This window comes from Vigna unguiculata, chromosome 4 (assembly GCF_037176805.1).
Source record: "Vigna unguiculata cultivar grain cowpea cultivar isolate G323 ecotype 2 chromosome 4, ASM3717680v1, whole genome shotgun sequence".
NCBI lineage: Eukaryota > Viridiplantae > Streptophyta > Magnoliopsida > Fabales > Fabaceae > Vigna > Vigna unguiculata.
This window is the reverse complement of record NC_140795.1, coordinates 45,441,263-45,505,633: the sequence shown is the minus strand read 5'-3', so window position 1 is coordinate 45,505,633 and position 64,371 is coordinate 45,441,263. Positions and strand designations below refer to the sequence as shown.

The 64,371-nt window shown below is 28.5% G+C and overlaps 3 protein-coding genes and 3 long non-coding RNA genes across 8 annotated transcripts; 1 reads left to right on the top strand and 5 right to left on the bottom strand.

Moving 5' to 3' along the window:
- Positions 1 to 7,796: 7,796 nt before the first annotated feature.
- Positions 7,797 to 9,386, bottom strand: LOC146887288 (uncharacterized). Its single transcript, XR_014994283.1, has 2 exons — positions 9,074 to 9,386; positions 7,797 to 8,000 (listed from the first exon to the last, which is right to left on the bottom strand). It is a non-coding gene; the product is annotated as an uncharacterized LOC146887288 (long non-coding RNA).
- Positions 9,387 to 16,008: 6,622 nt separating this feature from the next.
- LOC114182452 (Pyridoxal phosphate (PLP)-dependent transferases superfamily protein) lies at positions 16,009 to 18,620 on the bottom strand. The gene has a single exon (XM_028069321.2). It carries the CDS (start codon positions 18,060 to 18,062, stop codon positions 16,167 to 16,169), a length of 1,896 nt encoding a protein of 631 aa, XP_027925122.2. The 5' UTR covers positions 18,063 to 18,620; the 3' UTR covers positions 16,009 to 16,166.
- Positions 18,621 to 22,029: 3,409 nt separating this feature from the next.
- LOC146887287 (uncharacterized) lies at positions 22,030 to 26,535 on the bottom strand. 2 transcript variants are annotated; one of them, XR_014994160.1, is made up of 3 exons: positions 26,259 to 26,464; positions 23,328 to 23,461; positions 22,030 to 22,424 (listed from the first exon to the last, which is right to left on the bottom strand). It is a non-coding gene; the product is annotated as an uncharacterized LOC146887287 (long non-coding RNA). The 2 variants fall into 2 exon arrangements; XR_014994159.1 differs by lacking the exon at positions 22,030 to 22,424 and having other exon boundaries at positions 23,297 to 23,461; positions 26,259 to 26,535.
- Positions 26,536 to 30,895: 4,360 nt separating this feature from the next.
- LOC146887286 (uncharacterized) lies at positions 30,896 to 32,184 on the bottom strand. The gene is made up of 3 exons (XR_014994249.1): positions 31,867 to 32,184; positions 31,659 to 31,718; positions 30,896 to 31,023 (listed from the first exon to the last, which is right to left on the bottom strand). It is a non-coding gene; the product is annotated as an uncharacterized LOC146887286 (long non-coding RNA).
- An 11,282-nt stretch (positions 32,185 to 43,466) lies between these two features.
- Positions 43,467 to 46,111, top strand: LOC114180891 (cation/H(+) antiporter 15-like). The gene is made up of 3 exons (XM_028067185.1): positions 43,467 to 43,658; positions 43,772 to 44,779; positions 44,876 to 46,111. The coding sequence occupies exons 1-3, from the start codon at positions 43,467 to 43,469 to the stop codon at positions 46,109 to 46,111; spliced, it is 2,436 nt and encodes an 811-aa protein (XP_027922986.1).
- An 8,257-nt stretch (positions 46,112 to 54,368) lies between these two features.
- LOC114181300 (peptidoglycan-binding LysM domain-containing protein) lies at positions 54,369 to 55,906 on the bottom strand. Of its 2 annotated transcripts, XM_085672273.1 has the most exons (2): positions 55,293 to 55,906; positions 54,369 to 54,555 (listed from the first exon to the last, which is right to left on the bottom strand). In XM_085672273.1, exons 1-2 carry the CDS (start codon positions 55,619 to 55,621, stop codon positions 54,552 to 54,554), a joined length of 333 nt encoding a protein of 110 aa, XP_085528399.1. In that variant the 5' UTR covers positions 55,622 to 55,906; the 3' UTR covers positions 54,369 to 54,551. The 2 variants fall into 2 exon arrangements, with proteins under 2 accessions (XP_085528399.1, XP_027923520.1); XM_028067719.2 differs by lacking the exon at positions 54,369 to 54,555 and having other exon boundaries at positions 55,100 to 55,899.
- Between the last annotated feature and the right edge of the window lie 8,465 nt (positions 55,907 to 64,371).

Below are 64,371 nucleotides of genomic sequence, written 5' to 3'. Positions count from 1 at the left end.
AAACAAGAAAAAACATATAAGAATAAAATATGAGAACAATTTGTGAAAAACTCAAACCATAATAAATAAAAAAATATCTTGATAAATCTTTTTATTCTTTATTTTTTGTTAAGTTTAATTTTATATTTTATTATTTATTAACATTAATTATTATGTTTATAAAAAAATAAAATATTTGATTTAATTATAATATAATTTTTTAATATCTATAATATGAAAAAAATTAAAATATATATAATATAAAAAAATTTTAAAACTTTTGAGGGGGGCATGGCCCTCCCTGCCTGTTAGGGCGGTCCGCCACTGACTTTAGCACACTCCTTGAATATAATAAAAGTTTGACGTAAATTATAGAGTAAGACTCTGGAATTTTTGCTAGTTATCAAGTTTTCTTGTGAAATATACTATTAATTCAAAAGAGTCATAAAATGATTTAATTTTATGGTCCACTAGTTTATGGACTCACTCTACCTCTTCTCTTTGCCAACACTATAATATCTCTATGTGTGGTGGTTAAGAAACTATATCTCTTTTCCAAATTTGGAAATTAAATAAAATTTAAATCATGGATGATTTATCTTTTGAAGTTAGAATTAGGGATAATATGTAGAGATGGCAAATAAACCCGTGTTCGTGGGTATCACCCGAACCCGTCCCCGTTTTAACGGGGAATCCCCGCTTTGACTGGGTATGGGTATGGGTATGGGTAATACCCGAAATTTTCAACTGGGGATGGGGATGGGGATGGGGATGGGGATATATATATACCCGCCCAAATACCCGTCCCCGCTTAAATTACTAAACTATTTATAATTTATTAAATAATCTAAAAAATATATATAAATAAATAATATATTTACACATAAAATATAATATAATATAATATAATATAATATAATATAGTATATATACATATAAATAAAATATACTTTTATATATATATATATATACACATATACATGTAATATAATATAATATAATATAATATAATATACATATAATATATATACATAATAATATAATATAATATATATAATATATACGTATAAAACAAATTAATCATTTAACTAGTGAGATCTTTTATAAACAAATTTATAACATTACAAATTTATAAAAATTTAAAAGAATATATATATATATATATATATATATATATATATATATATATATATATATATATATATATATATATATATATATATATATATATATATATATATAAAAGCATAAAATATCTACGCATATACATATAATATATATACATAATAATATAATATATATTATTATATTTATATTATTATATAATATAATATAATATATACTTAAAATAAATATATATCTATAAAATATATATATATATATATATATATATATATATATATATATATAAACATAAGATATCCACACATATAATATATATACATAATAATAATAATATAATATATAATATAATATAATATATATAAATAATTATATATATATATATATATATATATATATATATATAAACATAAGATATCCACACATATAATATATATATATATACATAGTAATATAATATATAATATAATATAATATAATATATATATATATATATATATATATATATATATATATATATATATAACATATTTCTCATTCTTTTTGTTTTTTGTTATATAACATATTGACAATTGCTTCAGTTTTAGATCCAAGGTACAAGATGGACATGTTAGAATATTATTTTTATAAATTGTATGGTAATGATTTTGATCTGAAACTTAGTAGGATTCGTCAAATGTGCTATGATTTGGTTTTGGAATATCAATCAAAAAAGAATGAAACTTCTTCTTATAGAGCTACATCATTGGAGTTGGGAAAGGATGTTAATAATAATGCGAATGAATTTTTAGAGTTTATGGCAAAAAAGAAAAAATCTAGAACTACAGTTATGAAAACAGAGTTGGATTATTACTTGGAAGAAGATAATTTGCCGATTACACAAGAATTTGATATCCTATCATGGTGGAAAACAAATGGGTTAAAGTTTCCAACCCTTCAAGTAATTGCAAGGGATGTTTTAGCTATTCCAATAACAACTGTAGCTTCTGAATCTGCTTTTAGTACTGGTGGTCAGATATTAACTTCTCACCGTAGTCGACTTCATCATATTACTATAGAGGCTTTGATGTGTACAAGAAGTTGGATATGGAACTCAAACCATCTAGGTAAGTTACTCAAATTTATTAATATTTTTTGTTAGTATTTTTTGTGAATTCTCATCTAATATTCTACATTTGGTGTTTGTAGGTGTTAAAAAATTAAAAGGAAAAGATGTTCTCATGAGTGAAAATGAATCTGATGAAGAAGGTACATTATATTCTAGTAATTAAAATTTTCAATTTCAATTATTATATCATATCTAATTTTTCATTTTTTTTCTATGTGTAGGTGGATCGAATGCAAATGAAACCACTGATCATTTGTAAAATTAATAAATATTTTGGTTATTATAAAATTTTAGTAATGTGTAATTTTTTAGCTTTTATATAATTATTTGAATTTTATTTAGTTGTTATTTGATACTTTAATTTGAGATTTATACTATTATAATATTTTTCTTAATATTTGACATCATGAAAATCAAAAAGAGTATGTTATTTTAATATTGAATATTTTGATAGTATCATGATTCCGTTGGTGTGATTTTTAAATTTTTTTTATAAAAAATATTTAATTGATATATGGAACAATAAAAAAATGGGTATGGGTATGGGTATAAGAAAATACCCGTTACCCGGTGGGGATGGGGATGGGTCAAAAGTTGTATACCCGTTGGGTTTGGGGATGGGGATGGGGATGAATTTTTATTATGGGGATGAGGATGGGATCATGATACCCGTACCCGCCCCGCCCCGTTGCCATCCCTAATAATATGGATTTGGCTCGAAAAAAACGCAGGGTGGGTCAGGATAGTGAACCCGCGGACTCGCAGTAGCCCGGCTCGCATAAGCTCGCGGTTCGCACGGGTCGACCTACAAGCTCGCATAAAAAAAAATTGCACTTGTGTATATTAGTTACTTTTTGTATGTACTCTTGCATTAACATTCTAAATTCTTGTATAACTGGAAAAAACAAATATTATATATTTTTTAATGTGCTAAAATTTAAAGAAAGAATACATTGTGTATGTCATAGTATGAGTATGAATATGAATATGATGAAAATGTTAAATTATTAATTTATCATCCAACTCCCCAAAATCTTTACTTAATTTTGTGAATTTCTTAAAGTTTCACAATTTTTAAACATTGAAAGTTTTATTATAAAAAATAAAAAAAAATTAAAAAATAAATAAAAAGCGGATCAGTCCGCGAGCTCGCAAGCCAAGTGATGTGTAGAGTGTACTAATGATTGCAATCCGCATAAATTGTGCAGGACAAAGCAGTCCAGCCCGCGATGTACGGGCCGGTCGACATTGTCATCCCTAATTAGAATCATAATGAAAACTAAGAAGTGAATGAGAAATCAAGTCCCTACACCAGTTAAAATCTTATCTGGATTCAATATTAAGAGACTTCACTTAGGAATTGGAAGTGAATATTTTGGGACAAAAAATCTTATTACTAGGAAGATTAAAAACATTGATAGGTGTCATTTCTTTTTATAAAATATATATCTCTCTAATTCTTTTTTTTTTCCTCTTTCATCTCTGATTTTTTTTAAAAACAATTTTCATCATTTTCTTGATTAAATAGTATCCTTAGATTATGATAAAGTAAAGATAAATTTTTATTGATTAAAATTTATTTGTGAGTAAGTTTCTTTCTGTTCTAAAATCTTCATGACCAAAATTCTCATTTTTATTGGAAAAAGAAGTCCTATCATGTAATTTTATTAAAATTCATTTGGATTATGATACTTTGATAAATTGTTTTTTAATAAAGTTTGATAAAGTTTATTTTTTAATATAAACTAAACATTTTTTTTCTTTCCAAATTACATCAAATATTTTTTTCTTTCATTGAAGTATTGTTACCTGTACATTATCAAAAGTTTGTCCATAAAACTTTGTCAAAACATAATTTTTCGATTCATTTTGGTCTAAGTGTAAATTTGTTCTAATATTTCTCATTTTCCTATTATGCATTTTTGTATCCTTTTATTGTCAATTAAGAAAAAGAATTATCTCAATTAGTTTATCTTTTGACTTACATTTGAAAATGTTTGATGATGTTGCATTATGTCTCTATGGTTTATTGTACGATCCAAATCTTTTTTACCTATTACTTGGACTACAAGTGATTGATAGGTTAGAGAAGTTATTTCAAACTGTATTTAAACATGTTTTGATTGTTTGGATAATTGGAAGTAATATATTTAATTTAATTGGTTTAATTCATGCTTATATATATATATATATATATATATATATATATATAAAAGATGTAGTTGACTATTAAGATGTAGTCATAGCTTTCTTTGCATAGATCAATTTATCATATTTATTATTTTTTCTTCTCTCTTCATTCTCACACATGATACTTAACCACTATCCATATGTTATTGCTCTTATTTTTATAATAAATGTTATTTATTATATCAGTTTATGGTTGTTGACTTCATCAACAAAACTAAAACATTAGCATCAGCCAGGGTTTTAATTTCTCTCAATGATTTCCATTTTTTTATTTTTAAAATGAGTACTTCCTCCAACAATAGATGCATGTTAAGATAGTTTCACACTTAATGAACATACCATTAAATATATTATCTTTTAAATCAATTTTATTAGAATAATTTCACAACACACTTTTTACTATAGCAATATATAACTTTTTTAAACAATTTTACTTATAAGAAATTAATGTTTCATTGAAATTGAGATCTGAGAACATCAATCAATTTTTAAAAAGTTAAATGGTTAAAATATTGCACTCTTGTAAGATGAACTAAGTACTTATAAAATATCTTCACTTTTGTTTAGCCGTTTTCATTTTCAATTTTAATATTACAAAGTCCTTGTAAATTTTGCTAAATAGAAAAAAAAAACTTTTTATTCATATATTAAGGTATATAATATAAATAATATTAATTATATATATATATATATATATAAATTTTATAAACTATGACTAGTTCATTTCAAATTAGTTTTTATTCTTTATTAATCATGTTTTCTCTTTTCATCATGTTACTGCAATTTTATTAATGATAATAGCTTTTTCAATACGAAATGGTATCTTTGTATTTACTGAGATTCATTAACTTCTATACATTAAATTTTGATCAGAATAACTTATGAAAGAAATGTTATAAAAGGAATCTCGTGTCGTGTTCAAGCTAGTAACTCTTACATTATTGAGGGTGGACTTAACTGAGTTCATAAAAATACTACCAAAAATAAAAAAAAGTCAAACTAATCAACTTAATGTTTATTAATTCTTCTAATAAATGTTATTAAATTGGATCTGGTAATGGTTAGTGACTTAAGTACATTGTTCATTAATTAGGTTTCATTGCATACTCTTAATTAGGGTGCATTCGAGTGTGGCATTTTGGATGAGGATTTTTTTTTTCATTTTTAAATAAATTGTGTATGCAATATGTTATGGAAATAAAAGTAAATATCAAATTAAATTTATTTTTTATTTATATTTTAAAAATGTCAAATTAGAATTATTTTTTTTGTGAATAAACTTTTTACCCTTTTGGAAAAAATCTCACTCTGAAACATATATTCAATCAATGTTAGTATGCAGACAAACTTCAGCGTTTCACCAAATTTATAAGTTTTTCAATTAATTAACTCTGGTAAACAAACGTTTTCCTTATTTTATAAAATAATTATTATATAATGGTTCAAATGATTTTTTGTAAAGAATTGAAAGTTTCTTTAAAAATAATTATTAGAACTTTTTAAACTTTTTCTAAGATTAAAGTTTGATAAACTTATGAGAGAAAAACAAAGCAATAAGGTAAAAATATTTTTTTCATAAATTAAAAGTATATTTTTTTTCTAAAAAACTGTAGGAACTATTCTGTAAATTATTTAAAATTTTATTTTTATATATAATCTAAAAATAAATTTAAATTTATAAATTTTTTAATCTTTTTCCTAAATATCTTTACAGAAAAATCCTATAAAGGGTACAATATAAACAAAGATGATAACATATGTAAAGACTCACACATTTAAGCCTTTTTAAACGCTCAACTAGACACATGGTGGCGTGTCTGAAAAAAAAAACACATGATGGTGAGTCAGATGATTTTGATTTAATTGAATTAAAGGTGTCTTTTTCATCGGAGAGTTGATGAATAGTGTTGGTTTATAAATATTTTGTTTTATCTCTATTTATTTATTTGTTTTATTTCTTTTCAATATAATTATTTTGTTATATATATATATATATATATATATATATATTATTGATAAATGTCCTAAAAATTAAGTTTTTAGTCATTTATTTTTTATTTTTATTTATTTATTTAACATGTTATTTTACTTTTTCATCAAATTTAATTTTTAATTTTATCTTTTCATAAATTCAATTACGTGATTAATTAATAAAGTTAAATTTTAAAAAAATATATTTTACTTATATTTATTATAATTATAATATACGAAAAAAAGATTCGAAAAAATTTATTTTATTATTTATGTCTGTTGAAAAGTGTCTCAAAAGTTAGATTTTAAATAATTTAACATTTTTTAATTTGTTTTTTAGTTATATTTGTTTTGTTTTATCGATGTTTATTTCGTTGACGGGTAAATTTATTTTAGGTTAAAATACTCCGTTGGTCCTCGTTTTTGTCGCAAAAGCTTAATTTAGTCATCGTATTTTTATTAGTCCCAATTAGGTCCATATTTTTGTAAATCAGTAACAACTAGGTCATTTCTGGTAGTATAGAACTAACACCGTTAAGTAGATGCCACGTATCAGCTCCTCGTTTTTTTAAATTTTTTAAATTTTTTTAAAATTTTTAAAAAAATTTTAAATTTTTTATTTTAATTTTTTTTTAAATATTTATACCACATGTCACGTTTGTAGTGTGCCATGTGTCAATCTAATATGGCACACTACAAATGTGACACATGGAATAAATATTTTTTTTAAGAAAATTTTAAAAAAAATTTAAAAATTAAAAAAATCAATAAAACAAGGAACTGACATGTGATACCTACTTAACGGTGTTAGTTCTATACTAACGAAAATGACCTAATTGTTACTGATTTACAAAAATATGGACCTAATTTGGACTAATAAAAATATGAGGATCAAATTGAGATTTTGATATAAAAACAAGGACTAACGGAATATTTTAACCTTTATTTTATTATTCATGTTTATTTTGTTGAGAAGTGTTCCAAAAATTAGGTTTTAAATCATTTAATATTTTTAATTTGCTTTTTAGTTATATTTGTTTTGTTTTTTCAATGTTTATTTCGTTTACAAGTGTTTTAAAAGTTAAGTTTTTCGTCTTTTATTTTTTTATTTATATTTATTTTGTTGTCAAATGTTATTTTATTTTTTTATCCATTTTTTAATTATATATTTTCATAATTTCTAAGTATTTGATTGTTTAAAAAAATATATCTTACTTATTTTTATTATTATACATGAAAAGAATACGTTAGGAAATTTATTTTATTATCTATGTTTATTTTGTTGATATATGCTCCAAAAGTTAATTTTTAAGTCATTTTGACATTTTAAATTTGTTTTTCAGTTATATTTATTTTTGTTTTATTTGTAACATCCCAATTTCAACAGCTTAAAACTAATAAAAATAGGAAGTTTCATCATAGTTCCAAAACAGATAATCCAGTGTACCCAATATATTAATACAGTCTTACAAAAGGTATGACTATAAAAATATATCAATTATACACTTAAACTAAACTAATAAACTCTGTACTACTGACCACTGCTAAAGCTCCCACTGGAAACCTCCTCTTCAACACTAACACGATGGCTCTTCATCCTCCAGAAGTGCCTTTGACACTGCAACCACATCTGCTCCCACCGAATAGGTGATCATCGCAAAAGGAAACATACAACACAAGACAGGAACACAAAAAGCAAGGGTAAGCTAATCTGATTAAGGAATCATGCAGTTCAATTATAAACAGAAACCACGCAATCTTTCTCATTATCACCAGAATCATATAGACCACCACAACACATTTACATGACTCTAGACTCAATATCCGGATTATGTAAGCGACATCGGATCTCTTGGTGGCTTGCACCTGCGATGGTTCCCAAACTCTGCAGAGTTTGGACACAAGGGGTTATCACCCAACCACTCCCAGGGTAAGTCCCATCACCTCTATGGTGGATCGGGTCCATAGACCAGGACCTCCTGCTACTCCCCCCGACGTAATCCATCATACTCTACATGAGTCTTAATGGTTACTAGGAGCGTCAGGATACCAACCAAAACTGAGTCCTTATGTCCTTACATACACTAAAACATTCCTCTTAGAATTTTCCTTGAAATCCTAGTTCAACCACTTCTTCTCATATTCCAACTTCATGCAGTTTCACCGCACATATTACCAGTCATAACAATTCATGCATATCATAACTAAGTTCATATTTTAACATTCAAACATAGCTTCATCCATTAGAAACAAAGAAATGACACTCAACTGCAGGGTTTCTCGCCCAAGCTAGAAGGTCTCGCCTAGGCAAAAAGGCTCTCTCGCTTAGGCGAGTCATTCTCGCCTGAGCGAGGCTCAAAACAGAGAACAACCCAAACTCTGGGCGAATTCTCGCTCAGGCTAAGTTGTCTCGCTGAGACGAGAATGACTCTCGCTCAAGCGAGACTGGCTCGCCTAGGCGAGATCTCGCGCAGAAACAGGGGATGAGTTTCTGGTGTTTTCGCTCAGGCGAGAGCTGCTCGCTTAGGCGAAAATACCAGATTCCCAATCTTTTCTCACATGCAACAGTAAAGAAATCTAGCACAATCTTAGCATACACTCAATTACACAATTCAAGCACTCATACAATAATCAATCATGCAATTCAAAGTCATTAGAATGATTTCTAGATGAAATTCAAGTAAAATAGTTAGCTTCCCTTACCTGTTATCCTGTTTAGACAACTTTATAAACGTCAACGCCTTAAAAACGTCAATACCTCTAACTCCACAGGATGCTCTATCTACACATAGAAACATCACAAGAACGATCAGGACATACCGTTATGATCACTGATCAGCAGAGACTCATACTAATGATTAAAACGTCGCATGCAAGTGGAAGAGGGCCTACATGCAACAGAAAACAGAAAAAGACTAAAATAAAGAGCGAAAACTCAACTTACGCGAACGGAGAAATTGATCGGTCCAATTTGAAGAGCTCGCCGAGAGGATCAATCCTACGGTCTCGGTTCTTCAATCAGACGACAGAGAGACAGAACCTCTAGAGAGAAGTTAGAGAACTCTAGAAAAGTGGTTTCTAGAGAGATGGTGTGTTTTAAAATAATGAAACTCGTTTATAACAATTCTATTTATACTAAAATCTTTTAATATTAAAATAATCGAGTCTCACTATTTTTAAACCACTATCACTTTTAAAACGCCATTTTCTAGGGCCTTACATTCTCCCCAACAAGAAAAATTTTCGTCCCCGAAAATTCACTCGTCATATAGAAAGAAAACCATGCTCTCCTCATGTTCTCTACAACAACCACCTAGACATGACTAACTTAACGATTGCAACAGCTAAACTAACTGAAAACTCTGCCTCTGTGCTAAGTGATATATGTTTAACAATATAGATTGGATTAGTCATTACTTTCAAAGTAACTTTCCACCTTCCACCTTAAAACTTGAATGATCATTGACACCTAACCAACCCACTTATGTCTGATATGCTGACCCACCTTCCATATGTTCTCCACTACTTCTAGTAGGTGTTTACCAAAATGTAAAGATTTGCAACCGATCTCAACCTAGAACGCGATTGTTATCACTTCTCATTATCTAGTTTCTTCCTTGAGGTACCACTCATCTGATTTGGTCACACACAACTTCATAACATTCTTGACCACCCTATCCACCACCATCCTCATGACATCATGTTTCTCATACTGACTTTGACCAGGGCAGCAAAGTCCATAATAATGCTATCCCACTTCCAGAGTAGACCCTTCACTTGTGGCAACAACGACCCCAAATTCTGACACTTTCTCAGCATTTTATTAAACCCTTTAATCTTCAACCATCTCTCCACCAATTCTTACTTTTCATTGTCGAACCAACCACTGCAATTCTCTTTCCGCTTAAAACATATACTAGCACTTTTCCACTTCTACGGTGATAGCACAACTCAAAACCATAACTTGATTTTGCTCTCTCGTTTCCTATCCATTTCCCTCTATGCAACTCCATACTTCTAGCTGTTGATGATCACTAAACATCTTTAACAAATCTTCATAACACTGACACATCTGTTGTTTTAGAGAACTCACTACCACATCAACCACCAGGTTAAGAGTAAGATACCCCCTCTTTTTCTGTTTTCCCACTATTGATAAGTACATCCCACCATTATTCTGTTGCGTCACTCTGATCAACAACCATTTTCACATATGATGTGTTTAACCACAATAAACTGCAAAAGAATAATCAATCATTAAAGCGCCGATCATGTTTTTCTTCAACGTCTTGACGACTCTCTTCACACTTGAGAAACTTGTCACGAAACCTTGATAATAATTTGCTTGTAAAACCTTACTTAAAGTCACTCTATGAACTTCCTTTCCCTTAAGACATTTTCCACTCATCTTAACCACTTACAGGCGTAGATCTTAACATATAATTACTTCTCTTTCCAAACTTTGTTAGACTAGATTACTAACGATGATACACTGCGATTAAACCATTGCTTTTTTAAGGACTCCTCCACTTGTTGTCTTGACTCCACACTTTTAGCAAAACCATCCAATGTAAAACTATTGATACTGGTTACGTTTCATATATCAATGCCATAATGAATCCCACCGTTTGTCGGTGATTGTTCTAACATCTGCTTCATAACATAACTAAAACTGCTTCACCACTAAGATCCCTTGCATATGTTTTTCGCGGCCTTTACTAGATAAACACTCATACCGATAACACTCTGTCTTCACTTTTCAACTTGTTCCATACATTGATGCACAACCATTTACTCACCTTCTTGAAACAAGGAACATTACTTCCTATGATACCACATTCCACCAGAATGAGCTTGGAAAACAACCAAGTCACCCTTGAGATTTGTGCTCTCAAACCTTGTAAAGGAAACAATTTAAGTTAACTTTGAATTTGAATCATTTGATCACCTCGAAACATACCACACGTCCAAGAAACATTTACTTGTTCGCCATAGAAGAAAAACTACTAGCTCAAACTCCAACTCTTCCTTGCAGTTAACCATGACTCATTTATCATATTGACGACACCAAGGTTTTATGATCACGAACGAAAGCAAAACTCATATCCCAAACACCACCTTCTGAATTTGATAATTTGCATTAACAACTCCAACACCAACTACCGTAGACACCATTTTAACTACTTAAGATTTTTCTTCTCTTTTCATTATTTACGGTACTCTGCCTTCTCTAGCTTTTATTGTTCCCACAAGATCAAACTTAACGGTTCACTTCTTCTCCCCACACTTGGATTTCTCTACCTCATCCCCAAAGTCAATGCTTATGCTCATGAATTATTTTTCCTTGAAACATCCCGCTGTCTACTGAAAAGATCCAAGCATCTCCTTCTGATTGAACCTAATATGAAACCTTTATGCCACTTCATTCTCATCCACATATTATTTCTCTTTCTACTTAGGAAACATCATCTTACCTAATTGATCCTCAAACTCTGATATGTCTTAACCTCCCACTAGGGATTTGTCGTCTTTTTACACTTCACGATCTTTATCTTTATTAGCTTGCTCGATGCCAAACAATCTCATTATTTTCTGTAACCTAGGATCTACCAACTGTTTCTCTTCCACCAATCCAATAAAGCACTAGATATGGTCTTACGACTATATCTAATGACACTTCTCCTAACATTGCATGTATCTAGATAACTCTGAACCTCAGAATTGCCATGATGTAGAACCAAGTTAATTTTTCCCAAACATTGTTGCGCTAGCATACACTGATATCTTCAATATTTCTAACCTTTGAACTCAACTCCTTTTGGAAAACTTGTGAAATTTGATCTCGTGAGCCTGCCCTTGAAGCTTCCTTAGTCTAAACATTGACGCTAAATTTTAACCTCTTTATCCAGTCTACTAACCCAAAGCTTAACTTTCCTCGCTCATCGATCTACTTCATACAACAAACCTATATCCTTGAGACAAAAAGTTATCTCAAAAGCTATATCCAACCCTCACAAAGGTAAGCAGGTCAAGTTGACGTTGAATCTACATTCCTCTATCACTATAAACACTAAACGCAAACCACAGAGGTGCAACAAAACAAACATAGACACAGAAAGCAAAACTCTAACATCTATTGATAGCCAAAACTTTTCTCTATCTCTCTTATTTTCTCAAACCAGTAAAATTAAGAAAGGAAAATAATCTTTGATCTAGTCATGAGTGTGCACCCTCATTACTTTATCAAGACGTTTTCTGTTCTTAATACTTTCGGTTTCAAAGACGAACTCTACTAAACTCGAACTCCAACACAAAAAAAGACATGACAAACTCACAACTCTCAGGTCATCCTAAGGACGAACTGCTCTGATACCATAAATGTAACATCCCAATTTCAACAGCTTAAAACTAATAAAAATAGGAAGTTTCATCATAGTTCCAAAACAGATAATCCAGTGTACCCAATATATTAATACAGTCTTACAAAAGGTATTGACTATAAAAATATATCACTTATACACTTAAACTAAACTAATAAACTCTGTACTACTGGCCACTGCTAAAGCTCCTATTGGAAACCTCCTCTTCAACACTAACACGATGGCTCTTCATCCTCCAGAAGTGTCTTTGACACTGCAACCACATCTGCTCCCACCGAATAGGTGATCATCGCAAAAGGAAACATACAACACAAGACAGGAACACAAAAAGCAAGGGTAAGCTAATCTGATTAAGGAATCATGCAGTTCAATTATAAACAGAAACCACGCAATCTTTCTCATTATCACCAGAATCATATAGACCACCACAACACATTTACATGACTCTAGACTCAATATCCGGATTATGTAAGCGACATCGGATCTCTTGGTGGCTTGCACCTGCAATGGTTCCCAAACTCTGCAGAGTTTGGACACAAGGGGTTATCACCCAACCACTCCCAGGGTAAGTCCCATCACCTCTATGGTGGATCGGGTCCATAGACCAGGACCTCCTGCTATTCCCCCCGACGTAATCCATCATACTCTACATGAGTCTTAATGGTTACTAGGAGCGTCAGGATACCAACCAAAACTGAGTCCTTATGTCCTTACATACACTAAAACATTTCTCTTAGAATTTCCCTTGAAATCCTAGTTCAACCACTTCTTCTCATATTCCAACTTCATGCAATTTCACCGCACATATTACCAGTCATAACAATTCATGCATATCATAACTAAGTTCATATTTTAACATTCAAACATAGCTTCATCCATTAGAAACAAAGAAATGACACTCAACTGCAGGGTTTCTCGCCCAAGCTAGAAGGTCTCGCCTAGGCAAAAAGGCTCTCTCGCTTAGGCGAGTCATTCTCGCCTGAGTGAGGCTCAAAACAGAGAACAACCCAAACTCTGGGCGAATTCTCGCTCAGGCTAAGTTGTCTCGCTGAGACGAGAATGACTCTCGCTCAAGCGAGACTGGCTCGCCTAGGCGAGATCTCGCGCAGAAACAGGGGATGAGTTTATGGTGTTTTCGCTCAGGCGAGAGCTGCTCGCTTAGGCGAAAATACCAGATTCCCAATCTTTTCTCACATGCAACAGTAAAGAAATCTAGCACAATCTTAGCATACACTCAATTACACAATTCAAGCACTCATACAATAATCAATCATGCAATTCAAAGTCATTAGAATGATTTCTAGATGAAATTCAAGTAAAATAGTTAGCTTCCCTTACCTGTTATCCTGTTTAGACAACTTTATAAACATCAACGCCTTAAAAACGTCAACACCTCTAACTCCACAGGATGCTCTATCTACACATAGAAACATCATAAGAACGATCAGGACATACCGTTATGATCACTGATCAGCAGAGACTCATACTAATGATTAAAACGTCGCATGCAAGTGGAAGAGGGCCTACATGCAACAAAAAACAGAAAAAGACTAAAATAAAGAGCGAAAACTCAACTTACGCGAACGAAGAAACTGATCGGTCCAATTTGAAGAGCTCGCCGAGAGGATCAATCCTACGGTCTCGGTTCTTCAATCAGACGACCAGAGAGATAGAACCTCTAGAGAGAAGTTAGAGAACTCTAGAAAAGTGATTTCTAGAGAGATGGTGTGTTTTAAAATAATGAAACTCGTTTATAACAATTCTATTTATACTAAAATCTTTTAATATTAAAATAATCGAGTCTCACTATTTTTAAACCACTATCACTTTTAAAATGCCATTTTCTAGGGCCTTACATTATTCATGTTTATTTTATTGACAAGGTTTCAAAAGTTATTTTTTGAGTCACTTTTTTTATATATTTATTTTATTTCTACGTGTAATTTATTATTACATTCGATTTTAATTTTATCTTTTCATAATTTCTAATTAGTTGGTTAAAAAAATTTAATTAGAAAATGTATATTTTACTTAATTCTATTATAATATATGAAAAGAAGATGTTAATAAATTCATTTTATCACTCATAATATCTATTTTGTTGACAAGTGACTCAAAAGTTGATTTTTAAATTATTGAAGTAGTTGCACCATGGAAGTGCTCAAATATATGCATGATATTTCATGAAATAATAACGTATTTTCAAGATTAAACTTGCAAATAAAATTGAAGGTAAACATACCATGGGCAAACTCATAATTATGAGTTGAAGTCTCTGCCTCCATGCCTTCCATCCACCAAGAAACCTATCAGGTTTGGAACTTTTACAGAACTATAACAACATTTAGTTTAATAAAAAATTTAAAATTAAATCAATTTAAGCCAGAAAGATTAATCTCATGGCCAAAGATACATAAATCTTTTAGACTAAAGATTCGAAAGCAAGAAAAAAAAAATGCATAAGATTAAGTAACTCTTATTCCTTACATAAAAATACAAGAAATGTCTGAATTAGTCTAAAAGATATAAAAATAACAATTATATAAGTAGCTATTAGTTAAAGTTGCAATTAAATTCACCTAATGAAAAGTAAATTCTTTAGACTTTGCTACTTAAATATAAATAAGACACGTCAAAATATCATTATAATTATAAAGAAGAGGCTGTTCTTATAAAGAATTCACATAAAAGAAAACTATGAATAAACATTGAGAATTACTATAAAATTTATTATTATTATTCTTTACAATATATAACTTAGTTTAACCTCGTGAGAATAAGTCAAATCATTTGAACTTTTTATTTATTTTTTCTTTTGCCATATGTGAGGAAAACTTACTTTGCAGCACGAGCAGTAGCATGTTCAATTGTTGTATGACGATTCAAGAATAAACAATGTCAAATTAGTTTCAAATTTGTTCTATAGAGTTAATGGAACTCGTCTAGGTACAGTTTAAGGTCAATGAGACAATGGGGGAAGAGATAGTTGAATCAATAAGTCATTAAAAAAATTAACTCTACCTAATAAGAATTCAAGATTGAAGTTTATAAACCACAAATTGACAAATATAACTGACAATGTTTTCAACATTTGATAGCTAACAACATTAATGTTTTCAACATGATGCTTTGATTCTTATTTTTTTTTTGTTTAAGGAGAGACTCTTCATAAGATTTGTAAGAGAAATGTTTGCTATAGTTATGGACCTGCCATAATCCATATGCTAGGACGGCACAACACAAGAAACAAAGTATATATTTGACATAACGAATTATCCACATAGTTTCTGAAATCAGTCATACAAATGAATGAATAATGTATGTTGTAATTAATTATTTTTTACTTGCAGAATTCACAGTTTATGGAGTCTTCCAAACCCATAATCCTGAAGAATAAATGAAACTCAATGGATAAACTAAACCTCAATAGTTTTCTGGTTGATGGCAAGATATCTCCATCTCTCTTTCTCCACAAAGTCAGCATCTAGGAATTTAGAAACAAAAGCCCAAAGCTTATACACATCTTCAAAATTAGCAATGAAGCCAAGTGCAGCAGTAACCACACTGATTCCAACCCTATCTTTCTTCTTCTTGTTGGTTGTTGTTGTTGTTGTTGTCACCACTTTGGTTTGTAGGACTTTTCCCTTCTCTTCTGCATACTTATCTGCAAACCAAATATGATGCAGGAATGCATAACTGATAGAGATGTTGCTTCTATCAGCCAGTTTCTGGACAAGCACAGGCTCAACCCTTTCACCTTTCCAATCAAATATATTGAATGCCAAAGCTGGCCCTCTGTCAAATTTCACCTTTGGACCATAAATCTTCACCAAAGGAACCCCTTGTGTATTAGGATGCTTAAGCTTCAACATAGAGTTCACTAGCCAGTTGATAAGGTACCTTGACCTGTTAGTGATGAGAATCAATCCCAAAGAATCAACTTGGTCTAAGCACCCACATTGGATGCCACTTTCTTGGACATTGCTTTTCTCAAGGGTCTGAACTGGCTCTTGCATCTCCTCAATCTCAGAACATTGAGGAGCTTTTAGATTTGTATCAGTTGGTTCTCCTTCTTCAACTACTTCAGATTGTTTACTTTGCATTGGACCAGAGAAAGATGACAAAGGAAATGGTTTTTTTTCTTCATGTGGGGATGTTGATGTTGTATTGTGTATAAGTTCTAAGTCAGTGACAGAAGAAGAATCTTGTACAAGGTTGACAATTCCTGCTGAAGGGGAAGATTCCAAGCTGGAAATGGCAGATTTCTTGATGAAAAGGCATCCAAAACCAGAAGGGTTTGCCCCAAAGACCTTATAGAAAGAGCAAATAAGAAAATCTGGTTGAAAGAGAGAGAGGCCAAAGCAATCCATGTCTTTTGGCCCCAATGCACATGCATCAACCAGCACATGCCATCCATTCTCCTGTGCTATGCTCATCCACAGATAAGGGTATCTTGCTCCTGTAACTCTTGAACCAAGTGGGAAAACAAAAAGGCCTTTTCTTTTCTTCTTCTTTCTCCTACTCTCAATCATCTTCCTCAACTTTTTTGACTGGATCCTCAGCCTAGGCCATGAGAACTCTGCTGACATGGCCCTTGCACCTCTCTTCTCTGAGGAACTAACCATTGCTTCCGCAGCCTCGCTCTCATAGTCATAAACTGTCAAAAGCCTCCTACTAGTTTGGAATTGGTATGAATCTGCCACAAGTTTGAAAGCTGAGGTTCTGTTTGCTGTGAAAACCATAAAGTAGTCATTTTCTGATATGTTAAGGAAACTCATGATTCTCTTTCTCATTGCACCCTCAAATTCTGAGTCTTGTCCCCCATGAAGCAGCAAAGTCTTCAAGCTACCAGTTTTGGAGTGTATGCTAAAGAAAGGAATGTCTGAGTAATTGGGTTGAAATTGGGGTGTTTGAGGAACTGAAGATGAGGGTAATTGGTGTTGAAGCTGAGAGTAACAGAAAAGGCCAATGCCAATGTAATCAAGGCAAGTTTGGTTGGAGAGTGAGAGCTGGAAATAGTCCTTGGCTCTGACATAGTCAACTTGTTCAGTATCAGAATACTGAGGGAAGACTTTGGTGAACTCATTGAATGATTCATGAAGTGATGGAAGAGACTCATGGTTGGTGAATTGAGTGTTTGGGAATATAGATGATGTTGTTGTGACTGCAAAACTGTGGCGCCACTCTGCAGAACTGTTCCTGAGTTTCGGTGGTGTTGTGTTGTGTGATGAAATTGTAGAGTTGAAAAACGGTGTTGTGCAGCTGCAACAACATTGAGGGCACTTTTGTGAGACCTCATTAAGGGTCTGCATTTTCTTTTTGTTTATGCACTCTGAGACACGTTTGGTATATATATATGTATCAGTTTGACATTTTTAACAGCTATTGCCTATTGGATTTGTTGATGCTTTGTGCCATTCGGCATAGGAGAAGAGCACACAAAGATAACAACGGAATCTCTATTCTTTTTTGTTTATAATATTTTTGGCTTGGATTTAGCTGGCTGATACGGCAATGTATGAATGAATGTATGATGAAAGTTGAAACTATCGAAAGGGTGATATGTAATGTAATTCAATTTGGACTTGGTCTTGCATAGTTTGCTTGCTTTGTTAATTCAATCAATCTGAAAACCCTTTGATTTGGTCTATTGATGGTAATGTGCATATGATTTTGAAAATTTCCTTTCAAGAAGTACTTAAAAAATTTATATGTTTCTTGTTGCACGTAATTGAAGTGTTTGTTGAGTTGTACTTTGGTGGATTGTACCTTTCCCTTCCAATACCAATTGTTTTTGTTCTTTGGGTTAGTCTCATTTGTCCATTTGTGTTATTAAACTATTGCAAGTGATGACCCTTAACTGTTTAAAATCATGCATTTGACATAGGCAAAGATGAGAGAAGATATTTGTTTTTTTCCAAAGAAAGGTATTTAAGATGATGGTCATACGTAACATGTATAATTATATAATGGTATAACAAATTAAATATGTTTTTTTTCCTTCATTAAGTGAAAATTAGAATTAATCTTTTTTTTTTAATTTTGATCTTATATAGTTTCTCAACTTTAGAAATGTATAAATTTAGTCTTTTAAATTTAATTTTGTTAACTTTATCTGATATTTCATATGTATTTCATGATAATTTTTGAGTTTTTTTATACCGTTTGACACATTTTTGTATTTTCGCTTCGATGTTAACTTTAAGAAATATTTGAAACATCAACTAAATTTAACAAAATTTGTTTAAAAAGACTAAATTCACACAATTTTAAAAATGATGGACTAAATTGGTCTAAAGTTTCAAAGAGTCATTAATTTTAATTTTCACTTAGAACTAAGGAACCAAAAATATAATTAATCCTTATATAATCTGATAACGATCAAAGATTTTATATTAATTAAAAATAAGACAAATTTATATTATGAATAAATCAACGTAGAATTTGACTTATAAATTAGTTTTGTATGGTTGAATTATATTTAAAATTTACTTTTTATAATTTAAAATAAGTCGAGTTTTTGAGAGAGTAATATTAGAAATGACATCATGATTCGGTCATCAAAAGACATAAAATTAACTAAGATAGTAACCAGAAAAAAAAAAAAAATCATACATAGTTTTTGGTTTTCTGATAAGAAGTAATGGGTGAGAGATTATTGGTGGTGTTGAAGAATGAGATTTGATCAGGGTTTGTTTGTTAGTGTTGTGTGGAGGGGAAGCAAAAAGTGGTCTTTATTTAATTTGCCATTATGTAAGGACGAGAGGTTCAATTTCAGAGAAAGAGAAGTGAGATATTGTCCTATTAAATAAAGTACTCTTTATTTTATTTCTTTCTGTGAAGTTCAACATTATTTTGTTTCCTGATTTTTTTTTTTCATTTTTGTTGTTAGCTCTTAAACAATTTTTATTTATGTTTTTATCCTGTTGTTTTTATTTGTTAACGATTTCAGTCTTGGAATTCCAATAGGTCACTGTATCAAGAAGTTTCAAAAAATAATCATATGTATTTTTTTTTTATAAATTACAATTTTTATTCATCACTTATTCATGATTATATTGGACCACTGGAAAAGAGATTTAAACCATACCTTTCAAAAACAAAAATGTAAACATTCCATTGGACTTTTTGTTGATGGAACAAATCATGACACTGTTAACATTCTTATTATACATCAGTTTTAAAATTATTTTGAAAAATATCAGACCAAAAACATTAAACAATTTGTTTTAGGAATTTAAAATTTATTAAACCTATAGATATATTTTATATATGAATTGTTTGTTTATAGGAACCAAATAGAACTATAATAAAAAAATTATAATTTTTTTTTTCATATAGTTAAGAATTTTCATAATTTTTCCATAAAGTTTTGATCTTTAATATTAAGTGATATTTTCAACACTAAGGGTTGAATTATTATTAATTTGTCTGGATAAAACTTGCGTTATTGAATGATTAAGGTATGGTATGGTGTAGCATGATTAGACAGGGAGAGATAAAGGACTCATTAGTACAATTATATAGTAAGGCATATTCATGGAGAAGAAGTGAAGACAAGAGGATAAATTTAAATGTTCTTGTATAAAGTGTGTGCAATTATTGGAAAAGAAAAAAAAATGTTGCATGCTATACAACAAATAATTATTGGATGTGGGGACAAACCAAAATATTGTATTGATTTATGCAACTTAAAAGTATTATATTTATAATTAGTTAATTTTAAAATTTTGGACCAATTTAGTTTTTCGTCTTTTGAAATAGGCTTAAACATCTTTTTGGTACTCATTTTCGTAGTGTTTATTGTGAATGGTCCTCATTTTGACAGAATGTTTAAAATGGTCATCATTTTGACCGAATGTTTAAAATGGTCATCATTTCCGCAATTCGTGTTTTATTTGGTCTTTTTCTGTAATGCCGTTTAATTCATTAAAGAAGCATTGTGAATTAAACGACATTACAGAAAAAGACCAAATAAAACACGAATTACGAACATGAGGATCATTTTAAACATTCTATCAAAATGAGGACCATCCGCAACAAACACTACGAAAATGATGACCAAAAAGGTATTTAAGCTTTCAAAATACGTAAATTTAGTCATTTTAATCAAATTTTATTAAGTTTATTTAACATTAATAGTATTTGACCTAACATTAAAATAAAATGTATCAATCAGAATAAACAACTCATATACAATCTTGAAATGCGAACGAAACATCAAATAAATCTAACAAAATTTTATCAAAATGATTAAATATCCGTAATTCAAAAGATAAAGGACTTAATTAATTTAAAATTTTAAAATTGACTAATTATAAAGTTAAGGAACAAAATACATTTAATCCTAAAAATAATGCTTGATTATTGAAATCATGTTTTTTTTTTTAACATTTCATTTTAATAAAATAATACGCTAAAACGAAGATTATAAATTCATAATATGTTCAGCGAAGAAAAAATGATATATTTTTTACTAAAACATACATACTAGATACTAAAAGAACAAAAGTTAAGAAAAAAAAAATCTTAATCGGGTTTCGAGAATTTTTCTTTTAAACGCATGAAGACTCTTCATGTGTATCATTCTGAGACTGATTTTTGTTGTGTGAATCTTTAATCCATGAAAAACTGTAAACACATAAAATCAATTTTTTCAGAAAGGAATATATTTTGAAACTGCTCATTTTTTTCTTTCTAAAAACAGGACCAACGCAGTTTCTCTTTATGTTACGAGGTCTCATATATACTTAAGTTCCAATATAAAAATATTATGGAAACATAAAACATATTACCTGTATGTATTTACTAAAGTTATATCATTCAAACTATTATTTTTCAAAATAAAACTTGTGTATTTCATTCTCTAAATGGGTTTTTTGGATGGTTTAACAAGAACTTACCACGTCAGTTGTCAAATCAACACCCAAATGTATGCCCACTTAAATTCAATAAATCACAATTATTTTGGGGTAAAAAAAAAAGCACTTACGCCGCTAAAATCTCTAAAAAAGATATTTTTAATAATGAATATAAGTATTTAATCATTGTTATTTGAGTGTTTAAAAGTTAAATAATTATTCAATAAATATATGAAAATGATATTATTTTTTAAAGAAATAATTTCTTAAAATTTATATTTTGATATTACTTATTCAAATTTGTTTTATCTAAAAGATTATTTTATTCAAAATTAAAAAATAAAATATAAAAATATTTGTAGTATCATATATATATATATATATATATATATATATTTGATAAACACTGCTCAAATTTGTTCTAAAAGTTGACAATGCAGGTTTGATTTGATGGATGATCTCTTTAAAAAAGTGAAATGACTTAGAAATTGAATTAAGTGGTATGCAAAAGTTGGGTTCGCATAGTCCATAAGCTATAAGTTATAGTGCTGCACAAAAATAATTTAATTGTACTGTATTTAAGTTAATTTAACTATTTTAAATTAATTGTTAATAATAAAATTAAATTGTACTATTTTTTAAATTAAATTTTGAAAAATTATAAACAGTTAACTGTTAGTACACTGAACTGTAATACAAGCAGTGACATACTTTTGGTCATGTAGACTTGATAGCTTTTAACTTGGCAGCTTACGTTATGGTTTTGGTCAACCTGTAGACTTCATCAAATCTTTAAATTTTTATCTCAAAATTCTGAAAAATCACAACTAAAATTCAAGTTAGTCAAGTTTAAGAAGATTTAATCAAAATTAGAATCAAATAAACACTATCATACAGCATCGAAGACTGTTAATGAAGGTGGAAAATTTGTGACAGTAGCAGCACTATACTTCTAATGAAAAGGAAAAGAAAGTCTTTCTTAGGTAATGAAAATAAAGGCTTGAGAAAAGTAAACAGGCATGAAAGATAAAACGTATTTAGGAAAGCCATTTCAACCTTTCTTCGTCTCCATTATAGTTTATTCTTTTAATCATTATCGTCAAATTCAAGTTCCATAGATGATTTTATTTGCAAGTTTCATGATGTGATGTTCAACTATCTTGTTAACTTCTCTTAAGAATGAATATGGTAGGTGGGATGGGGTTAGATGTTCAAAAAATCTATCATTCAGCAATGCAGATTATAACAGTTCAATTCAGATGCAGTTCAGTTTATTAGAAGAAAAAAATAGTGCAGTTCAGTTCGTCTGAACTGTTTCTTCAGTTTAGTGCAGTTAAAACGAATTATTTTTTAGTTTAGTGCAGTTATTGATAGTGCAGTGCAGTTCGATATATTTTGTCCCGCCTTAAGCTGTGTGGATTGACTCATGACTTGCATAAAAAAACATTGCACTTGTATGTTGATTACATTTTTCTAGAGTTTTATATAAACGTTTTAAATTATTGTATGAGTAAAAAAGATAAGTGTTATGTATTCTAAAATTTGAAAAATATATCGTATATGTCAAAATACGAATATAAATATTATAAAAATATTGAATTATCAATTTATCATTCTATTTTTTAAAATCTTTGTTTACTTTAATGAACTGGTTAAAATTTCCTAATTTATTAAATATTAAAAAATTTATCATAAAAAAAGAGCAGATCCACGTACCAAATTTATACAAAATAGACCAAACTTTTGGGCCCATATTTAACACAAGAAAGGCCAACCCCAGCCTACATGACACGGCGGACACATGATGTAATCATATCTCTATGGGCCAAACCTCTGGCCTTAATGAAAACCTGTGAAGAAATAAATGATATAAAATAAAACCCAGTTTAACACTAAACTAAAATGTACTATATCAATAGCATAACATGTAAAAAAAAAAAAAATCAACTTGAAATCATTTACAAAGTTCAATATTAATTTAGAAGAGTCACCGTTAATTCAATTTAGTAAGCAAAAATCTTAATTTATTCCACAAACAAATCAATTCAATAGCATACAAAACTCAACCACGAAGTTCAAAAATTACAAAAGCCTTATACATATCCTCCACCATGCTTCCATTTATACAAATAAATCATTAATGTACTAAGAGAGTAACAATTATCTTTTCTCACCATTATCAATTATTTTCCAAATAAAATATTAAGTTAGCTTTTCCTTTGTTAAAAAATTGAGTTAAGATAAGAAGTATTCTTCTTTGTAACTCAATTTTTTATCAGTTGAATTTCTTCCAATTTATTGGCGAGAGATTAATCTATTCGTGGTACAAAATCAATGTTGCTAATCCGAGAAATTTTCATGAAAAACTAAATTCATGTTAATGATTAATAGTCTTAAAATGATTGTTTTGCAACTGTTATTATATAGTATACGCGACCTATATCTCATGACATTTTTAGGTACATTAAAAAATATTTTTGAAAGATGTATTAACAAGATTTCAAATTAAAAGGATGTGTTTATTTTTTTATTTAGAAGAAAAATGGCAGCAGATTAACCAAAGAAGCAATGTTTGGAATCTAATTATGTAAAGTTTCTAGCTAGTTGAGCTATTTTGTATATGGGAATTTGAAAAAAATAATGAAGAGATTTTTTCTAATAAAATTTGAATCAGATAAAAATAACAAAATAATATTTTTATTTCATTATGTAGTTTTCTTGAAACGAAATAAGTATTACTGTTCATTTTGAATAAACTCATTCACAAGTACTTATAGAAAAATAAATAAAACTTTTATCAGAAGCTAAATTGTAAGCTTTATTTTTGTTCAGACTTAACTTATCTAAAATACATTATTTTAACTTGTATTAAAAAATAGAGCTGTTAAAACGGGTCATCCGACCCAACTCAGTTTGGCTCATGATGGGTTGACCACTTAGTGGGTCAACCTAACCCGGCTCACTTATTAGCAAATCAACAAAATTAGAACCCGACCCGACCTACCACGGGTTGACGGGTTAAACAGGTTGGCTCACTGACTTATTTAATTAAAAAAAACACACAATTTTTTTTTCAATCTCAAGAAAACTAAATTATAATTTCAATTAAAATCTAAATAAACTTCAATACAATCAAAATAAAATCCCAAATTATGTTAAACTCTAAATACAAACCAAAATCACAAAAATATAAATTACTATCTAACATCAAATCATTATTGTCACTTATCAAACTATAGTATTAGAATCTTAAATGAATAAATCTACAATATTTTCATCTCTTAAAACATCTTCTTTATCCCATCTACAATATATATATATATATATATATATATATATATATATATATATATATATATATTATATATGTATATTATATATATACATATATAATATATATATATATTATATGTATATATATATAATATACATATATAATATATATATATATATATATAATATTATATATCTATATATATATATATATAATATACATATAATATATATATATATATATAATATATTATATATTATATATATATATAATATATTATATATTATATATATAATATATATATATATATATATTAAATATTTAAAATTTATTAGCGGGTTGGTGAGCCAATACGGCTCTTCACGGGTTCAACCCGAATGAGCTAGGTTCATAGTGGATTGGGTTCATTTTTAACCTGTACTGAAATTTGTAATTTTTTTTCGATCCAACCCGATCCGAATCCGTGATGAACCGGGTTGACTCGCGGGTTATAACCCATTTTGACGGCTCTAAAAAATCTACTCATATTTCTTTTCTCGTATTAAGAGAAAGTTTATCCAAACGAGATATCCATCTCATATTATAAAAGGAAAGAAATTCTTTTAAATTCCATTTTATTTCCCTTCAAAAATCCAAATAAAATTTTACTTAATCCATTCATGAATAAAACTACTTCATGAGTGATTCCAGAACTTTGATCTCTGTCTCCATTAAAGTTTTGTATTCAGCATTTCAGATTCTGTGTGCACTGCGAGGCGCTACCACATGAGAGTTGGTGAACACATTTTCTTACCACTATGTATTGTTTTAAGGACTAATGTATAATGTATAATTTGCCTAAGATTGTGCACTGTTCATCATTACTTTAGGTAAGAGTAGAAAGATTGGTTTCTCCAATAATAACCAGGCAAAGAGCATGCATGCAGCAGAACATAGGAAAGGCAAACATAAGACAGACAAACATAATTTATCCAAAAGTAAAAATCACCAAAATCACCGGAACCAACAAAAAATAAACTTTGTTAAGATAGACTTTGATGCAATTCGATATCATGTTAAAAAATAAATTTTAAATTTAATGTAACATTGTAAAATCAGATTTTAAGGTCAGGTTTGCAACAACTTATATATTATAAATTGATTTTATCTATAATTGATGTGAGACTTTCATCGTAAATCACATTAATATTTTTCATAGGTGAGTTACATTTTACTTCTTTGGTGATAAATTAAAAATGTCTCAACCACATTGATGGAAAACTGTCATTCTCACAAGAAAATGTAATGAAGAAGAAAAGCAAAACTTGGCTTAAACTAATTAACATGCAAGAGACTAAAACCAAAGAGATGCATTTCCATTAACTTTTAATTACCTCTAATATGCCACCATTGTATGAGATTAAGCTAAAGCAGCCACAGGGCAACTCTCCTTTGGCAAGTTATTGACACCGAGTTTTGGAAGCTCCAAAAAGGTTGACCCTTCACCTGCCATGGGAGAGTTGCCCTATTGCTGAGTTGCTTAAGTTTTCACCTTCAATTGGTGCTTGTGTTGTGTCTTGAATTGTATGTGGTTTGTGTGTGTGACACTTGAGTAGTCTTTATAGAAAAGAAGATGGAATAAACCAATGAAACATTGGCATATGCTTGGGTTATGCTGAGGATATCCATTCACCAAAAAATGTTTTACTTTGGCTGACAATTGTACAGTTTTTATGCTCATAAATTGCTGATTCCTCATAGCCAAAGGTCACAAACCTTTATTGGTCCTTCCCAACATATTCAGATTCTTCTGTACTTTAAAGAAGAGAAGTGGAGAAAAGAAGTTGTACCAAAATCAGGGTATCTTTTAATCTTTTATATCATCAGTGTTGCTCAGTGGCTGCCCCTCACTCTCACTCATTCTCACTCTCACTTTCATACCATAATTTTCAACTTTTTTTGCTTTGTGTTTTGCTTTAAATGTGTTCTGGTTTAGCCTGTTTTTTTGGGGCTTTTATGCCTTTTGATATCAAACATTTTCCGCTGTTAGTGATTTTTATGACTCATTAGTCATTGCGAGATTTTGTTGGTAGAGTTGATGTGGCCAAGACTTTAGGCCATTTTGCAATACAGCTTGCTAATGCAACTTTTTCTGCATTATCATCCATGATGCTTGTCTTTTAGACCATCTTATTCAGTAATTCATCATCTATATTATTTTGTAATGTATCCTCACATCATATGACACAAATATGACTAAGAATGAAGCTGGATTCACAACAAAAGCTCCATTTTGGTGTAATTCTTTTGAAAAATTATAGAAATGGTTAGATTTGAAAAAAATTACAGAGATGGATAAGTGATATAACTTTAACATGACTTTTATTGACAAAAAGTCATGTTAAAGTGACACAACTTTACCATAAAATGCGTAAGATTTTTGAAATGAAGTCATATCATGATTACATGATTTTATTTCCGTACATTTTAAATTAAAACTTACTTAAATAATACGACTTTAATTCAGTTTTGGTTGAAGTCATCGGGATAACACGATTTCAGTTAAAAATACTTTGAACTAAAATCGTGTTTGACATGACATCAACTTCAAAAATATTTTGAACTAAAATCATGTTACTTTATCATGACTTATTTACTGGGAAGTCGTACCACCTTAATATGACTTATCTATTTTCATAATTTTTTAAAATTTAACTATTGGGATAATTTTTCAAAATAATTGCACCAGGCTGTTTTTGCCCTGAACTCATACAGTGTAACCCCTGGCACATTGAATGTAGACATTGAATAGGACAAATGAAGAGAAAATCTGTCATAATTCTTGCAATTTAATATTGTACTACCAGATTACTACTTTTTAACAAAGACAAACACAACGAAAGAAGTTTGTGTGCTCGTAATATAGAACTTTTCATTTACAATATTTGTGTAAAAACTGGCTTCTCACGTATCTTCTATGATAGGGATTTGTGTGATTTGAAATTCTGACATTTAAAATAAACATGATAAGCAATATACAAATAAAAATATCCATGAAATGTTCTTAGTGTTTTTTCTCAAGATTTTTTTATGAGAAGTGAATTATGTATAAGAACAAGTAATTATAGCTTTTTTAAGAAAAAAAAAATGAATAACATAAATTTACTTACACTAATGGAATGTAAGTATAGATGCAAGATATACATAAATTTGCTCAAATCACAATTTATGAGATCCAAACAATACTAACTTAATTAAATGCTTGTGTAGATACTATAGTTTTACAAAATTATTTTCGTGATCATGATTTCGTTTGTGATTTATTTTTATTTGTAATGAACTGATGAAAAAAATGTACGGGTGAACCATTGGCCAGCTCAACCTACTATGGTAATAAGTGGGTTGACTAGTTTAATAATACTTGTCCTCTCAATTTATAATTAATTTAAGGTTAAATATGTTTTTTTCCCTTAATTCGCAGTGAATTTTGAAATTAGTCTATTTTAAAACTTTGAATCAAATTAGTCCTTCATCTCTCGACATACATGGATTTACGCCTTTTAATCAAATTTTATTAAGTTTATTTGACATTTCAAGCGAGTTTCATAGTAGTATTTGACTTAACATTAAAGCAAAAATGTGTCAAATAGTATAAACAACTCAAATACAATCCTAAAATGGTATGAAACATCAAATAAACCTAACAAATTTGATTAAAATGACTAAATCCAAGTATTTCGAGAGATGAAAGACTAAATTGCTTAAAGTTTCGAAATAGACTAATTTCAAAATTCACTAAAAGTTAAGGGACAAAAACATATTTAACCCATTAATTTATAATGTAATTAAAATAAATTGAATTGATTTATTTTGTATAGGAATACAATCTAAATGTTCAGCCATTTTTATTATAAAATATTTCCACTTAAAAATTATTATAAATATAAAGATAGTAATTGAAGTGTTAACGTAAAGAACTTAACAAATAAATAAATTAAATATTCAAAATATTTAAATGTTATTAATTCTAACATTTTAAAATATTAAATTGTCAATCTATATGATTAGAATAGTAAATAATTATTATAAAAAATTAATAAAAAAGAGATAAAAATACTGATAAAGGATTTTGTTAGTAAATTAGGAATTAACTCACTTTCAACTTAACCCAAATCCATTTAATCCATGAATTAATTGAATCAGTATCAGTTCGAACCACTTCCAAAAATATTAATTTTTTTTAATCCAATTCTACTTGAACTGTGGTGAACCATATTAATTAACGGATTAAAATACATTTTAACATGAGCATAACTTTAAACTTTAATATACTTACATCACAATATTTAGATAGAAGGACATTTTAGTTTTAAGAGAAGTGACTTTTCCTGTTTAACACCGAAAGTTATTCTTCTAATTGTGATTCACACTTTCACAAGTAACTTTACATGGGTTGTGAGAAAGATACTTTGCATATTAGTGCATTTTAGTTTTGAACAAGATTTTTGCATGTAAAATTTGCAAGTTTATAAATATCATCAATGAAATGAAAAAGGTTAGTCAAGCAATAGCATATGCTTGAGCTATGCCATGGATATCCTACGAGTTTATTCCTTTGGTTCATCATTGTCTCCTCATATTTCCTTTTTCCTTTGAGTTGTGTAAGGGGAATCCATCGATGAGCATTTATTCAATGTTATTTAATTTCCTTCTATATGGAATTCCTTTTTCAATATTCAGATTTGGTGAGAGAAAAGCCACAAAGACTAAGTCACCCAGAAGCTTCATTGATCCTTAAAAATGTTTATAATATTTTCTCTGTTCACTTTAAACATGATGAGTAAAAAAAAAAAAAGATTGATTGGGTCACCTTACCAACATTAATAAAACAAAAGAGCAAAATCAGAAAGAAAACTAAGAGTGCAAGAAAAATAATATGAATAAACAACGCTAGTATATATATATATATATATATATATATATATATATATATATATAGTAACATCAACTTTTCTCAATAAATGAAATTTGTCTTGAAAAATTAATAACTTTAAAACTTATATACTTTTCTAAGCACACATTTTTAGGTTAAAGGAATCTAACCTCCTATCAATGATTTATTTCCAAAGTAATTAGTTTTCCCTAAATTACTCCAAATCACATTTTCATTAATAAGTTTAGATTTTTCATTAAAATATGAATTAGTGTCTACCTGGTACAACACTAAAAACAAGTATTCTTTTTTACAAAAAGGAACAATGCTAACTTAAAGTAGATATTTTTTTCTACATAAAATCAAATAAAGTCTTAAAAGTAACTTGAGTAGATATTTCAAGTTATTTTTTCTATGTAAAATCAAATGAAGTCTTAAAAGTAATTATAGACTAATTAATTAACTTTCAAATAAAAAGAATTGCTAATGAAAAATTACATCATAAAATTATTTTTTCTTTTTACATAAATTACCACTACAGCAAAAATACTTTAGGCAATGCACAAAAAAACATGGCCTAAAGCAAAAAAAACCATGGCTTTAATATTAGACAATGAATTGGTAACGAATTTGTAGTCGTTGCATAGGTGATCATGGTCTATACTAGAGGCAATAAATTTTTTTTTTTGTTTAGGCCAGGAAATCCAAAAACCGTTGCCTATTATGCAACAATTTAAAAACCATTGCCTACTATGCAACAATTAAAAAATGTTGTCTAAGATGTTTCAATACCCAACAATTTCTGAGCCAGTATAATCAAACAGGTTTTTTCATGTTGCTTATTTCTATAAGACACATTTATGAAAGTGTGGTACAAAATAATTTTTTTTAAACAAGACTTATAAAAGTGGAATGATGAAAAATAATTTTAATTTTATTTATACATTTAAACAATGCTATTTTAAGTGAGATTAATAACTTTATTTGAAAAGTAATACTTAAAATAGATTTATTCTACTAAAATAGTAGAAATAAAATAAAATAAATTACATTAAGACACTTCTAATATATAATGGAATTGAAAATTGTCATAGCAACATTATATTGTAATATTGTCTACGGTTCCAAAATTAAAAAGTATTATATTCTTCAAAATAAAAAATAAAAAGTACAATTTATCTTGACTACACTTTTATTTCTCTTCATCTTGATCTTCATATAACATCCTGTAACAAAAAAAGAAAAGTTCAATACGTCATCAGTAATTTATGCCTTGGACTAATGTCCTAGGTGTTTATTGCCATCAATAATTTATGCTTAATATCACATTAAAAAAATTCTTCACTGAAAAATGCAAAGTAGAAACACCTAACAGATTAGAGAAAACTTCACTTAACTAAGTACCATTTGTAATTTGATAACACTAAGTTGAAATAATCACATACTGAATAAACACTTTATTACCAGAAACCTAGTGTGAAACTTCCAATCAACTTAGTAAAAAGTTATCCTTGCAAGAATCAATCTTAGCAACATACTACACACTTTAAATTTCTAAGTGCTTTGGATTTCACATTTACAAATAAACCATTATCTATTGGCCATGAAAGGAGAATATTCATTATGAGAACAAAAGGCAAGTAAATTATTTTTTTCATTTATTATTTCAACTAGCTAGCCAAAATAGATATGAGAACAACCAAGCTTTATATAAAAACAGTGTAACCCTATTTCCCTTTTTTATGAAAAAAAAAAACTTATATGCAAGTGATTACTAATATTTGAACATATTCATCCAAAACGATCCAAAATAAAATATTTCAAACTTTCAAACAATTAATAGTAGAGGATTGCCCTTTACCTTATCTGTTGAACCAGTTAAGACTAATTCACAATGAGCTACAAACTTTACACTGGCCACCTACAAAAAGCACCCACAATCATCAAAAAATTAACAAAAGATAACTCCAGCAATTTCAATCGTAATAAAAGCTTCTTGGAGTGACCACTTAGTGTAGATAATATATGTCCTGAAGGTCGGTAAAAAATGAAAGCATTTGTATCAATACCTCCAGTTGTAATTAAGTCCTGTCAACAGAGAATAGGATGATCTTGGATTACCTCCCAAAATGGTGTAGTATACTTTCAAGCAGTTGATTAATTTTTGCAAGTTTGCATACACATTACCTTTAATTGCATTGCATGCATGAAAATGAGATAAATGTGTAAGTCAAACACTCATAGGGCAGCTCTCCTTTGGCAAGTTGATTATTATAAGACATACATGAATTCAAAGTAATCACCACTACCTGCCAAAAGAGATATGCCCTAAGAGTGAATTTGCTTACTAACGAGAACAAGTCCCTCTCACTCACTCCCATGGTTCCTATTTTCTTCTTTGACAAGTAGTGATTGACACCCTCTACAAGTTATATAGGCAAAAAACTTAGGACAAACCATATACACATTGGCATATACTCGAGGTTATGCTTTGGATATACTTCTCATGCAAAAACACTTTTAACTTTCCTTTTATTTTTATTTTTTGAATGGCATATGCTTGAAGTTCCTAAGATATCTTGTCCTTGAATTGTTTTTCTGTTAGACTTGAGATTCTCCCTTTCATCTTAAAGTTCAACTTTTTTTTTCTTCTAAAAAAATCTCTCTATGCTCCATCTCATGAAGTTACATGTTGAGGGACCATGGCCAAGGTCATATGTCGGACTCTAACAAGAGACATTACATGTCCTTGGTCTCTTTCTTTTTAATTCTTCTGTGTTTGTTTATGAAATTATTGCTTTCCTTCTTATTTGATTAATGATTTCTTAGCCCCTTGACATAAAGATTGATTTAGAATACAAGGGACATCAACTTAAGAATTTATACATTTTGTTACAAAATTTACTATTTAATTGAAAGTTATTGGAATTTCAAATCAATCTAAATTTATTCAAAAAGTTATTGATATGAATGAACATTGACATTGTATATACTTTTAAAATATATGAAGATAAAAACAATTTGAATGCATTTTGGGCTTGCATTCAAGAGGCCTGAAAACAAGTTGGTCCAATCAAACAATAACTTGACAATACATCTTTAATAAAATTTTGATGTTCTTTTAGTTCCTTTTAGCATTTTTTGCTTGGGGATGTAAATTAATTTCAAATAAGGAAATTTGACTCTGGTCAAATATTGTATATGGATTTATGTTTAGAGTTGGATCAAATCTAAAATTTGAACGTCCAGGTTTATGTCTAAGATAATTTAGAATTTGGGGAATATTTTGTGTAGGATATTTAGTATTAAATAGTCTCTGAAATAGAAAATCATTATATATTGTAGTTTGGAACTTGGTATAACAATAAGATCTAGTTTATTGAATTGAATGGTGCTTAGAGTGATTTTTGAACTTTATTGAATTGTATTTTTAGATTTGCATGGCCAAATTAAGTTAAAATGGTTTAAATATCAAATTTGTGCAATAGTGTAAATTGGGCATTTTAAACTTGTTAAGTAAAATTGATAAAATAAATTTTTGGTGAGTTTGAAAATGTTGAGTTATTGCAATTTTTTTTTTCTTTTTCTTTTTCTTAAGCAATAAATTTCTTTTTACTTGTCGAAGATTTTCATCCAAGCAAGACATCTCTTCTTCAACCAAAAAAGAGCATGAGAATTTGCTTGCTTTTGTTGTGTTTTTCACTGAACTGAAACAAGATCAAAAAGCAATCTTTCTTCTCTATATGTGTCTCCATCGAGTGAAGGCTATGTTGTTCCAGTGACATTTATATCTAATGTTTAGTTCAATGGTTTGATGTAATGTGTGATGTTATCTCAATATTGCATTAATTGAGATGATTATTGAAATGTTTATGAATTATACACACATGATGTGAATTTAGTTGAGATAACCTACTGATATAGTATATATGAATCTTTGTTTTAATGTATGTATTAAGTACACACTTTTATGTTTTACCAATATATTTTGATTTCAGTAAGTGTTTAATTCATATAAATCAGCACCTCATAGCGAAAGTAGCTAACAGAGAGTTTATTACATATGTGTATAACTGTCAACTTGGCCAAACTTATAGGACTTGGTCTTGACCCACATGAGCTGGGGCAAAATAACCCACAGGGAAAGTCCCCCATCCAATTGAAAAAGTCCACAAGGCCAAAAAGCTCACAAAAGACTTGTGGATTAGGGTCAGCCCATGGGCTTTCTTATTAAATATGAAAAATATATTATTTTTTTTAAAATGTCATTAAACTTTCAGTTTAGGTTAGCTTGTCTCGACTTTTAGCCAAATCGCTCAGGATTAACCTTCAGCTTAAGCAGGCCCATCTCAACCTTTAACCTAGGTTGACTGCTCTCAAACTTTGGCACATGTTGACCGAGACAACCTTTGGCTTGAGTCGGGTCGACTCAGCCATATTCAGCCAAATTTTGGTGGGTGAAGACTTGGCCAAATTCGACCAAATTTTGGTCAGGGTCAACTTTGCCGAAATTCGATCACAACCAACTAGGGCAACTTGGCCGAATATCAAACAAGATGGACTCGGCCGAATTCGGCCAAATTTTGGCCCTAAATAAAATTTGACCAAATTCGCTCGAGTTTGCCTTAATTGAAATTCGGTTTATTTAGTCTCTCAATAATCGACCCTAGCCCACCCACTCGACCTTCATCTCGGTTGTCAGCTCGGGCCGACCTACCTCTACCGTTGACCCGAGCCGAACTTCCTCTATCGTTGGCTCGAACTAGCTCGTCTTGGTCGTTGGCCCAAGATAACCCGCCTCTGTCGTCGACCCGGGCCAACCTGTCTCAGGCGTTGGCTTGAGATGGCTCGGTTCGATCTTTGACTCAGACTCAAAGTATTTTAGTGGAGCTAAACCCATCTTAGCCACGGCCCTAACTCACTTGAGAGGGGCTTTGCAGATAGATCTTTTTTTTTGCCCTAATTTGGAAGCCTCCTAAAACAGGGAGTTACTGAAAGGTGTACGACTGATCCATGGACCACTGGTTAAATTGAGACCTCAACATATGTGAAACATGTGTCAAAATATTGGATGCCTTTAACTTATCCTAAACTGTGAAATTAAGGTTATGTTTAGAATGGGTTAGATGTTAACCTTTATGTTGTGTTTGGATCCGTATGAGTACTGCTCATACGAATGGAAAGTGAGTTGCGGACGTGTTTGGTTCTACTGATTTGCACTGATTTGAGATGATGAATTTGCGTATAAGTTGCAGATTTTGGCACTCTCTAAGATAAAAAGAAATGTAGGGAAAGACAATTCATCACGTTAAAATTACTTCATTGTCCTTGTGTATAAAAAATGATTCGCTTTATATATAATGGTTATATATATAGTATTAATTATATATATATATACATATATATATATATATATATATATATATATATATATATATATATATATATATTATAATAATTATACATATATATTAATAATAATTATAATAATTATAATAATTACTATTATATAATAAATTATATATAATATTATTATATATATATATATATATATATTTATATATTATAATAATTATACATACACATATATATATATATATATATATATATTTAATTACTATTTTTTTAAATATTAATAATAATTATTATTATAATATTATAATAATTAGTATTATATAATAATAAAATTATTATTATATTGTTAATATTATTATTCAAATAAATATTTTTTGTAAATGAATTAATTATCTATAACTATATATAAATGGGATTCCCTCTTTTGTGTCCACATTTCATAATTCCAACTTTACCCTTTACAATTTAATTATTTATTAAATTTTTAAAAATTAACGGTTAATTTTACAAGTTTTTATAAAACTATTTACTTATCTCCTTCTTCTTATTTCTCCTACTATTCATCAACAATTATTTTTCTCATATTTTCTCCATACATTTTCACTTTAATTTTTATAAATATACTTTTATTATGTTCATTATAACATTACAATATCATCAATTATAAATATAATTCAAAAAATGCGTACACACAGTGTTTATCCTAGTATAAAATAAAATAAATTTAAATAAATATAGAGAAATCAATTAAATGGTCTATATTATAAATCATTTCAAGTTATCAATGAGAATAATAATAAATTTTTTTAAGTTATGAATGATAATATCAATAAATTATATTTTTCTAATTTTAAATAATATTTTTAATTTTGTTTTAATTTCATTTCTTTTATTTACATTGAAGGGTAAAATAGTGATCATACAATCTACTCTATTAAAAATTATAATTTATTAAATTTTATCAATCACATCATACACAAATTTTCATAAACTTTCCACTGAAATCATACCATCTTTCCCTTAATCCAAACAACCCCATTTTACCTACAAATCAACTCAAATCAACGCAAATTCACTCTTTCAAATCCACACTTCAATCCAAACACAACATTAGTATGATAAAATACAAATATTTTGAAAGACAAGTAGATATTCCTCTGGCGATATAAATTCATGTACTAATATGTAATTGATGAAAGATTGAGAGAATTACATTATTTATAATTGTATTTTGATAATTTAATATATACTATTATTTTTATTTTTGATAGCTTATAATTTAATTAAGGATTAAATATGTTTTTGGTTCCTTAATCATTTGTTAGTGAAAATTAGAATTAATGCCTCTTTGAAACTTTGGCATATGTCTTTCAACTTTAGAAATGCATTAATTTAGTTTTTTTAACTAAATTTTGTTAAGTTTGTTCGACGACGTTTTTCATGATATCATTTAAGTTGTTTGCACTATTTAACACATTTCTACGGAGTAAAGAACTCAAATGTTATCATGAAAAACGTTTGAAACGTCTAATAAGATTAACAAAATTTGATTAAAATGATTAAATCCAAGTATTTCTAAAGTTTGAGAACTAAATTGGACCAAAGTTTTGAAGAGAGACTAATTCTAATCTTCGGTGAAAGTTAAGATACTAAAAACATATATTTACCCTTTAATTATTATTTACGGGGAAACTATCATATTGTAATTGTACTTAGTTTTATCTCATTAGATTTTAGGATGTACATGTGATATATATAAATACAAGGTATTTTATCTTATATGAAAAATTCATACCTTAGAAATGATAAATCTCCTCAATTTATGCCAATAAAACAAATCATAATTCTGTGATCATGATTTCGATTACAATTTATTTTTAGAGTTTTGAAGACTCCAACTTTATCAAGTACATTTATTTGTAATGAACCGATAAAAAATGTGACCACAACTTTAAACTTTGATACTTGCATGGTAATTGTCTGAGAGAAGGGCAATTTAGTTTTATAAGATGTCGGGAATGCAACTATTGTAATGTTTGTAACACCAGAAGTTATATTCTTCTCATTATATTTCACACTTTCACAAGTAACTTTACACTGTGTCATTTCACATGACTAATTTGCTTTTTTAAATATTAGTTTTGAGATCTGACCCAACTAAATAATGTATCGACACCATTCTTAACACAAAACTTTTTAATGAGTTTATGGGTCTTTATCCTTATATAGTACTCTACTTTCTCATTTATAATCAATGTGAAACTTAGACTCACTTGAATTCCTAATACATTCCACATTCCACATGACTAATTTGCTTTCTTAAATTTTAGTTTTGAACAAGTTTTTTGCATGTAAACCTCGAAACTTTATAATTATAATAATGAATGATATGAAAAGGGTCAATGAAGCTATAGCATATGCTTGAGTTATGCCATGGATATCCTACGAGTTTATTCCTTTTGCTTCATCACTGTCTCCTCATATTTCCTTTTCCTCTGAGTTGTATAAGGGGAATCCATTAATGAGTATTTATTCAATGTTCTTTAATTCCTTCTATATGGAATTCCTTTTTCAATCTTCAGATTTGGTGAGAGAAAAGCCACAGAGACCAAGTCACCCAGAAGCTTCATTGATGCTTAAAAATATATGTTTATAATATTTTCTCTGTTCGCTTTAAACATGATGAGTCAATAACAACAAAAAAAGTTTGATAGGGTCACTTTACCAACATTAATAAAACAAAACAGCAAAATCAGAACGAAAACTAAAAGTGCAAGAAAAATAATATGAATAAACAACGCCAAAGTCTAAAAGGAAAACTTTTGAACAATATTAGGATACATATACAGTAATATCACCCATTATCATATTACCAAATTGCTCATGAATTATTCTAACTCAACAACCCATTTTGAATTTAAATCTGAATATTTAGAGTTTGTTACTTATGATAAATGATTTAGGAAAAAGTTACTAATTATCATGTCGACATTTGTTATTATTTTTATTTAATGATTTAATTAAAAAAAATAGTCGAATTTAATAGGATTTTGGATCGAGTGCATAACATAATCATCATTATCTGAGTTCTTAAGGATGTTTCCACATTAAGATCATAGACAGTCATATGTTGTATCAAAGTTTACAGGGAGAATTTGAATATTAAAGATAAATGCCTTCGTTAATGATATATATAATCACCCAATATTTTCCTCAATTTTAGTTGAGTAATGTTAGTAAGGCATTTTTTAATGTGTTTTTTTAAAATACATTATCATTAAGGAAATTTATTATAAACCACAATTTAGTTTAAGCATTATTATAATATACGTGAGAGAGTAATTTGTTTTGCTCTTCTTGGAATCATTGTTTCCAAATTATTTGTGCAGCTTATGTTTTATGAGGCCGACCAAACTAGGTTCGACTGCTATTCTCACCCCCTTCCGATGCTAAGTTCACACTGATTTTATTGAATTTATTTTTATTAAAATAGTGATAGAAACACATTTTGTTTTATTAAACCACTCTAGACAATGTTATGAAATTTTAACACTCTGTCTAGATTGACACTCCAAAACTTGAACTATCATTACTATCATATTTTTTAAATTAACCTTCCCAAACTTTTAAGATAAATAAGACAACAATATCATTATGTATTTCGTACAATTATTACATACTTAAAAAAAAAACTAAATATGTCATTTAATCAAATGTAAAGTAGAATAATGAAAAGAAATAAATTCCTTGAATATATGCCACGATTCCTAAGCTTCCAAATAATCAAAGAGTGTGAGTAAAAATATAAAGTCTAATATAATTAACGATAGAACTATCACGAGCATAAATAAAGAAATTATATCATCAATTGACTATCAAGTAAAGGAAGGAAAAACCTCAAAAATCTAAGTGCTAAAACCTATTAACATTATCACATCAAATAACAAGTGATCATTACAATCTTATGATAAAAAAGTTCCAAAGAACAAAGTCTTGAAAGAGGTATATATATACCTTGTAGAATAAAAAATATTTTTTTTTCATTTTTATCTATAGATTTGTTTTTTATTAAAATAAAACAACATCCTTAAAGTGACAAAATACATTCTATAATATATGCGAAGATTAAATCATAATTTTTTAATCCATAAGTTCTCTATACAAATCTAGACTTGAAAAATAATTATAAGCAAATAAGTTAATTTTAGATAAAAAAAATACTAATGGAACACTACATCATAAAATTATTATTTTATTCTATTTAAATTTCTTTTAAGCTAATGATTAATTTTTGCAAGCTCACATATGCATTACCTTTAGTTGCGTTGCATGCATGAAAATGAGACAAATGTGTAAGTCAAATACTCGTAGGACAGCTCTCCTTTGGCAAGTTGATTACTATAAGATAAAAATGAATCCAAAGTAAGTGTCATTACCTGCCAAAAGAGATATGTCCTAAGAGTGAATTTGTTTACTAACGAAGACAAGTACCTCTCACTCACTCCCTTGCTTCATATTTTCTTCTTTGACAAGTAGTGATCGACACCCTCTACAAGTTATATAGATAAAACATTTGGAGCAAACCATAAACAGAATGACATCTACTTAAGGGTTATGCTTTGGATATACTCCTCTTGCCAACAACTTTTAACTTTCCTTTAAATTTTATTTTTTGAATGGCATATACTTGAAGTTCCTAAGATGTCATGCACTTGAATAACTTTTCCAATAGACTTGAGATTCTATCTCTCATCTTAAAGCTAAACTAATTGATTTTGAAAAAGAAAAAAAAAACCTATATTGTTCATTTCATGAAGTTGCATGTTGAGAAAGCACGACCAAGCATACGTCGAACACTAACAAGAGACACTACATATCTTTAGGTCTCTTTCTTTTCAACTCTTTAGTGCATTTTTTTGTAATATCATTATTTTCCATTCCGATTTTTTAGCCTCTAACATAAAGTTTGACATAGAATACAAAGAATATCAACTTGAGACTTTAGATCTTTTTGTTATAAATTTTATTATTTAATTAAAAGTTGTAAATATGTAGTTTCAGATCGATCTAAAGTTATTCAACAAATTATTGATACACATGAACATTAATATTTATATATACTTTTAAGGTTTAATTATTCTTTTAATCATTGTTTTCGTTCAAAAATGTCAAATTGAATTTCCTGTATTTTATAGTTTTAATTTGGTCACGATGTTTGAAAAATTAATATAATTTGATCTTTTTTATAAAATTTTTGAAACATATCATTTCTTTTATCAAAATTGAAGTTATTAATTAGAATGATTTGTTTTGTTGATGTAATTAATATAATCCTAATGTTCATTTAACATTTTTAAACGAAGACATGAACCAGAAGAATAATAAGATTTACTTTTAAATATACAAAGATGTCAAATAATTTGATTATATTAAAGGCTTGTATTCAAGAGGCTGAAAACATATTGGCCAGTCAGCAAATAACTTCATCCTTAATAAAATGTTGGTTGCTATTAATTAAGCATTTTTAGTATTCTTTCTCATCTTCTTTTGTATAAACATTTCACGTGGTTAACACTTTTCTCTTCTTAATCTCCTAAAAAAAAATCTCTCTTTTATCTTATATCTCAGTTGTAAGGATTCTTTTAAGCTGTTAGAAGTCTCACATCAACTAGAGATCAGACAATTTTATAGTATAAAAGTGAGGCGTAAACCTCACCTTATAAGTTGATTTTGTGAGATTGAATTAGATTTAAAAACTACTTCTAACATAAGAATAAGAAAAAATGATTTGAAATTAAAAAATGATAGATTTGAAAGAAATAAAAGATAGATCTAAACAATTTCATTTCTCATTTTTTAAAACTATGATCTCTTAAAAACATAAATCCTCTTACTTTTCTATTCATTCATTTTAGATTTTTTATTTTTTACGATTATCTTCTCTTTCTTGTCCGTCAATTTTACGATTTCGAATAATAACTATTGTTAACATTCCTTGATCCAAAGTAGTTTGTTTTAAAAGAAAAAAAAAAAACTTAAAAATTTAAAGACTTACATCTCAGTAGAGAAATTTCCAAATACTTGTGTACAACTTTCAAAACTTCAACATGTGAAATTAATATCTCGACTTATTTATATGTACAAAAAGAGAAAAATAACTCAAAACAAACCATAAGAAATGAGAACTTATCTGAATCAAGATTTTGATTATTGTGTCCTCAAGAGGTAAAATTATTATGAAAAGGATAGGTGATCAATTCAAAAATATTGCGAGAAAATATCACAAATTTAGAAATTTACAAAAAATAAAAATAAAATTATAGCACATGAATATCTTTTTTTTTTTAAAATGGCATAATTAGTGTTCATTTAATTTAAACTCTATTATCTAATATTTTATTTTATAAACTTAAAAACTTTTCTTTATGATTATAAAGATCCTTTTATCTTGGGTTCTAACTCAAATTTCAATAGCTTTTATAAATATTTTTTAAATAGTTACAATAACTTATATTAGAATTTAAATTATTCATTATAAATTTAAATTATGAAATATTATACAAACTATTTACTTTGCTTTTTTATTCATAATATAACCTATATATAATTTTTTTATTCATTATTAATTTCAATTGTATACAATTATTATCTTATGTGAGATTAAAAACAACAGCACTCTAAAGAGGTGAAATATATTTCATTTTTATTATGTTGTAAAAGTTATTAGTTTTATTTGTTATCAAATAAAGATATGTTTCATGCATATTACAAAAAGTTATCGCCATGTATCTTCACACTATCAGTCAATTAATCATTAGTCATTTTTTAATCATTTCTGTAAGATAATAATTATAAGAATCAATATATATATATATATATATATATATATATATATATATATATATATATATATTTGATTAGATGAAAATGTAATGAATATATACCACTAAAATTGTTGCCTTCAATAATTTTGTTGAAAAATCTTTGTATTAATGAGATACGAAGATGATAGATGCAACTACCAAAACGACAAGATATTGAGAAAGAGATATGGATATTACGTATATGAGCACCGAAGTAGGGTTTACATTAAATGAAAGTATGTACATTCATAGGTTTACACTGTATTTGGTTTCATGTCAATCGGACTATGTAATTATTTTTTCAAACGTAAAATCATGTTTTGTTTGGTTTTAAAATTGATTTTGAAACAAAAAATTCACATATTAAGAGAAGCTAATATTATCAGTTTCTGCATCTAATTCTTTTAAAATTATTTTTTCAACACCTTCCCAAGCACACTTTTATTATATTTCATTTTTCTCGATTAACAAATGGTAGGGTAAGAATTCATTGTACATTGATTCTGTACATACATTTCAAATTTAATCATAATATTTTATTTATTCTCATATTTATACTCTTTTTAAAATATAATGTATTTAGTATGTGTGTTTGAAAAATAGTTAAAATCAATACATTATATTCAAATTTAATGTTGATATTTGATCATAGATTTAACTAAGTGAAAATATCATATTTTAAAATATTCTAATCATTACATGAGACGGGGCAAGTCTAAGGTAATAGTTGAATTAAAATAGCGACATTGTTAGTTCTATGTGAAACATTTTCATGACAATAAGTTTGTATATTTGAGTTTTATTTTTCGACATGAAAAATATATGTTGTTATCTTTGTATAGATGAGAGATTGTATGTTTGTTTTTAAAATGATTTACTTGATTTTTTTCTAGCCCACAAAAAACTAATTCTTTTATGTTCTTTTATATTAAGTAAGATAAATAACCACATAAGTTATTAATAGGAAATTAAAATGATAATTCATTTTCTATAAACAATGATAAGTGATTTTTAATAACAAAATATTAACCATATAAGCTATCAATTAGAAATTAAAATGATAACACATTTTCTATAAACAATGATAAGTGATTTTTAATAACAAAATATTAAATTGAGATATTTGAAATTTAAATATTTTTTAAGTCATTAATAAAGTGGTTGTATAAAATAATAATGCAGTTACGTAACTGTATAACATCTTGACCATTTGTTATGCCCAACAAAAAATGACATTAACCATAAGATAAGATACGATAAGTGACACCATTAATAGATATGTATAGGTGAAATTTATGTTGTCGATGATGTTTTAAGTTGTTACATACCGGTAATGCGTTTTAATCTTAGGTTTTCTGAGTAAAAGAAAAAAGATATAAAGGTTGAAAGAACCATAGTAGAAGAAACATTGAGAGTAAGTGTACCAAATACAATACAAAATCGAAGGAACAATGACGGACACAATACCAGCATGTTACAACATATTTAAAGTTAATCCTAATCAATTTTGGAAAACCGATAAAGTCTTGAAAACAGAGCTCCCTATTTTGGCCATTCAAATTGCTTTTGTTGCTGTATTATCTTGTCTGTTTTCCATAATCTACAAACCTCTGCATCAAACTCATCTCATTTCACAAATCTCGGTAAGTAAATAAATCTCGAAGTTGTTTTTGTTTATGAAAATTATCTAAAAAATTTCCCATATGTGGCATTCTAACAATGTAATGTGTGGAAATTCTAAATTATAATTACGTAGGTTGGTTTCCTACTGACACAGCCATTACTAGGAAGATTCACAGAAATTTTTGAGTTCATTTTTCCGGTAAATGGAGTCGTTAATGTCGAGGTCCTTTCTCACATTGGTCTCATTTATTATGCATTCCTAAGTGGATTGGAGATGGACTTAAATACCATTCTAAACGTTAAAAAGAAAGCTGCAAGCATCGCAATTGCTGGGATCGTCTTTCCCGTACTCGTTGCACCATGCTTATATGCATTATTTCGAAAAGTTTATGGACATATTATGATGTTTCCCCTTGAGGAAAGTACATATAATGCTTATATACTTTGGACTTTAATTCTCACTGTTACAGGTTTTCCAGTGGTAGCACACACACTTTCTGAGCTTAAACTCCTTTATACTGGTCTTGGCAAAACAGCTTTAACAACAGCCATGATTAGTGACACCTATGGTTGGATTCTTTTCACTTTATTTATTCCATTTTCAATTAATGGTAAAGGAGCTATCTACACTGTGTTATGCACGATAATATTTGTTGTTGTCTGCATCTTTGTGGTACGTCCACTCATTCAATGGTTTATTGATCGCAAGGCAGATAAAGATGAATGGAATGATAACCAATTGCTCTTTATAATCATGGGAGTTTTAGCTTGTTCATGTATTTCAGATTTTCTTGGTGCACATGCCATTGTTGGGGCTTTTGTTTTTGGATTAATTTTACCTCATGGGAAATTTGCTGAAATGGTCATGTCAATTTCAGATGATTTTGTTGGCGGCTTTTTAGTACCCCTCTTCTTTACTGGAACTGGGATGAGACTTATGTTGACCGCAATTTTTTCCCAAGAAAGTTGGCCCTTTACAATTGTGATTATACTCTTGTTATGTGCCTTAAAGATTTTAAGCACTTTATTTGTCACATGTTTCTTTGGTATGCGTATTCGAGATGGTTTAACCTTGGGTTTGATTTTGAATAATAAAGGGGTCATGGCATTAATAATGTTGAACATTGCTTGGGATAGCAAGGTATTGATCTATTTAAAACGTTGTATTCAATTACTTTAGTTTTTAAGATATACAATTGTAGTTTAATCCATAAGTTATTGTGATTTGTTATTACAGATATTTTTTGTGCCTACCTATGCCGTTATAACTTCTGCAGTTCTTTTGATGACCATAATTGTGTCTCCGGTCATCAATGTTGTCTACAAACCAAGACAAAGATTTGAACAAAACAAGCTAAAGACCATACAAAAACTAAGAGTTGATGTAGAGCTCCGATTTATAGCATGTGTTCACAATACTCGGCAAGCTGCAAGCATGGTTAACATAATTGAATGTTTTAATGCCATGAGAGTTTCCCCTGTGCATGTTTTTGCCTTGTACCTTGTCGAACTTACTGGACGTGTTGCTGCCCTAGTTGTTGCACATATAGGAAAGCCTAGGAGCCAACTTGGAGAACAAAACCTAACCAGGTCACAAGAAGAGTTAGAAAGCATTCATAACACATTTGATGCACTTGGAGAGGCATATGATGCTATTAGAGTTGAAACATTAAATGTGGTGTCAGCATATAAAATTATTCATGAGGACATATACCACTCAGCGGATGAGAAACACACAAGCTTAATTCTTCTTCCATTTCACAAACAACTAACTTTAGAAGGTACTCTAGAAGTAACCAATGTTGTACACAAAGATATAAACCAAAATGTAATGCAAGGTGCACCCTGCTCCGTGGGAATATTTGTTGATCGTGATTTTGGGTTAGTTTCCAAAATGAACCTTCATATTCGTGTGGTCTTTGTTGGGGGCCCTGATGATCGTGAAGCCTTAGCCATTGCATGGAGGATGGCAGGACGTCCAGGAACACAACTCTCAGTGGTTCGAATTCTTTTATTAGGCGAAGCGGCAAAAGTAGATGCTTCAGTTCCCGATGAAGCACAGGGGATATTATCTGCAGTAATAGATACAGACAAACAAAAAGAGTTAGATGAAGAGTATGTAAGCACATTTAGACTTACTGCAGTTAACAATAACGATTCAATATCCTACTCAGAGATTGATGTTCATAGTGGTGAAGATATTACTACAGTCCTCAATGAGATAGAAAAAATTGGTTGTGATATTTACATAGTTGGACAAGGGAATTGTAGGAACTCTAAGGTCTTCTCAAATTTGCTAGAGTGGTGTGAATGCTTAGAACTTGGAGTTATAGGAGACATTTTGGTGTCAAACAATTTTGGTTCACGTTCGTCTGTGCTAGTTGTTCAACAATATGGATATGGAGGAATGGTTTTTGGATATAATCTTAACCAGAAGGCCACTAACAAAGGCACGTTTGAATCTGTTGTCTGAAGACAAAATAAACATGGAGTTTGCAATGAAGCACAATGATTTACAAGAAAATGTTTTCTCGGCTTGATGTATATCAATTTACAGTATCTAGTGGTTGCAAACCTTACTTGATAAACCAGTTTTGTTAGACTGAATTAGACTTAAAATCCACTTCTTAACAAATGTCATTATTTGTTCAATATCATATAATTTCTTTTTGTGTTTAATATTAATTTTTTTTGTATCATTTTATATTCTTCAATTAAACTAATAAACTAACATGCAAAAAGTAATAATAATAATAATAATAACGATAAACTAACGAGATAATATCCTTTTAATATTCTTCTACTATCGAGGACATCATTTGCTCAACTAACGATATAATGATACCATAAATAGATATGTATAGCTGAAATTTATGTTGTCAATGATGTATTATGCTGTTACATACCAATAATGTGTTTTAATCATATGTTTTTGATGACTGTTTCACAACAACCATTTCCCAGCAAGTGTACTAGTATGTAGTAGTATCAATAAGTGTCGTATCCACAAGGATTCAACAAGTATATTGGTAGTTTGATATTTGTGTTTTTGGTTTGTGATAAAAAGTGCAAGTAAAATTAGATAGCAGTTATTAGATAGATTGTAGAGCTGTAAAAACGGGTAACCCGGCCCGACTCGGCTCGACCCACCACGGATTTATGATTTAGTGAGCCAACCAAACCCGACTCACATTTTAGCGAGCCAAAAAAACAAAACCTGGCCCGGCCCACCACGGGTTGGCAGGTTAAACGGGTTGGCTCACGAGTTAACTTAATTAAAAAAAATATTATTTATTTATTTATTTTTTTAGTCAAAAATAAATTGTAATTCTAATTAAAATCTAAATAAATTTTAATACAATCCAAATACAAACCAAAATAAAAAAAAATACAAATTATTTATGTGTTGGATAAAAAAACAACCTAACATGACCCAAATGTAAAGTCCAACTTAATAAAAATAAATAAAAACACTTGTGTGACCCTTTTATTTGCGGGTTGGTGAGCCAACCCGGCTCACCACGGGTTCAACTCGGATGAGCCGGGTCAAAAATCAACTCGTATTGAAATTTGTAAAAAAATTTTAACCCAACCCGGCCCGAATCTGTGGTGAGCCGGGTTGGCTCGCGGTTTCCAATCCATTTTGACAGCTCTAATAGATTAAGTGGAGTAGGGGTTGTGAATTGATTTCATCTCACCTTCTTCTACCACACAACTACCATCTTGTTTACTTACTTTGCAAATCATTCAGTATCTTGGGAGTAGTCTTTCTATGTAGATCTAGGTTCATCTCTGATACAGTAGAACCTAAGGACTCCAAACCCTAGTGTGATCTCTCAACTCTTGGTAGAATGAGTCTTTGCTTTAATGTGAAAGACTCTCTCCTCCAGCATCCACTTTGGTATTCCATGAAGCATTCAATACATGTATGATGATTTGATTGGACCACAGTTTGAGACTAATTTCTCAACTCAAAATCCAAACCAGTTAAATAAATGAGTGATCAAGTCATCATTAAGCATAAATCAAACCACAAACAATTGAATGAAAACAAAGATAAATACACAAGAAGTAGAAGTGAATAGAATCAGAATTGATTACATCAAACCTGGACACGAGGGAGTTCAGCTACTCATAGAATATTACAATGCAATTCAAGCAACATCAACACATAAGATCTACACTAAGAGCACCTCTCTCGTGCCTCACAGACCCTATTCTACCCTATTGCTACATTGTGGAACCTCTCAATGCTTAGAATGATGACCCAAGGTCTTTATTTATAGAAATTTTTGGACGGTGCTCAACCCAACTTTTGACGCTCAGCCATGCACCGCCTTAAGTGTTGAGCACATTCTTTTGTGACTCAACCATGCATCGCCTTAAATGCTGAGCCAATTCTTTCGTGGCTCAGTCATGCATCGCCTTAAGTGTTGAGCACCATTTTGTCGTGGCTCAACTCCAAAAGTCATATTTTGGATTTTTCCTTAACCGCCTTACTGGAGCTCAATCGTGAATTTTGGGGCTTAATTGTATTATTTTTAATTCTTTGAGAAATTGCTGCAAAATCATTAAAAATTTATCAATTTCTTATTTTTTTTCTTTTTAGTGCTTCATTCTGTAATTATAAGCTAAAATAAGTTGTTTACTTATAAAATATGATCAATTAAAGCATGATAAGTGTAATGTTTATATATATATATATATATATATATATATTAAATGTTATTGGTTTAAAATTTATTTACAAATTTATGCTATTGATAGCAAAACCAACATGTCATTAGTATAAATAGAATTAGACTTTAAAAAAAAAAAGAATTTGATTAAAGAAGAATATAAAAGATCTTCTAGCTGGAAGTGGATTTTAAGAAGAAAGAAAAAAGAGAATTTTCTTTATTTTGTAATTTAATCATTTTAGAATAAATTCATAAAGTAAGATAAACTTAGTTTAATTAGAATACATAATAACTATGAAATAATTTTTTAAAAATCTTAGGTTAAAATACTTTTTTGGTCTTATTTTTTGACCAAAATTTTAAATAGGTCTCCATATTTTTATTAATCTCAATTGGGTCCATATTGTTTAAAATGTGTAATAATTAGGTCATTTCATTAGTGTTAAATATGTGTTATGTGTCAGCTTTTCATTTTTTTATTTTTTTAAAAAAAAATTACTTTTGTCACGTGTCACGTGTCAAATCAGTATTGAAATTATTTTGTGGATGGTATAAAAACCTTCACAAATTAACTTGATTTAAAATGATTTGATGGGTTCTTTAAAATGATAATAATAGTCAGATTTCCCAAAGGTTTTGCGGAGGTTTTTTCATCTTTACATTTTTTTTCTTTCCTTCAGTTTGTTTTCACATGTTCCCTTCTATTCTTTTCTAAACCTTCACCATCTTCTTCTACATTAATTTATAAATAAAAATGTGTTAATATTATACATGTACACCATACTTAATTGACACATGGCATGATACTAACGTGATACGTGACACAAATAATTTATAAATAAAAAATTAAAAGTTAAAAATTTTAAAAATTAAAAAATTAAAAAATAATTAAAAAAAGGAGGAGTTGACACATGATATATACTTAACATACTTAACGATGTTAGTGTTATATTAACGAAAATGACCTAATTGTTATACAACTTCAACAATATGGATCCAATTGAGACTAATAAAAATCTAGGGACGTATTTAACCTAAATCTTATATAATCATAGATAGTTATTGGTTAGTTCAAAATAATGTGAATTTCAATATTTAGACAAGTATAAGATGTTAATAATATTTGAATTTAGATATTGGGTTTGGAGTTCATGTGGAACAATAAACCTGATAATAGTACCACTCCTCCGTGAATCCTAAGTTATAAAATGAAAAATAATTGTATTTGTGTCTAGAAATATCCAATACACTTTCAATAAAAGACATATACACATTGAGTTGAGTTTTGGACTAAATTTATTTTTAGATTTAGTAGAAATAGTTATGTACTTAAAAATAATTAAATTACATATAAATACTAACGAATATATGGGGTGAAAATATAGCCTATATATAGTTCCTTATAAAAACCACTTCTAAACTTCTTATCATTATCCATATTTAGTTTATTATATAGCACTCTCAATTTTAATGAATTATTAAAAAAAAAATCTCCCCTCCCATTTCCTCGAAAATCTCACTTGAAACAAATCCTTAAGGATGCTTTCTTTTAGTTATTCAATTATAATACATGTAGACAAAGAAATAATAACAATATATATATATATATATATATATATATATATATATATATATATATAATTTATTTTTCAATTAAAATATATTATCATTGATTGAGATATTATTCTGAAAATCTTGTGAAACTGATTGAACATTCATGAAGTCAAACCAATTATATATTGCGAGATTCATTGAATTATGAAAAGAAAAATGGAAGCTCAAGCTTCTTATTCACTGTGGGGAGGATAAAGGTTAAAAAAAAAAACATTTTTTTGATACATTCTTAAAATGAGCTTTTGCAAAAGGTTAATATCCAAATGATGTTCATTAGGTCAAAAACACGTTTTAAGAAAATAGTTTAAACAGAAAATTCCATATTAGAACAAAACACAATTAACAATGTCTCATTCAGATACAGACTTCACTAGTTGTGATGAACCTAGTTAAATGATTGTTCCATACCATTAATTCCAGCCAATACAAACACAACAACTCCTTAATCATTTTTTGTTTTTCTTCTCCTTAATCATATGATTGCATGACGCTATACTTTAGTTTGTAGTATACATATTAATATATGTGTGTGTTAGTATGTTAGGGTACAACCACGTTAACACTTTCTCTTCTACTTCACCAAACTATGCTTCTCTACACGTGTAAAACTCTTCATTTCAAGTCTTATTCAGATCTTATCTTAATGATTTGAGACACATCTCTACAATAATGCACATATCTATCTTATACATATGATTATGATTTCAGATAAACTTAAATTTATATCATCGGCAAGGCGAAGTTCTGTATACATATCTTTTTAAGACAAAGTACTTTTTTTGAAAATATCTATCTAAAAAAACCTTCATAGGAAGAAAATTTTGTAAGTAACATAATATGTTCAAAATTCGTAGTTAATTACTGATAAAAGTTTATTTATAAAAAAGAATCTACCGATAAAATAAATTTTAAAATTTTTATTACCGATGGATATTTTTTGTTAGTAGTGGGTCGGTAAATTAGATTTTTAATGTCAAAAATTTAGCATTTTTATCATTGACTTTCACCAATAATGAATTTGTCGAAAATGGGATGTTTTAATAATTCGTTGGTAAAATTGACACCAAAGCTTTCGTCTTTCGTCTTTGGATTTTGACCAGTTCGTAATGAAATATATTAGCGAATTTTCTGAGTAATTAATCTTTTTTAAAAATTTGTTATAAATCCGTGAACAAATTCATAACAAATTTGTTATAAATTTGTTATGAATCAAAATAGTAAATACAGTGACTAAAATGAATGAAGATAACAAATACAAAAACCAGATCGAATATAAGACAATAATACGTGACACTGAACTTGACAGGTGACATTGTCATTGTCATGTGACAGTTCCACTGCCACGTGATACGACACTGACTTGACATGCGACAAAAAAATTTATTAAAAAATAAAATAAGACAAAAAAAAACACAAACTAACAATATTGTTTGTATAGTATTGACAAAAAGAACAAAATTACATCATTTTTTCAAAAATCAAAACTTAATTGAGAAAAAAAAATTGAGAGACCAATTCAAAATTCTCTTACGAAAATGGAGACCAAAACGTATTTAAATATAAAATATTATCCTTTCATTAAACATGTTCTTACATGTTTGTCAAAATAGCCTCCACACCATCTTATTTGTTGTTAGTGGTATTTTAAAAGAAGTTTAAGAAACCACAATAAATGTTTATTTTTTTTTGTAAGAAGAATGATTTTTTATATAAAGTTCATGCTAGGTATCATTATGTATTGTAATATTTGAGCTTAGGTGACACCTCAAAGTATATCTATTATTTTCCATGACATGAATATTTATAAAAAAAATAGATTTAATTACTTGGATGATATCCACTTTGGTACAGGTGTGTCAATCTGGTACTCGCTTTTAAAAAAGTATCAATTGCATCCTAACATTTGAAAAAAAATGCTTCAAATTGACTAACGACGTTAGTCAACTCCATCTTAAAGGAACCTAATTGAAGTATTTTTTAAAAAGTTGGGATGCAATTGACATTTTTTAAATGCGGGTATTAGATTGATACACTTGTACTAAAGTGGGTATCATCCGAGTAATTAAACCAAAAAAATAAGACTCAATTAGTAATTTAGTTGCTATATATATTTATTTTTTTTATTCAATTTGGTTTCTTTTTTCTTTGTTCAATTAAGTCTCATTTTGTATCAAATCGATTCAATTTAGTCATTTCTGTTAGATTTAGAGATGACAAAAATATTTGTGCTCACGGATATCCACGGATAAAATCTGCGACGGATAGTAGATAGAGAGTAGTTGATATTTTAATACCCATATATAAATGAATCGGGTGCGGATATCTTACTACTCGTATCCACATATATCCATTCCCTATAAAAATTAAAATTAAAATTTAATTTATATTTTATTAAGTTAAATTTAATAATAAAATTAAAATTAAAATTATATTTTATTACATTAATTATAATTAAAATTTAATTTATATTTAATTTAATATATATTGTATTTTACAAATTATTTTAATTTTATTTAAATTTGATTTAAAAAATTAATAAAATTTATATTCTTTTTAAATATTTGCGAGTATGTGGTTATCCACCGGTACTCACGAGTTTTAAAAAAAATTTTGGATATTTTCTTAACGAGTACCTGGGAAGTAAATGAGGAGGTATCAGATGAATTTTTTTTTTTTGTGATTCGGATAGTGGATAGACATTATATGTGCCCGACTCGATCCCTTGTCATCTCTAATTAGATTCGAATAAACAACGTTAACATCGTCTTTATAAATGTCATGTGTTAGTTAGTAATATTTTAAAATAATTTGTTTACTTTTTAAGTTTTTTTTTTTTCTGCCTGAAGGTTAGTGTTAAGCCATGTGACAGTATTAGTGCAAGTGTCAGTGTCTTGTATTCAATTATTAAATTCAGTGCCTATATTTATTTTTTAATTGGACAATGTTGTCGCTATTCAAAATGGGACCCATTATGCACTTAAGCCTAATTATAACTTTATATACATACTAAAATGTTTTTTAGAATTTATACATTAAATCACTCCACCTAAATACTAAAATTAATTTTATTTGTTAATTTAAATTAAAAAAAAAAATATTTTAAACTTTTTTTAAACTTTGATCAAAGTGTTCCTTATCCATCTTGTCGGATAATCAAGTTGAATATAGAGTGACAAAACCAACTCACCATTTAGAGATAAACAAAAAATAAAATATTGAAAAATGTAAATGTAAAGTTCGTATTGTAATTTTAAATTATAATAATTGAAAAATAAAATGTATTTTTTTATTAGCTAATTATTAGTATATTTTATATCTTTTAATTTGATTTCTCTACTTAAATCAATTTTATAAAATAATATTTTTTACATTTTTTTCATAAAATATAACAAGTTTTTAATTTATTTATTAATTTTTATTTGTAAGTAAACTAAGTTCAACCATATATCGAAGACAACATTGTTCTATTTTTTAAGAACATAGAACTTAATTGAGTTAAGAAGTAAATATAGGGACCGAATTAAAAACAAGATACTACCATGTGATGCTGACAATGATTGATGACGTTGACACTGCCACATGGCATGACACAGGCCCTAACACATAACAAAAAAAAAGATTAAATATGTTTTTGGTCATTCAACTTTGAATGAAAATTAGAATTGGTCCTTCTTGGAAACTTTGAACCAATTTGGTCCCTCAATCTTGTAAATGTACGAATTTGTCCTTTTAATCAAATTTTATTAAGTCTATTTGATGTTCCAAACACATTTTATTATAATATTTTAGTTTGTTTACACCGTTTGACACGTGTTCGCTTCAAATGTTGGTTGAAAAACGCATTTGAAATGTCAAATAAACTTAAAAAAAATTGGTTTAAAGGACTAAATTCACACGTTTCTAAATATAAGTAACTAAATTGGTTCAAATTTTAAATGAAGACTAATTCCAATTTTTACTGAATGACAAAAATATATTTAACCAAAAAGAAAACATCAACAAAAAATTAAAAATAAAACAAAAATCTACAAACTAACATGTGAAATCTACAAAGACTCTGTTAACATCACTTATACAAAATAAACGGAAATAACTAAATTGAATCGATTGAAACGGTATAAAAGCAACAAATATATCGGTAAAATTACTAATCAAACAAAAAATAAAAGAAGCAAATCACTATTTCAAAAACACGTTTTAATTTTTCAAATTTAAAAATATTATTTTTAACTCTTACAAATTAAATTTAAATATTATTTTCACTCATTAAATCGTAAATTTGAAAGACGAAACTTTTTCAAATTTGAAAGACTAATGAGTTCCTTTTAAACTTGAGATATAAATATTAAATTCATATTAAATTTTAAAAAAAATAAAAACATAATTAAACATATTCTAAATGTCTAGTAGTATTTTTCACCGAATGCCTCTGTAATTCTTTATTTAATCTTTCTTTATTTTATTGTAGTACACGAGCTCCAACCAGAAAGTCACACCTATCAACATTATGGTCATTCAAACAAACAATCAAACTCAAGTTTCTTCTCATTGCCGCCTCTACCTTCTTCAATCTTCCTTTTTCTTCTCCTCTTTCTTCACTTCTCTCCAAAACCTTTATTTTTACCTTTTTTTAAAACAATCAAACATTCCGAATACTTAATTATTAAGCACATATTTCCAACAGAAAATATTATCATGCACGAATAAGCCTTTTTTTTTCATCTTCCCAAATTAACTAAAACTAGTTAATTATTAAACGTACGTTAATTAAGGTGTTAAAATAGTGATAAACATGGATTAAGATTGCGTAATAGGAGAAGAAACTATTGTACTTTGTCCCTTAGTCCTCACACAATAGCTATCTTCCCAGTTCAACTTATAACCGCCCACTTTTAGAATAACATAAATGATGATGAAGCAGTTGCAATAGTTACAACTACGCATCACCAGACAAAATAATTTATATAATAAATAATACCACACTCATATGTCGTGGCAAGCAAAAAAAAAAACCTAATTTAATTAGTTTTCTTATGCTGACAACATATTAAAACAACTTTAATAGCAGACGAAAGAGAGATAAACCTTACCTAGTATAACCGAAAAAACACTCTCTATTATTCATCGAGAAAGAAACCAAACAAACATCAACAAAGAAAGAACCGAAGAACGAGAAAAGATGACGATCATGACTATATTGTTTTGTTCAGAAAACCAAACAGAAAGTGCTTATCACTGTTGCTTTCAACTTCTATAAAATTGTAAAAAAAAAAAAAAAAGCTTCATGTATATATATATTTCCCTCCTGTATGATATACTATACAATATACATGATGAAATACACAAGAAAACTATATCTACCTCTTGAGCAATTTGTTATTAGTGGGGGTGATTTTGATGACAAGGCCAGGGAAAACATCATCAGGGTCATGAATATGAGGGTTGCTTTCAACAATAAAAGGGTCACCACACTTGTCACTAATGGTGTGTAGGGTCTCTCCTTCTCCCACCACATATATCTCATCACACGGCCGTTCAAAGAGGTTGCTCCGCCCTTTCACCGCCGCGCCCTCCTCCTCCTCCTCCGGCACACGGCTCTCCCTTATAGACCCCAGTAGAATCAGACACAAAAGCGCCAAGGCACAACACCATGACGCTGAATCTGCTAGGTTCTTTGTTGAGGAAGCCATGAACGTGTGTGTGTGTGTGTATGTAGCTATGGAATGAGAATTGAGAAGAAGATGTGTTGTTGGAAGAAAACTAAGTTGGAGTATATATAGAGAGAGAGTGATTTTCGAATGTGTGGATTTTTCGTAGTGTATAGAAACTATGGAGTATTTATTGTTGTGTGGGACAGAGAGGATGTGAAAGAAGAGGGAGAAGGAAGGGTTTTAAGTAAAGTTTGGTGTATTTTGTTGGGGGAAGTTTGGATTCAACGACCGAGGCAGAAAGAACGAAGAAGCTGTCAAAACGAAATTATTCTTGGGTATTTATGTTATTATTTTCTTTTTGTAATTTAAGCTTTCATGTATATTGTGTATAATTGCACCTAATTTTTATTGGCAAACTTATAGGCTTAATTAATGTCATTTATTAAATACTACTAAATATCAATATTTGACTGGGGGTTCCACATAATCAATTTGTCTGGCTTTTTTTAAAATATATATATAATATTGAAAGTCAAATCTGAATTAGCTTTTAATTTTGAATTGACTAAACTGTATTTATATCTTTTATATTCTTTAATATATTTATTTTGGTAATTTTACGAATTGGGTCATTTTTTTTTTCTTTTACAAACTATAATGATCCTTTTTTGTTTCAATGACACAAGTTTGACTTACTTTTAATTCAAAGGATAATGATAGAGTGACCCTTTATTTGAAACTCACTTTACAAACTACAATGATCCTTTACGAATTTGTTCTAGCTATTAGATTCACTTGTATGAAAATTATGAAACTCAACTAATATTTAAATAAAAAAACATTAATAAAATTTTATGAAGAATTTCACAAACAATTGAAAAACTGGAGGATGATTGAAGTATTTTGCTATTGATTGTGAGACTCACTTTTAAAGTAATTGTACCCTGTTTTATAACTTTTTATAACATTAATAGAGATTTATAGTTTTCATATAAATGAATCCTAAGAAAACTATTTCAAGTCTTGAATTAGTAAAAAAAAAATGTTTAATATTATATCCAAAATTTAGAACAATTATTTTTACAGCATTGACCAAAGTTAAATAAAAAAATAAAAAAATATGAAAATAAATTGCAAAACGAATTTAGTAAAAAATATATAAAGAGCCTAGAATATATTTTAACCTTTTTTATTTGTTAACAAAGTTTTTTCCTTTCACAGTGACTGTGCTTAAAAAATAATCTTTATTAAATTTATAGAAAAGGTGTAAAATATGTTTTTTGTTTCTTTAAAAATTTCAAAATTATGTTTCAATTTTTAAAAAAATATCTCTTACTTTTTCTCTAATTTATAAATAATTTATTTTTTATTCTCAAACTAATTGTAAGTAAAACTTAGTGATGATTTGTTGACCGTTAGAAGATATATTTTGATGACAAAAATAAAAGTCATAGAAACAAAAATAAGAGAAAAAGATATTAAGATGAATAAAATAAAATCTAAATCCTTTATTTATGAAAAGGACAGTGTATCGATAATATATTAAGCTTAATATTTAAAAAATAAATAAATCTGTTACCTAAACGTAGGGGAAGGGGATTATTGAACTCGAGAACAACCCTTATCACGTCATGATGACGATGATTAGGTTAATTAGTTTGATTAATAAGTTTTTTCTATATATATATAATTTCTGTTAAACGATAACGATCTTTCTTTCGGTTGAGATATGACGACACGACACTACAAAATACAACCTCTTCTCCTAATTTTCTACTGTTTAATTTATTTAGATAAATACTCTTATAATGGTTGAATATCTCCTTTTAATATAAAAAAAAAATGCCACTCTTTTGAAATTTAATACGATAATACTAACATCGTAGTCAAACGTGAATATAAAAGAAAAATAACCTTTTAGAAAAAACGCAACATAATACATTTCACGAATAAACAAAGGCATAAACGCCATCGTTTTTGACATTAAGCATTTGATTTGAGCTTCACTTTAGCATAACCCAAATGGTCATTCGTCGTTATCATAATTAATTGTCTTAGTCTTCAAATTAGTGATGTGAAGACACTTCGAAGGAACTTTGATTTTCATCGGTTGGTTTAGTTTCATAATATTATTATTGTTATGGGTACAATAATATATGTGTGGAGCATATAAGAGATACGTAATTGTTGGTTGGTTGAATTTTTGTGCGAAGATAGAAATAATTAAGGAAAAATGAGAGAATGTCTTTGCATAGATAGAAGAAAGTGGATTTTTGACTCGTGACAATTCTGAGTTTCCACTCCCTTTGTTATCCGGTAGGTGAAGGAGTTGTTCCACCAAAGAAGAATTAGATTTAGATTAAGGAATTACTAAGATAAATAAGTACTTTTTTTTCTTACTTTTCAACGAAGCTTATTAAGTACTTTGTTTCTTAGTTCAGTTTTCTTCTATTTTTCTACACTTTTCAACAAAGCTCATAAAGTTAGACTTTAAAGTTTATTTTTATGATCATATATAAAGATATTTTAATAAAATTTGTTGATTTATTATATCATTTATTATTAGATTTTTTCTGATAAAAAAAAATTATTATTAGATTTTTCAGTTCTTATATTTGAGATACTCAGTTTTTAATATAAAAGAGTGTATTATAAATTTGATCATCGGAAGTCTTATTTTAATTAGAGATAAGGTTGATTTATATATATATATATATATAAATAAATAAATAAAAGTGGGTGTAAAGTTTATTTTATAAGCAAATTTTGTAGGATTAATTTAGATTTAAAGTTCACTTCTTAATACGGTATCAGAATTATGAGTTATAACTTATCTTGGTGAAATTTGTTGTTTGTTGGATCTATTGTTTCATCTGTTATCGAACTATTCTTTGATATCTAGTCTCACTCACGAGATGTATATGTCTTTACCTGAAGAGATTTATTGGTAGTCTCACATCAACTAGACATAAAAACAATTTATAATATATAAGTAAATGCAAACCTTACCTACCTTAAGTCAATTTTATAGGATTGAGTAAGACTTAGAAATTCACTTCTTACCATTTACATTATTTAAGAGTACCATGAAATTATAATATATAAATAAATATAAATCTTATTTAAGTGAATTAAATTTATTTTTTTCTAAAATTATTAAAACTCATCGTAACATATTTAAGTGAGGTCTCACACTCAAGATGTTTAATTTTTTATTGACATCGACATGAAAAGATATGTTAGAACTCTCACATCAATTAAAAATATAATCAAATTTATATTACAAAAGTATATTTTATAAGATAATTACATGAAATTTAATTTAAAAGTATATTTTATAAGATAATATCAGATTATGTCCCAAAGATCAGTAAACTTATAATGTCAGTTTGAAATGACTAGCGATATGAGAAAATGTAATAAAAACATTTATATCGATTAAAGATATGATAAATATATAATATATTATGATTGTTGAATTTAAATGTCGTTTTATAAAAAAAATAGTGACAGAAATTAATAAGTTAAGAGATTGAGTTAAATTTGAAGAATTTTATATAAAAAATGTTAGTCAAAAATTAGTAGAAGCTATGTTTGATGGTTAACCATATTTTTATTGAGTAAAAAAAAGTAATAAAATCTACCCATTTCATACTCGATAGTCAACGCATAATATTTAGAGGCTAATTCATGTAGTGAAACCACTCATGAGATTAGTTCTATTTTATTAGTCAAGTTTTTAATTAAAAATATAACTTCAGTTTGAAAACTCATGCAAAAATTTGATATCAAATATTCTATTACACAAATTATTAAGATAAAATTACCGGTTTAATATACATAAAAAAACTTGGCACAGAATTTAAATGCAATTGAAGGTAAACGTGTATTTTAGTTTGAGTGCCGAAATGGGATTATAATTATTGTACTTACTTACAACACTCAATACAAGAAAGGTTAAACGTGTATTTTAGTTTTTATGGATGTTTCAAATTTTAAATTTGGTTTTCATGTATAAAAGAAAACATGCATATATTCATCAAAGGGGAAAAGAGTTGGTAGGTAATTGTCAAGAAGAAAGACATTCTCTAAAGCTTTTCATTTATTTATCTTTAAACATTTATTCTATCAAACACAAATTTTAAGAACATTTGAACGGGTCAAAATTAATAATAATAATAATAATATATTATAAAATCCCATTAATCCAAACAAGGGAGCCTTCACTAGAATTCAATTTTATAAAAACAGAAATTAGAAACACAGAATCTTGATCCAAACAAAAGAATATGCCAACAAAAACAAAGACATGTAGGAAATAGGGAAGATGAACTTTAAGTAGAAGCCAGAAAATCACAAAACCTAGACCATAACTTTAGAGTTTCTTCTATTAATGCATTAAATTGAACTCCTCATTTATTCTACTTTGATTTTGTATTAAACAATACGCAACATCTGTAGCAACTCTTAATTAAAGATAGTACTACAAATACCTAACTTCAAATGGCACCATTGACAAAAAAGCTTCTAATTAAGGTTATTTCACCTTTTAGGTAATTATCGATTTAAATTAACAAAAAACAAATTTTACTAAAGTGAGTTTTAATTGTGACTTTATGTAAACCATTGTTAAGAACGATCGGCGGTCGTTCCCGAGGTATTGTCCACTTTGGACTTTGACTTCTTCGTCTGGTAGCTATCAGCGCGTTTTCGAGGTATTATCAACTTTGGAGCAATGTAGAGTTCCATCACGGTTTTGTTCTTAAAAGGTTCCTCAGAAGGTAGAGGGAGGTAGGAATATTTAAATTACGCTTGACCTCGACTACTAAACAATATAAGACTTATTGGGTGTACCAGAACAACTTATATATTTTAGGGTTAAATATGTTTTTGGTCCCTCAAGTTTCAGTGAAATTTGGAATTAGTCTCTCATCAAAAATTTTGACTAATTTAGTCATTCATCTTTAGAAATATGTGGATTTAATCTTTTTAATCAAATCTTGTTAAGTTTATTTGAAGTTTCAAATACGTTTTATAATAATATTTGAGTTAACATTTAAACGAAAATGAGTCAAATGATGTAAACAATTCAAACATTATTATGAAATGCGCTTGAAACATTAGATAAATTTAACAAAATCTAGCTAAAAGGACTAAATTCATACATTTCTAAAGATGAATGACTAAAATGGTCAAAAATTTTGAAGAGGGACCAATTCCAAATTTTACTGAAACTTAATAGATCAAAAACATATTTAATCCTATATTTTAAACTGATTTTATCATTAATCGACATGAGACTTTGGAGTTTGAAAGTAATTAGAAGGTGGTCTAGAGATTGTAAATATGGAGACAAATGTTGAAGCAAATTCAAAGCACAATAAATAAACTGAAAGCAAGTAAAGCCCAAACTTGGGTGGAGGAAACAGTGAGATGATGAGAAAGTCAATGATTGATAGAGTATTGGAAATGGAAATGGGTTAGGGAAGTGAGTGGAAGTGTGGGGCAAGTTTGACAAAGTCACGAGAAGAACAAGTAATGAATAGAAATTTGGCACACAATTTAAATGCAATTGAAGGCTAGACACATAGCGATGGCCGGTGAAAAAGGGGTCGTTTTCTATTCACATTCAATGAAAAAACTTCACTGTTTCGAAGGTTGTTTTTTGGGGTCTACCTTCAATGTTTTTGCAACTTTAGCAGTGCTTGTTTTGAAGTATATTGGTTGGATTAATAAAAGGTGGCTGAATGTGGCATTCCAAGAAATGGTCTAGGTGGGTTGGACCATTAACGTAGGAAGCAAGGTCATGCCATTAATTAAGATTGGAGTGTTATTGTGGTAATCCATTTTAGAAGAAAGAAATTAACCACAATTTTTCTTTTAAAATGCATTTTTGGAATCTGTAGTTTCAAAAATGAATAACCTTGTTCTCTATTAAATTTTTAGTGTTGCAAGTAGTTTCTTAAGCTTTCCAAAATTAAATAGTTTTATTCCATTCGTTATTATTCCAGTTGTTTGCTCTTAGAAAAAGCTAAATAGTCATAAATGATAACAATGTCAATTATTTGTTCATATAAAATGTTAACTCAGGGTTTAATAACGAATTTTAATACATGTTATTATGATAAATAAGTAAATATTTTTTATTAATATATATATATATATATATATATATATATATATATATATATATATATATTAATTTTTGTAAAATCTCTCACTCTTCCATATCTTGATAAAGAAAAAAAATAAATCTTCTCTCTAAACTTCCTTTCTACTTTATTTCTAATTTTATTCTTCTAAACTTCGTCTCTTTCAAAATATGATCATCTAAATGCACTAGTCGAAAAACTAAGAATCATTTTTAATTAATGTGTTAAATATGTCAAGATTAAGTGAAATTTGTAATTAGTCCATCTTCGAAATTTTAGACCAATTTAGTCCTTCATCTTTAAAAATACGTGAATTTAGTCATTTTAACCAAATTTTGTTTAAGTTTATGTGACGTTTCAAACGCGATTTACGATAATATTTGAGCTAATATTAAAAAGAAAATGTGTCAAAGTGTAAACATTTCAAATACTAACATAAAATGTGTTTGAAATGTAGATAAACTTTACAAAATTTAGTTAAAAGGACTAAATCCACGCATTTCTAAATATGAAGAACTAAATTGGTCTAAAGTTTCAAAGAGAAATTAATTCCAAATTTCACTGAAACTTGAGAGACCAACAAGATATTTAACCCTTAATTAATCAACTTTTCAATATGGTAAATTCCTATTTACCTTAATTTTTTTATTGTGTTCATTTTTATTTTTATTTCTTTAAATTTTGGTATCAATGTTGATGGAGTTAGTGAGAAAAGTCATTCTCTCAACTTAGTTAAGATTATACTAAAATTTCGTTGCATTAGAATGTTTTGTTCTAGATCTTTAAAGTTTTCTTGTTTAAGTTGGAAGTTACTTTAGAACAAAGAATTACAAATAAAAGAAATTATTTATGTTTTTTTTTATAGAATGATAAATTATTTGAATTTGGATGTGGCTTGGTCACAATATCTTGATTTTTATGTAGAGATTATATTTGAAAATAATGTGAATGCTTTAAATTGACTAAGAATTTTATTGGAGTTTTTGGTTAATAAAGGATTGTTTTAGAAAGTTTTCAATTTTATACTCTTCTTAAGATTAGAGATGTTAACGGGGCAGCCTGTACCCTACCTGTTGGATAAATATTCGCCTCGTACCTATATCTGTTCGAATATCCGTTGTGTGGGTACTCACATATTTTTTTAATATACACGAATATCCACAGGTACCCGCGAATATTTACAAAAAGAAAATTTTAATATTTAACAACAAATTTTAATCATAAATTTAAATAAAAATATAATGCATAATATTTATAAATTTCAAACAAAGTGCAAATAACCCATTTAAAGAGTATTGAATGACAATTTACAAATAAATGAAGATTTTTTTTTAAAACCAATTGATAAAAAATAACTCATTCAAAACCAATATGTTAATGTTTTAATAATATTTTTAATTTAAATTAGAGTATAACGGGTGCAGATATTCACGGGTACAGATACCATGATACCCGTACTCGTGCCGTTAACATGCGGGTATAAAAAATACTCGTATCCATTACCCATGGGTATCCATTTTCAATATCTATTTCCTACTCGTTATGAGCCGCGAATACACGTGAGTACAGATTTTTTTAATATTCCTAATTAAGATGTTAGTATAATGGATATTTTATGCACAGGTAAAGGGTAGAGTTTCTTAAATATAGATAAGACGAGTAGAGTTAGTTTTTCATATATTAGTTTAAAAGTTCGATGTAAATGGAAATATAGGTTGAGTTTGAATGATCAATGTTGAATTTAAACTAGTTAAGGATAATGTTGGAGTAAATTATGGTTGTATTGATAATTTTGAGTTGTATTTGTTAAATTAGTTTTGAATAAGAGTTTTAAAAATGCATTTGGTTATGCTATATGAAGTTGGTCTTTTGTAGGGATGATAAATAAACTCATTCCCATGAGTATTGTCCGAATTCGTTCTCATTTTGATGGAAATCTACGCATTGATTGGGTATGGGTATGGGTATGGATATGGAGAATCTCCGGCTTTTTCAATTGGGTATGAGGATGGGTATGGAGAAGTACATATCCGCCTCGTCTCCGTCTTCATACCCGCCATAATATTCGTCCCCACCATATCTCCATCCTCGTTTAATAGCATAAACCTTTCATTAATAGGTAATATAAAAAATTTATCTTCTTTGCTCTATTATTATTATTATTTGTTTCTTTGAAGAGCTCTTTTGTTTTGCTAAATCAATTTTTGTTTTTTTAACTTACGTTGATATTTGAAAAGTTTTCTTAGATTTCTAAGGTATTTTTCTTCTTATTATACCTTTAATTATACATTTGTTTTCCTTTGTGCGATTTCATTTAATAGTCTCTCAAATTGTTTCTATGATACAGATTTGATAATTTTCTAATATTTTTATTTGTTGTTTATTTTTATCATGTACAATTAGGAATAACAACGAGGCGGGGCGGGGACGGGTTTTGTTATCCCATACCCATCCCCTTAAAAAAATTCATCTATATACCCAAATCCAATGGGGATCAAAATTTTGTTTCATCCCAATCCCGACGGATAACGAGTATATACTCGTACCCATATTTGTACATGCTTTCTTATGTTCAATATTAATTAATTAATTTATATAAAATAATAAAAATTCTAGTAAAGAAAAGATAATATTATC

Coding starts and splice junctions, on each gene's coding strand:
- LOC114182452 (XM_028069321.2), bottom strand. CDS start 18,062: ATGCAGACCCTTAATGAGGTCTCACAAAAGTGCCCTCAATGTTGTTGC.
- LOC114180891 (XM_028067185.1), top strand. CDS start 43,467: ATGACGGACACAATACCAGCATGTTACAACATATTTAAAGTTAATCCT. Junction 43,659..43,771: donor ATCTCATTTCACAAATCTCG/GTAAGTAAATAA, acceptor ATAATTACGTAG/GTTGGTTTCCTACTGACACA. Junction 44,780..44,875: donor ACATTGCTTGGGATAGCAAG/GTATTGATCTAT, acceptor TTGTTATTACAG/ATATTTTTTGTGCCTACCTA.
- LOC114181300 (XM_085672273.1), bottom strand. CDS start 55,621: ATGGCTTCCTCAACAAAGAACCTAGCAGATTCAGCGTCATGGTGTTGT.